This window comes from Lygodium microphyllum, chromosome 3 (assembly GCF_053477565.2).
Source record: "Lygodium microphyllum isolate KBCC chromosome 3, Lygodium_microphyllum_v1.1.10, whole genome shotgun sequence".
In the NCBI taxonomy this organism is placed as follows: domain Eukaryota; kingdom Viridiplantae; phylum Streptophyta; class Polypodiopsida; order Schizaeales; family Lygodiaceae; genus Lygodium; species Lygodium microphyllum.
Genome location: NC_141137.1, coordinates 179850396 through 179922484, shown reverse-complemented (window position 1 = coordinate 179922484; position 72089 = coordinate 179850396). Strand labels below are relative to the sequence as shown.

The following is a 72089-nucleotide window of genomic DNA, read 5'->3' as shown; positions in this document are numbered from 1 at the left end:
TTACACAATACTGATATTTCAAAAATATACGATTCATCATTCTACTAAACGTAGCAGGTGCATTACACTACAAGATATAGACCTTATACCGACATTTAAAGCGACGAAAATACAAACAACAAAATTTGCCCCCGTCGTCGCAAAAAGCGTCGTTATTGACGATGCCATAGAAATGTCGTAATATGCGTAGCGACGCAAATAGCGACGCATACAGCGACGCAACTAGTAAGTTTGCGACACACATAGCGAGGCCAATAGCAACGCGAGCAGTAAATTTGCGACGCAGATAGCGATGGTAACAAGGAAAAAAAAATTTGTGGCAGGGCAGCAAACTGCCCTGCCACATATAGCACTGTGTGCTGTATGAGAGCCATACAAAATAGTTTTTGCACTACTGCATACAAAGTGCTTGCAAACAAAAAGAATGTATACTGAAATCATAAAATTGATACATGAAATAAATACATGATCGCATAAAATGCGATTCGTACAATCATGAAAGGATATCACTAATACATAGAAAATGTCTACATAGATCAGTCGACTAAAAACTAAAGGTGTGTGAGCTCCAAGGATCCAAGGGCGAGCTACAAATCCTTATCCCCCGAAAGCTCGTCCCGCCGCAAAGGAGCATCGAATGGATTCTGCAGAAAAAGAAACAACATATCAATCCACCATACAATAATGCATTCAAATATCTCATGGTAACTACGGACAAGAAAGATGAGTGACTTACAGGGCCGCCGCGTTTATACAATCGATCGATCAATGCATTGAGACCATGCCTCTCTGCATATCGAGTCTCAAGGCCTTGCGGATCGCGATTTGTAATGGAGTGCTGCAAAGAAAACAAAATGCCAATTGTTAGAAACATGATTGTTAGTACAAAGAATATTTCAAAAAAACAAATAAGCAAAACAAAAGAGAAACTTACAAACTCCTCCAAATATGTCCTATGGTTGCCACTCCCAAGATGATGCACCACTTCGGCCTCGAGTCGTGCCCTCGCCGCCTCCCGCTGCTGACTCCAACGTCCTGGCGAATCTGTAGCCTCCTTCCTCAGTCGGCGCCAGTCATCTGCATCTAACCACTTGGGCTTTGCAGCCCCACTCTTGATTGCCTTGCATGCATCGGATTGTCTATGTGACATGTATGCACGCATGCAATCTATCATCCAGCCCGTAGAGAATCTCTCTACTGTGGCTGGCACCGGAAACTCGTGCAAGGATGCTACTATGTAGTCCTTGCTCCCCTCCGGTATGTTTTTCCAGTGATCTAGGACGTTGTGCCAAAAAACTTGTTGGCACAACTCCCTCATGCGAGCCATCACCCTCCTCCCCTCATCATTCATGATAACCACTGATCTACTATCAATTAGGTATCCATAACCCCTAGGAGTATGCCTAAGATGGGTCCTCTCCCATCTCTATCCACGCTCCTAGGCATATCCAGGAGACCCCTGTACATCCGGTGTACTGATGGGGGTACCCTCTCTCGGAGTGCCACTCAAAGGGATGCCACCAAAGGGGGTGCCACCAAAAGGGGTCCCACCTGCTGACGGCTGCGCAAAAGTCGGAGTAACTGGAGTAGACGTCCCCACAAGTGTGACAAATCCTAGAGGTGACACAGCTCCAGCTGAATGACGAGACGAAGACACCATATCCGTGTCTCCACAGCACCACCCCTTGATCCCGATGCAGTCCCTCCCTCTGGCCCAAGTCGTGAGCATCGAGATCGTTTACTCGAAGGTGAAGCATTTGATCGCGCTGAAGCAGATCTAGTAGAGTGCCCTAACGAAGAACGAGACAGCTCCTAGTCTACCATCTCTCTGAATCTCGCGAGCTGATCTGGAGACATGCGTGTCATTATGTCCTGAAACTCCTCATCGCTCATCCCTCGACTCACCCTGAAAATGTCACCTGCACAGATAAAAATGGTGCTAGAATAATCAATTTAAACTATACGAAGCATAGTAATATAAATCATTTTTGAAAAATCCCTCTTAAAATGCATATCTTATATACCTTTATGGAATATCTAAACAACGAATTGAGTAATACAATTCTCCAAGAATGAAATATTCTATGGTTCCATGTTAATCTCCTGACACAACTCTGCATATACTGGAAGGTCGATAGACATGTCACCACAAAAGAACGAGTCGGCCTCGTTCTCAAAAAATTCTTGGACTTCTGTATTTCCATCATTGTTAGCTGATACGAGCTCCAAACTTGTGGTAGCCTCCACCCCTTGTAATATCAACCCCTCTATTTGCATATTTTCTTCATCTATGCCTGGAACATCGCTTTGATCATATACTCTCTCACTTCGAGGAGTTGAAGGTATAACATAGCACCATCGAGGTTGTCGGGGGTTTGGATAGAAGATTACCTATTCACAAACACGTACAAAGCGAGTTCAAACCATTGTGACATAAACCATGTCGTATTACAATTAGCAAGCAAATGACTCTTTGCACCTGTTCACAATGGGCCGGCAACACAAAGGTGTCGCGCAAATCCGTCCATTTTTTTTCAGAATCTATTTCGAGAAATCCAGATGGACCTCGTCGAACTGTTGCTTCAGCTCCTCCAAGTACCACTTTGAACCATTGCACATCGAATAGTATCATGGAGAAGCTACGGTAATCCACCGTAATAATACTTTGCAAGTTCCCAAAATACTCTCCACGCGAAAATGCCATCCGCACGACCACGCTGCACTATATATTTTTTACTGCACATTTGAAACACTCAAATTAGATGTAGCAAGAAAATTTAGATAGGACACATTCTAAACCCCTCATCACCTTTGGACTACATCCCCTTGAGAACTCCCACTCCTCCATTGAGACCTCTATCCCTTCGCTAGATGTTGCAGTCAAGGCTCCATGCAACCATCGTGTTGACATAAACCGTGGCATCTTCTCCATGCCTTCGGGAGATCGGATCGGTCAGTGATGCGTACTGCGTCGAAATTCAACTCGCGCTTCCTCTCGATCTTGCCTTGCAATCTGGTACTTGGCGAGCCACGTCTCCATGGAGGCATGGTGCAACATACAAAAGCGATTCACCTTCTCTTCCATTGAGGCATCCATTCTTTTTTCTACCCCATTTCCAACCACCACATCTCCAGTCAGTCTATCATCGTCCTTCAGCGTCCATAGCATTTTGCGCCATGCTATCTTTTGGACGAGCTCGTTGTCACACAAAGCCTTTCAGGGTTTTCATGAAGCGCTCCAGGAAGAACATCCATCGTGTATGGACAGGTCCAGCAATCTCCACTTCATCCACAAGATGCACAAGAAGGTGAACTTGTATCGTGAGCATGCTAGTGGGCAGGTATTTCTCAAAGAGACACACCGTCTCAAGTGCTCCCCGCCATGCGGATTCAATAGAGGATGTCTTAATCTCTTTCTGTGAGATCCATTGCACCAAAGTCGACAACTTGTAAATGGCCCCGCGAATTTCTGGAGTAAGGCATCCTGCAATCGCGATCCGTAGGACAAACTGCCACAAATGAGAAAGCATTATGAATAATGGCCACTTTTCAAATTGCAAAATGTCCACGCTAATTACAATCCATTCTGTTCACAAACCTGACATATCTTATGCCAATCATGGGATTTTAGCCCAGACAATTGGTCATCTTTAGAAAATGCGGACTTGAAAGAACGCATCATACCTGTCGGAGTGCGGATAGACTTGATTACTTGCTTCACAATGTGCTCTTATTTGGTAGACAAAACCCAGGGAGCGCGAGGAAGCTGCACTCCCCCTTCAACACTTGACTGCGGCCAAAGCGCCTCCATCTTACCTACCTCCTTCAAATCCATTCGTGACCCTATAGTGTCTCTCTTTCTTGTGATGTGGTCCCATAGCAAGCTGCCCACATTCTTGAAAATATGCATGGGATCCAACAAGTGGTTGACCTGTAAGTGGGTCCAATATGGCAACTCGTAGAAAATTGAGAACTGTCGCATTCCATTTGGATGTGATTCCGGGTTTACCATTTTCAACTCATACCAGCTTGCAGTGTTCATACGTGCTGGAGGTCGTCCAAGAAAACCTTCCCCGAGTTCATGATCCTCCGGCAAGAAAGCGGCGTGTCCTTGATATACCATCTTCTTCATGGTTTGTGACCTTCAGGAGTCTAACTGTGGCCCACACAATGGACATGCATGATAACCTGAGGTAACCAGACTTGTAAGTCAAGCCACGACCTAGTGAATACTTAATTGAATGAAATAAAATATAGATATTACCAGCGAGAACGGAGGTCTGCTCACCTAAGCACTCTCCCAATCTCGGAAAGTCATGCATCGTCGACATGAGAATGGCTCGAATGTTGGCTGACCGCCGACCATCGCGCCTGCTCATATCTTGCATAGTGACCACCTTCTCCCACAAAATCTTAAGTTCATCGACTAATGAACGAAGATACATGTCCATATTTTTTACTTTGTAGCGGCCCGGGACGATCAAGCTAAGGATGAGATGTACTTTCTTTATAGAAAGCCATGGAGGGATGTTGTAGTTGACAAGCACTATAGGCTACACACTGTAAAAAGTCCAGCGCAGACCGAATGGGTTCACACCATCCATGGCGAGACCAAGCCGAAGATTCCTTGGCTCTCGCACAAAGCCTAGGAAGGTAGAGTCAATGTGGCTCCATGTACGCGAATCCGCTAATATTTGTTGAACTCCATCCGTGGACCTATTCTGCACATGCCACGTTGTCAACCTTGCCATGCCAGACGTGGAAATATGTGGTTTATGCGGGGGATGAGCGGAAAGTGTCTAAGAACTTTTTGAGGGATGGTTTGCCCTTGCAAGTCCTGTCGATACCTGTGAGTACCACACTTTGGACATGTCTCCATAGTCTCGTATTCATCTCGAAACAGTATGCAGTCGTTGACACATGCATGGATGTTATTGTAGTCCATGCCAAGCTTCTGTAAAACATGTCGTGCATTATCACAAGACTCAGGCATGGTATTTGTAGGTGGTAATATATGATATTTCAATAGCCTTTAAAAAATCATAAAACACCTTGAAAAAGCACAAATGTTTGCAATAATACTGTTTAAAAAAAATCAATGAAGCCTATATGCAAGGTACCTAAATAACTCAGTCACACTCGTATCGCTCCAACCGTATTTTTCTTGCACACTTAAGAGTGCAAGAAATGTCTTCAACCGAGATACTCCGCACCCATCATATAATGGTATGAATGCTTCCTCTCTAAGCGGGTCAGATGTCTCAACATCCATGGGAATCAATGCATCGATCATTGCCTCCATCTCAGGCTCCAAGATTGTAGGTAGGTCGGGAAGGTTGTCTGTCTCCTCTGGCATTGGCAGTATAGATGGGCCTTGCGACTGGTGGATTGGCTCCTGCAATCCATCCATCGCACGTCCACGAACTCTTCTAATTGGCTGCAAAGGGTGCACTCCCCCTTGGGTCGAGACATCACCCCCCTGGATAGAAAATTTGCCAACAAGACCCAATCTTATTGTGTATGGTTTTCAATTAGCTTGTGAGTACAATGCATGATTAATATTAAATTCAAATTACCGTTTGCTGAAAATCCGCAATCGCCTGATCAATGATCTCAAATTGAAACTCGCCAAATCGTCGTATGTGTTCTATAGACAATCGGCGTTTTCGTCTAATTGCCAACTTGCATTGAGAGCAAGGATATGGGACACGCTGATTAAGATACGTCTTGTGGTCTTGAACAATAAGACCTTCTTCGTTTTCCATCTTATCTACATTACAGCAAACGAGGCTTAAATGGATAGCTTTATGGAGATGTACGTCAAGTTGCAAGTTGACCATAAATCTTGCATTGTACGTCAAGTTACATAGTAGTTGAGAGATTTATGGAGATGTACATAAACTTGACCATAGCTTTATGGAGATGTACGTCAAGTTATATAGTAGTTGAGATATTTTTCGATGTTATATCTCGGCCTTGTATCATGATGAAGGATTTGTTTGTCCCGGTAGACAATTATTCGTTATTGTAAAAAACTGCACTAGAGGGCTTTGAGTATAAGTAATCCATTTTGAGCATCATTGAGGATCTCTTAGTCTAATAATAAATCAGTCTCAACAAAAAAATCTTAGAAATGTGGTTTTTTTGTCCTAGGATCGCGTACTAAAATTAATGCCATCTATGAAATTTATCAACTATAGTAATAAAATTTATTTCAATCAATTCTACTTATAGTCATAAGACCTGAGAGAAAATATCCTATACTCAATTTAAGGGATTCTTATTCTATAACAATACTTTTGGGTTCATTTTGATGAAGTACCGTAATGACCATTAGCTAGGGTATCATTTTCTTTTAGTCCTTCCGTTGACTAGTTGACATGATTTCTAATTTGTTATGCCTATAAAGTTAATACAAAAACAATGAATTATGCATATCACAATTAGATCCCCTACTTGGACATTATGAAGGACATGACCATTTTTAAGCCATCTTAAAGAGTCACCAATGTACGTGGCCCATGGCAAAGCACATTGCATACCATTATCGATAAGTCTATTATCTTAAATTTCCTTCCCCTCCCTCTCCCTCTCTTTCTCTCCCTCTCTCTCCCTCTCCCTCTCTTTCTCTCTTTCTCTCTTTCTCTCTCATTTCCTCTCCTAAACAAGCAAAAAAGAAGGTGATTCAAACATTAAACAAGCAAGAGGGAGAGTGAGAGAGAGAATGCACTCTCCCTCCCTCTCCCTCTCCCTCTCTTTCTCTTTCTCTTCCTCTCTCATTTCCTTCCCCTCCCTCTCCCTCTCCCTCTCTTTCTCTCCCTCTCTATCTCTCTTTCTCTCCCTCTCTATCTCTCTTTCTCTCTCATTTCCTAAACAAGCATAAAAATAAAGTGATTTAAACATTAAACAAGCAAAAGGGAGAGGGAGAGAGAGACAATGCACTCTCCCTCTCTTTCTCTTTCTCTCCCTCTCTCATTTCCTTCCCCTCCCTCTCCCTCTCTTTCTCTCTCTCCCTTTCTCTCTCATTTCCTCTCCTAAACAAGCAAAAAATAAAGTGATTTAAACATTAAACAAGCAAAAGGGAGAGGGAGAGTGCATGGGAGAGAGAGAATGCACTCTCCCTCTCCCTCCCTCTCCCTCTCTTTCATTTCCTCTCCTAAACAAGCAAAAGAGAGTGATTTAAACCTTGAACAAGCAAAAGAAAGAGAGAGGGAGACTCACCGATGAGATATGGCGAGCATGGGGCAGCTCCTCTTTGCGATGAAGGCTCCTCCTCTCCTTCGCGAACAACGACGGCGGCGGTGGCAAGTCTTCTTTCTCTCCTTCTCTCACGACAGGTCGCTCTCTCCCTCTCTCTCGCTCTCAAAACTCACAATGGAGCAAACACGAAATGAAAACCGCACTCGGTTTCGGTCGCGTTTTTTTTCTGCGGCCCATCGCTATTTGCATCTTTATTTGTATCGCTATTTGCGACGCAAATAGCGACGCCAATAGCGATGCCGCTATCCGCCGTCGCTAATCGGCATCACTACTAGCTCAAATCCTTGTAGTGTTAGTCAATCCAAATGGCATCACTAAAAATTCGTAATGACCAAACTGTGTCCTAAATGCAGTCTTGAATATGTCAGACTTATCTAGTCTCACCTGATGATAACCAGACTTAAGATCTATTTTACTAAATATAGCAGATCCTTGCAGTTTTTCCATAAGGTCATCAACTCTAGGAATGGGATACCTATTCTTTACAGTGATCTTATTTAAAGCTCAATAGTCAATGCACATACGATAGGTATTATTCTTTTTCTTGACTAACAGAATAGGTGCACCAAATAGAGAACTACTAGGTCTAATCAATCCTCTATTTAGTAATTCCTCAACTTGACTTTGAATTTCCTTTTGCTCTATTTGGTTATGCCTATATGGTGCTTTACAAGGTGGTTGTGTGCCAGGAATCAAATCTATCTTATGGTCTTCTGGACATGAAGGAGGTAAACTAGGTGGTAGGTCTTCGGCAAAATAGTCTTTAAAATGTGCAAGAAATTCTTTATGCCTAGGGTGCATATGATTATCTTTTACTTGCAGTTCATTCACCCAAATGAGATAGGATTTACTACTCTTGCGTAATGCACGTTTAGCTTGAGTATGCAAAAGCAGTGGAAAAACATTAGATGCATGCATACCATATAATGTAATAGGTTTTCCTTGAAAGTTAATATTCATTGAATGTGTGGAATAATCTATATTTGGGTTATGCTGGTGACGCCAAGGCATACCTAAAATAATGTCACTTGACTGTAATGGAACAACTAGGAAATTTCTTCTTTCAGTGTATTGACCAATTTGAATCTCTAAGTCATGCACTTCCTGTGTACCATTATACCTAGTGCCTAAGAATGCAGCTTTGATGCTATAATGCGTAGGTACAGTCTGTAACTTCAATTCTTTTACTAATTTTGCTGAAATAAAATCATGAGTGCTATCGTCATCATGCAAAATAATCTTTTCCTTTCCATGCACTAAACATTTCAAAGTCAATAAAGAATGTGGAGTTGGCATACCTGGTAAAGTATCCGAAGTAGTAGTAGTGTCGTCCTCATCTTCTGTGAAATCAGGCATATCTTCATGTTCATCTTCGTCCATTGCTCCAACGTAGTTGATATGGGCAGGTGGCTTCTTCGAATGGAAATTTGCTGCTAGATGTCCAGGCTGGTGGCATTTATAGCATACTATTGGCTTGGCTTTGGTTACATTGTTTGCAATGGCGGGAAGTCTAGGGACATTAGGGTTTGGTTGTGGAATAGGCTTAGGGTTTTGATTGACATTGGATGGTAATGCAGGTGGTTTTGCCCAATTTTTACGGAAAGATGATGAAGAGAAATGACCTGGATTAAATCTTCTAAAGTTGGAATTGAATTGCTTAGATCCATAGTTACCATTGGCTTGGAATTGCTATGGACGTCTGTCTCTACCTCGCAGCTTGTCTTCAGTGTCGTGAGCTAGTGAAATGGCGTCTTCAAGAGTAGCAAGCTTGAACATGTTAACTTCAGCGTAGTAATGTCCAAGGAGTCCAGACATATACTTGCGCTTGTGTGTCGCTTCAGGTACGTCTTCAAGCATGCGTAACTGGAGTAGTGCATTCCAAAAACGCTCTATATACTATGGAATAGGCTCACAATCCCGTTGCTGAAGAAGATCCCATTGCTTAATAGCTTTCTCATAAAATTGTGGAGAAAGGAAATTCTGCATGAACTTCTTCTTGAAATTCTCCCAAGTAGCAAGACAATCTATACTCTTGCGTACTACAGTCCACCAAAGAGATGCTCTGTCCACTAAATGATTAGTGACACACTTGATTTTATCTTTTTCTGCTTAGGTTTCCTCATGGAAATAGTCGTCAAACTGACTAATGAATGCTAAAACAGTTTGTCCTTCTCGTATGCCATTGAAAGTACGGAATTTAAAACTTCTTTTGCTTATCTTTGATTCCATGCGGATGGTTTGAGCTTCGAGAGTTGCGTCGATGGTACGTCGGATAAGATCTTCAACTTGAGGTTCTTCTTTGTCGGTAGACGCTCTTTGTAAATTTGCCAGTTGAACTTGCAATGCTTGCCTAGCTCTTCATTCTTCTTCCAATTGCATCATGATTAAGTCCAGCTTTTGCTCCATCGTAGGCTCAGCTAGGTCGCCCTCAACCATAAGATCATCCATATGTGATTCCGTCATCCTGCAAAACTCAAAAGACCTTTCTAACTCAAAATCAAGTTAGCGGGATGAGCGTAGCTCAAATTCGAGAATACAAGGCTTATGTGTTTTTGGGTATAGCTTTCACAATCTTTGAAAAATCTGCGTTTTATCCTTCTTCATATGCTAAAAATGCTTCAACAAACCTGCGTATGGGTAGAGTACCTTCCAATGAATAACTTTGCAGTTCGGAGTTTCTGCGCAAGAACAGCCCTTCTAGGAGTTTTAAGCACAAGTCAGTTCTGACTCCAGTTGACTTGTCTGACTTGTAGAGTTGCAGACTTATGTGACTTGCAGAGTTGCAGTCTTGCAGAACTTAGTCGATTTATGGAACTTGCAGTACTCCAACTTGATAGACTTGCCAAATCTGAGTAACTGTATATGACCTGGAGTTTGTGAGGACCTGACTGGTTAAGGAGCTTAAGTAATTAAGCTTAAGGGGGGGCTTAAAAATCAACAAACGGCGCAATTCGTGGGGGGGGGCATTTTTACTGCCGGCGAAAAATTCAGAGATCTCCTCTTGTCCCGACGTGACGAATTTGAAGCTTTTAAGCTTCTTAAAGCTTATAAGCTTTAATACTAGGCTTATTAAAAGGCAAAGCTTTTAAGCTTATGAGCTATGGAGTTTTATCTCACTGTTTTTTTAAATGACTTATATGTGAGGATGTAGGAGTGGTCCTCCGCCTCTGCAGACTGATCCTTCGCGATCTGATGATGGAAACAGGGGTTCTTGATCTCGCCAGAAGCCTGCCTGTATCGACGGTTCGCGACGAGATTGACCGTAGAGCCCGATCCTTCCAAGAGCTCCGCCTTCGCACGAGATGGGTAGCGATTGGAAGCTCTTGATCTCAGCTTCGCTCTGATACCACTGGTGCGCAGATCGGATGCTCTACGCTCGCGTAGTGAATGCCGAAAGGTCCCTAAGAACAATAGAACTCTACTTTTTGCACAAATTACAAGGTAAAAAGCATGAACGACAAGAGCAAGAGACCACTTGGATGCAATCTCCCCCCATGCCTTGTGTGAGCGCTCCACAAAGCATGTATTTTATGTATTATTCATCTTCATGCTCAAATAATAGCCCAAATTACAAAATAGCAAGCTTTTAGCTTTTGAGTTTGATTTAGCACAAAAATAGGAATAAAGCTAATGGACGGTGCCCAAAGAGTCTGGCATGCCCAATACAATGTCTAAATAGAAATAACATAATCGTACGCCCATGCGCATACAAAATAATAATAAATAACCGACGCCTTAATAAATAGGAGTGACAAAATATAGGCGTGGCGCCTATCAAAATATAATCCATAAATCGAATACTCGCTATCCTCCAATGCTTTCCTCCACCACTGCTGCTACCTCTACACATCAACTGAAGCATTCACACTCGTTAGTAAAATAATACAATTAAATCGACAAAAGTGAATACCTACCAGTCTTCAGCTACATAAATAAATCAACTGGTTAGAAATAAATCCTAACCTTAATTTATTACGAGTGCGCACTCTAAACTCGTAAACGTTTATTAATTTAATATGCATTTTTCAGAATCACCCGCTATGGAATCACCCATGTACACACTAAATTAATGAAACGCCCGAAAAGGACAGGCGTCCCCATCAACTTCTCGCACAAAGAATCCACTTTGTGTATGAGCCCCGGTCATCAAAGTTTACGGAATCCACCGTAAAATATACCTCTTGGCATCAGCTTTTGCTCAACCACCAAGACCCACGGACCGCTTATTGTTTCAAGCGTTCCAAGCCGAGCACTAATGGCTACCTCTCACATAGCCGATGCACCATCCATATCTATGGGTGTAGTGAGCTTACCTCCGTGCCGATCGAGTTACCTTCTCTCCTGCGCACTTCGATAGCTCCATGATCCAAGTGCAAGCTTCGAGCAAGCTCCATCCTCAAGCTCCACGCTCCAAGCTCCATTGCCGCGAGAAAGACAAGAGAAGAGAAAAGAAGAGAAGAAGAGAGGAGAAGATGGAGAGCTTCTCCTCCTCGGTCCCTCACCCTCACACACTCACTCGCTCACACTCTCACACTCCCTCTCTCAAGCACAAGCTCAAGCAAACAAGAATAAGAAGAAGAAGAAGAAGAAGAAGAAGAGGAGACCCACTTTTGGCCACACACAAGTATGAGCTTCTCATTCACTTTTCAACTTTATATACAAAACCCTAAATCCCTTTCGGGCGGTCATCCCCTTATCCCCTTTTTTACATGGCCGACCGTGGCCTAGGCCCTTTTTCCCATTGCCCTTCTATCTTCCTAGCTTCCTTCCTACCGCCCATCTACCTTTATGAATTGCACGGGTGAGAGCCTGTCGCTCTTTAAATTAAACCATGATGCACTTGCGCTCTTTTTCAAAAGTATTGATTCGTGCTTTTTCTTGTGCACCCTTTTCCTTTATTTAGGACTTTTCTGCATTTCTTGTGCTTCCATATTTTTCTTGGTGCACCTTCTTCGTCCGTTTCACTTTTACCTTGGCCTTTGTCTTCTACTTTAGCTTTTTCAAAATTTTCACCTTGTTCGTCTAACGGTTAACATTACCCCCCTCCTAGAGGAGTGCCAATCCCATGGCACACATCGTCATAGGTAGCAGGCTTTAGGATGCACCGAAGACATGGGTGGTAGGGACATTGGTGGCTGCCGTGGAGGAGTGTTGGTGGTGGTGCAGAGGAAGGTCGTTGGGGGCACGTTGGTGGCCTAGGTGGCTGGTGGTAGGGTTGTTGGAGTTGGTGGTAGGGCTATTCTTTGTTGGGGATTCTGCGCATGATGATTCTTGGCGGGCCTATAGGACGATAAAGGATAAGAATTCAGAGTTGGGTGTCGATGAAGAGCGAATGACACTGTTGTTGGAGTCTTCAATACCTGCAATTGAAAACCTATCATAGGTGGTCTCTCCCTAGGGGTAGTGCAAGTATTCTCTATTCTGCACAAGACAGTATAATTAGTTTGGGAGATAGGTCGAACTCTAAGCAAACTGTATTGTCCTACACTTGAGGACCCAAATTGTGTATATACTTCGGTGCAGATATTATGTGAGTGCTTGTGCATACTTGGATATTACGTAGTTAGAAGACCGTGAGCTAGTTTCTCGTAACAATGTGTGGATGAAGAAAAGTTGTCCATGTTGAGAAGAAGTACACGTGAAGGTATATGAGACATCCTTTACATTGTGACTGCATGACGTAGCATAATTGAATATAGGGACACCGCACTTTTGGTAGCTGGAAGCTATTGGACTTGCTTGATGAGGACGGTGTACTTTTCATGGCCAATCATGTGGTGCTTACCACAATTGATTGCAATGGTATTAAGGCAGAGTGCAAGAGGGAATTGTGCAAGTGGGTCAGGGTAACAGGTCTAACCATGGGCGAGACGAGCTCCATAGGTATGTCCTGCCCTTGATGTGCCCTGAACAATTGTGGGTGATGCTAAAGGGCTAGGAGACTAGGGATGGAGCCAGTCAACCAAGGTCACTAGACATACCTAGTTTGAGGACCCCTAGGTGTCATGCTGTGATCGTGGGTGCTTCTTATCTTTTCGTTTGTTTCTTTTCTTTCTTTCTTTCTTTTTCTTTTTTGTTTCTTTTTCTTGTGCTTTTTTCTTTCTTTCTTTCTTTCTCTTCTCTTTTCTCCTCTTTTTTTTTTTTTTTGGACTTGCCTGACTACAACCATTGCAATATGTTGAGGCTATTAGCCTTTCAATGGGTTGGAAAATGTCAAGCTTCGAAGGCTTAGGAAATGGATATTACAGTGATGATTGTGCCCTAGCCTCGTTGTTAGAGAAGCGGTTGTTAAGATGGGAAGATACACTTGAGATATTGCAAACCTCTTTGCGACACACGACGTTGGTATAATTGAGGTAACAACTGCCGTGAGCCAACTTTAGAGCTTGATCTAGAAAGAGAGCGTAGCCCATGAATATGCTTTGGGCCATGTGATGTGGGCGGTCGGCAAGGGTGATTTTTGCTTTCGACAGCGTGGCTTTGTCGCGGCTCTTTGTGGGGTTGATGGTCTTGTGGTGATCAGGCATTGAACACTTTTGCACAAAGACCTGTATCATCCTGCATCCACTTGTCACTTTATGAGAGTACATGCATGGTATATGCCGCAACTATAATAAACCAGTGCAACGCAAGGAGACATCACTTATCTGAATTCCATGGTGTTGACTTAGGTACTTATCACCTACGCTTGATTAGCTTTTTCTTTTGCTAAAGATGTGAAATATATTAAACGTAGATATGAAAAGTTTGTTTAATTGGGGAACGTGTCAATACTTAACCATTTAAAGGCAAAAAGTCATAGCTAGGTAGCATTTGATAAGCCTTTTATACAACATGGGGCTACTCTATTTGTACGAGGCGAGGCAAGTTTCGGTGGTTGGACGACTGAGGCTGTGCTGGTGAGGGGCTCTTGTGAGGTTGGGAGGGGAAAATGTCGGCTGGGACCCGGATGTAGTCCTTGGCCACAATTGTTTCCATAATGCGTTTAAAAAATACGTCAAATTTTTTCTTGTCTCGAGCTACCCTCTCCTCTTTCGAGCACCTGGTGCTCGAGCATCTGGTAGGAGCCTGCACGGCTGGTGTTGCCAAGCCTTGTGTGTTTCCTTGAGCTTCTATTCCCTTGGCCTGGGGATCTTTTGGCCTACATCCCAGCCAGTGTCACTTCATTTCTTTGCATTCCTTTTAAGGGTAGGTACGTAGCATTTCTGCTGAGGCGCTTTTGCTACATGCTCCCTTCGATGGCGGATAGCGTCCTTGCAAGCCAAATGCACTGGGTGCTCCATGTCGGCTATTGTAGGGGGACCAACAAAATGCAAACCAAGGATTAGGCCTCGAGGCACGATAAAAATATTTTCATGGAAGGGATTATACAGTGGGTTATCAAGCACATATGATGAGGAGGGGAGAGGTGAGGCATGCAGTGTTTGTTGTAGAGGGATGGCCCCCATGATGATGTTCGTTTTGCCTCCAACCATTAGCAAATATTGGCTTATGCTAAGTTGTGTGGACTGGTTTTCATGGAGTGGGGCAGGGCTCATCCTTGGAAGGATAGATCGAAAGGGGGGGAAAGGTGTATAGAAAGGGACAGTACCTCGTCTACACCATCAGAGTTGTTGGTCAAGGATTCCTATGGCGGTAATGAGGGTTGCATGCCCTTCACTTGGAGGTGGGGATGGTCACACAACTTTTAAATGTGTGATGAGAGGAGGACTTGAGGAGCTTAGCCTGTCAAACCCAACTCTTCTCCTTGCGCTTGACTATGTTTGCTTGTGTGTGTTGATATTGTCTATACATGGTCACACAAAAATCATTGTCTATTTATATATATATATATACGAATCCATGTCACTTCACAAGGATAAAAGCCAATTGTAGAACTCCAGATTGTACTAAAGTGTGGCACACGCATCTAGTACTCGTGGCAGCTTACTCAATACCGATAGATATTTTGCAACATCGAGTAGCATGGAACCTTGTCCGAGTCTACTGGCAACATGTAAATCCTCCTCAGTGAGAACCTTATCAGACAGAGAGTTCTCTTGGCTAGTTTCAGCTAAGTCCACACCCTGAATGGAAGTTAGCACTCGAAAGGAAGTTGACACCACATAGGTTGGGTCTCTTTGAGACCGCCATTTGGCCAATCACTCTTCTGAGACTGTCATGATTTGGGCTCCTAGTTTGGCCATTGCAACATGGTTTTCAAACCAACGTTGTTCAAATCGACTTCGACCCTTTGATTTTTGTTTTAGTTGCTCTATCTCTAAGAGATTTGGTTGGCAGATCACATCATTGAATGTTACAGTTAAGCGTAGTTCGTCGGCTTCCTTGTCAGAGGTGAGTCGCATGCGTTCATGCAAGAGCTTGTCATAGTGCTCATCAAGATGTTCTTGCTCTTCCCAAGATAGGGGAAATGGCAAGTATTCTACAAGCTACTCCTTAGGGAATGATCCCATGTCTGTTAGGACATAGACTTGTGTGAACACTTTGAGCTTAGCCGTCAACTCAGTTAAGCATTCTGCGACACTTCTATGTTCAACGAGGGCTTGCTTGGTTGCTATCTCATGCAAGGTTCTAGGAGTCTGCCTAGGCTTTAGCATAGCTGGGGGACTCAAGCCTAGATGAGCAAGATTGGTCAACACTAGGATCTCTTACACTCTCGGGGTTTGTGCATTTTTCCTAAGGTTTTGCTACTATTTTATCATGGTTCTCCTCGGATGTGACCGGTGTAAATTTATCACCCTGTTGTGACAGCATTGTATCCACTCTTGATTTGTCAATGCGAGTTCTATTGTCGGTGTATTGAGTGTTGAAAGCAACCATTGATGGTAACGGTTGCTTTGATTTTTCAGAGCACACGGATGTGTCTGAGGTTTCACTACTATTAGGAGAGACATCAATGGGTTCATTGGTGGATGGTCTCGATGCTTTATTCCTTAGCTCTTCGGCACTCTTGGTTTCAATCTTCTTGGGGTCTATAGCCATTGCAACATCCATTTTTGTTTTCTTTCTTTTCTGTTCTTTTTCTTAGGCAATTGAGGTGTATCCCTTGAAGATTCGGGACCTTGAACTAGGTGAGTCATTGATGTGCTTGGTTGGGCCTCAGCTTTCCCCTTCTCTGGTGTGTCCTTATGGGACGTAGCTATAGCTTGCTAAATAGCCTTCCTAGGTTGATTGGTCAGACACACCATCTCCTTGGCCACATCTTTGAGAGATTTCTCCTCAAGCCTAGGCTTTAGGTGCTTTGAAAGTGTTGGAGTTGGCAAGGACACTGGTTGCGGCACCTCCTCCCCAGGTGAACTGCTAAGGACACGTTCTGCAAGGAGCATTGTCACGGCCAAGGGCTGTGACTGTTGTGATCCCTAATTGGAAGTAGTAGTGGCTAGTCCAGTGGGCTGGCTACTCTTGGTGGATTGCAGTGTCAAGTCCCTAGGGTGATCAGAAGTGGTTGTGTCTTTTTTTACCCTTTGAGTATTCACCTATGTAGATTGAGCATGAGTTGATCTAGTCACATGAGGTCACACATGCATCTCCTTAGGTTGAGAGCTAAGGGTGGTATCATGTCCTGCCTCTTGGACATTTGGAAGCTCAGATGTAGGTAGAGATTGGGATTGAGTACCCGCACTTGACGACTATTGTGCTTCTTGTATCCAAGAGGGTGTAAGAGACTTGGGACTCCTAAGTGGCTTTGACACTGGCTGGGAGATTTTCTCGTGGCTATTAGATAATTTTGCTATTTGCTTTGTTGAGAATTTAACCTTGCCATGAGCAATATTGTGCCTATGATGCCTGTTATCCTCTCATGAAATCAAAGGATTTTTGGGCACTGGTGGCTTTTGCGTATCCTCAACGATTACATCTGATATGTGCTTGTCAAGAAAGCTAGGCTAAGGATCTACCCTCCGATTGGTCCCGTTTGGTTTCTTGATTTCAACCATGAGGGGCTCGGTCACTCCACTGTTGTTGACTCGAGACTTGGTTTTTCGTTTAGATCTCCTCCTACACTTCTTTCCTCTTGATACAATCTGGCCTTCAGTCGACAAGGGAGGTTTACCAAGGAGTTTTGGCACCCAAATCCATCGGTTACCTGCATAATACCCTTGAGCACGTAGCAATTCTTTGGATATCCATCGTGGCGTTGTGTTGACCCTCCATCGATGCCTTCGTCTATAAGGCTTGGGCTTCATTTGGGTCCTTCTACGATATTTGTAAGTCCAAATCCCATCCTTCGCATTGTCTCCTGACCTTCTTGTTTTAGGCATGGCCTCACTCACTAGTTCTTGTTGTTCGACCTATGCTTGTAGCAACTATTCCAACAAGTCCTTGCTCTCATTAATAGGCTTGATTGTTATGTCAACACCTTACTTGCCTTTCCCTCGAGGTTTGATGAGGTCCCTCTTGCTAAAGGTCATGACTATCCTCACACCTGATAGTGTCAGTATATACTCTGTGCTACATAGTCAGCCTCACACTTGGTCGCCCTTTTGAAGGGTCTTCCAAGGAGGGTTTCCTTTTCGCAAGTAGCATTATTTGGAGGAACATGAAACAAGATAGGAAATCTCTCTGTTTCATTTGTCATGAGGATTTTGCACTTTCCTGTAAGTGCTTGTGGCTGTCCCTCATAAGGGCTAAGAGTTGCATTAGTCGGTGTCAGCTCTGGTTGGCCTAGAAGGGTCCATGCCTCATAGGTCAAGATATTGAAATCTGATCCTTCATCAATGAGAGCATCGATGGTATGCTCTCTTTTCGTGGTGAGTTTGACCCTGAGATAAGTAGGTGGTATTATGTCTTCATCTTCCGGGTCTTGGCTTGTAAATTTAAGCCTTATGACAAATGCCCTTGAGTCCCCAACTGCACGACCAAATGTGGTTTCTCCACTCGTGTCTTGGATCGTCTCAATGCAGTGCTATTCAAGGAGCATCTATCGTCAGGACTATCATATCTAGTCATCCTCGCTGTTGTAGCTTGATGTTGTTGATTTTTGCTTTGACTAGATTCAGTCCAAATGTAACACGTATGTGTTTTTGCAGTAGTGTGGCCTTTTTGCCCTTGTTGGCTAGATTGGCCCATTGAGGTTCTAGGTTCTCTATTTGTCTCTATTCGGGTATGGGATTTCGGTCGCTCTTTTGCAAGTGAGAATCCATGCTCATGTAGAGCCATTACTACACCAAGGTCCAATTTGGAGGACCTATCACGGCACGCATTTTCTCTCCAACCTAGTTGGGGGAGGTGAGGAGGAGGTAGAGCCCCCTCTGCGAGTGTCCGGGGGGGGGGGCAATCCCCCTTGGCCCGTAGGGCTGTTATGGTAAATGCCATATGTGATTTGAAGGACCATCTACAGACAATTTTGAACTACTTGCTTTTAGATTTCAGCCTAGTGATTGATCTATGAGGTGGTTTTGGCTCTATATGGTCTCTCGATCAGTTTCAAGGTCTACATGTTAAAATTAAAAAAAATCTAAATTCGGCCTAACAGGTCTGAATTGCAGGGGCCGAATGCCTGATTTGACCCATCCGAGGGGGCTGAGTAGGAAGGGCTGAATGTAACTGGTCCGAATGTCAAACTCGGCCAATCCGAGTCTAGTTGTCTGAGAGCCGAGTGGGCGAGGGTCGAGTCGAGTGAGCCGAGTGGTAGTAGGCCGAGGGACGACTGGCCAAGCGGTCAAAGGGCCGAATTACCATGCATTCGAGTCAAGTGGTCCGAGCGATAGTGGGCGGAGGGCCGAGTGGGCCGAGGGTCAAGTCAGGTGGGTCGAGTCAAGTGGGTTGAGGCTGAATTTCAAAGTTGATCCGAATGCTCAATTCGGACGGGCCGAGCGGTGGGTGTCCAAGTCAAGTGGACCAAGTCGGCAGGGCCAAGGGCCCAATATTTGAGTGGTCCGAGGGCCAATTTTGGGACTCGGCCCAGGATCTCCGATAAATCACCGGAATCATACGATTCAGGTCACGGCCTGTCATACACACCTCCAGATCAAAGCTATGGATGGAGGGGAAGAGCTATATATACTTGGAATAGCCAATAAAATCCAAAATGCAAATCGCCTAATGAATCAAATCCTCATGCCCTGTTATGACAACAGAAACCCTGATGCTTGTTTTTCTTCTTTTTCTTTGTTTTTTTCCTACTCTAATGCACCCAAATCCCAAAGCAAATAACTACCCTACTTCAACATGCTTTTCCAAATCCAAAAAACCAAAAACCTACTTGCTAAGGATATCAAATACCTCTTCAAACTCCCTTGCTTCCTACCTATCTATCTCAAGCATCGGTTCGGGGAAAAACCCTTACTTCGATGCTCGATCCAAAGCGCGCTAGTGCTCAAGGCTTGAATCCATTGGTCCTGGCAAAACGGAACCAAAATGTGGGAGCTTTCGCTCAACCGCCAAGACCCACAGACCGCTTATTGTTTCAAGCGTTCCAAGCCAAGCACTAATGGCTATCTCTCATATAGCCGACGTGCTATCCATATCCACGGGTGAAGTGAGCTTACCTCCGTGCCGATCGAGTTATCTCCTCTCCCGCACACTCCGGTAGCTCCACAATCCAAGCGCAAGCTTCAAGAAAGCTCCATCCTCAAGCTCCACGCTCCAAGCTCCATCACCACGAGCAAGACAAGAGAAGAGAAAATAAGAGAAGAATAGAGGAGAAGATGGAGAGCTTCTGCTCCTTAGTCCCTCACCCTCACACACTCACTCCCTCACACTCTCACACTCCCTCTCTCAAGCACAAGCTCAAGCAAGCAAGAAGAAAAAGAAGAAGAAGAAGAGGAGACCCACTTTTGGCAACACACAAGAATGAGATTGTCATTCACTTTTCAACTTTATATACAAAACCCTAAATCCCTTTTGGGCGGTCATCCCCTTATCCCCTTTTTTACATGGCCGAATGTGGCGTGGGCCCTTTTTCCCATTGCCCTTCTATATTCCTAGCTTCCTTCCTACCGCCCATCTACCTTTACAAATTGCACAGGTGAGAGCCTGATGCTCTTTAAATTAAACCATGATACGCTTGCACTCTTTTACAAAAGTATTAATTCACACTTTTTCTTGCACGCCCTTTTTCTTTATTTAGGACTTTTTTGCATTTCTTGTGCTTCCATATTTTTCTTGGCGCACCTTCGTCTTCCGTTTCACTTTTGCCTTGGCCTTTGTCTTCTTCTTTAGCTTTTTCAAAATTTTCACCTTGTTCGTCTAACAGTCAACAATTAGTGCATTGAAGGTGGTCATTGGCAATGATCGTTATGCTTAAGTAAGCTCGTTCTACTGTTTCTTCATCCTCATCTTCAATCTTTGTAATTGTGGCCACTTGTATGTTGACAGGGGAATCTAACATTAGTAGTACTTCTTGATATGACTGCCATTGAAGAAGCCTATGCCCTCTCCCTCTAGGGTTTCGAGTTCCACATTACCGGTCCTACTGATGGTGCAGACTCTAAAAGCCCCTACCCCCCTAAACTTGATCTTTTGTTTATGACCCTTGACTGAGTACAAGAGTACTAAGTCTCCCTGTTCAAAATCTCACTACTTGACATGCTTGTCAAACTAGCTTTTGTGTCTTGCCTTGTCACATATCAGTGTGTGGGTGGCTAGAAGTTGAGTTTCCAATAGGCATTCAAGCTCAATTAGGCACTCTATCCATGCCTCCTTTCCATCCCTTCTCTCTTAAAGAGCAATTCTTAGGCTAGGAACAAAGAACTCTATGGGTAAAATTGCTTTAGGAACAAAGAACTCTATGGGTAGAATTACTTTAGCCCCATAGGTCAACTGAAAGGGAGTCTGTCCTACAGTTGTTTTATAGGTTGTGTGGTAGGCCCACAAAGATGCCATCAATTTGTTATCCTAGGTAGTCATTGCATGAAGCAAAGAGCACTTTGGTCAAAACATTCAAAAAGATTTTATTAGTAGACTCAGCTTGGCTCTAACAGTGATGCATGAATATCAACAAGCTTAGGGTTTGGCATATTAATTAAGGTTGTTGAGACATTATCATATTCAGGAGGTAAAATTTTAAGTAGAAAACCATTGCAAACATCTTCTTCCATTTTAATGTTGATTCTTATCAGCTTGGTTAGAAGTCCTTCCATGTAATTTAGATGTGTAGCAAGTGATGTGCTAGACTTCATGTCAAGCCTGGAAATTTCAATTAAGAGACCATACTTTGATGACTTGGACTATGCACCAAATAAAATGTGAAGTCTCTTCCATGTATCCTTTGAAATATCACAGTTATCCACATGGTGGATATAGCTGTCATCTAGCTCCAATTTGATAATGGCTTGAGCCTTATCATCATTCTTTTGCCAAGTGACTACCAAGTTTGCATCACGAGGCTTATTTTCTTTGCCACTTGTGATGGCCCAGAGTCCCTTCTTCATTAGCATAAGCTTGATGCGAGTTTGCCAAGTGCAAAACCCGACCCCCTTAAAGCAAATTGTCGGAGAGTCTTTACCCATGTTGGATTTCCAAGAATAGCAACAAATCAGCTCCAAAATTCTCAAATTTCAGCAACAAAAGAACTAATCTTGAATGTGCCTAAAAGCACAAGTGCCTAAAAAGTACTAAGTGACTAGTATCAAGAGATACTTGTGGAGCCAGATGCTTGAGACATCTTCAAACCTTCAATAAGTCTTCAAGTTGTATTCCCCTCCTTGATTTGATGATGGATTAACTGAAAAAATCTCAAATCTAATGCAAGCCAAAGCTGACATGAGTGACAAGAGTCACTAGATAAGTATCAAGAGACACTATGCTTGACTCTTCTTAAAATTCTTGCAAATCTGCCAAGAACTCCCCTCCTCAATGATTTGACGTGAGAGTAAGTGTTAGAACTTCAATATTCAGCCACATCACAGTGGCAATGGACTGATTTAATGTGAGGAGAGAGAAAATGAGGTAAAAGGATGAGCTTGAGTACTCTTGGCTATGGAGTCTGCATTTAGGGTTTTTGGGCAGCCTTGGTTTTTCACACTTTGTGAGTTGTAGGCTGAATCATTTCCAAAAAAAAATTTGATGGAAAGAAAGATTGTGACATGGTCTTCAAAAGCACTATGAATTTGGGGAAGATCGCTACGCATAAGGGAACCAGGGACAATATGAAGTGTTGCAGATGAAATGCTAAGCCAATGGAGGTTTAATGTCAAGGTCTTATGTAATATGAAGCTTTTTCTTGAGCAAAAGTACAACTCTCTAGAAGGAAGTGTATTGATTTATGGCATGTATGAAGAGATTTGAGAGCTCCATCAGAGGTAGGTACTGTGTGGCTAAGGCTACCATCGCAGATTAGTGCTGGTAGAGTTGAGAACTGAGGTCATTGGTTAGCCTTAAGTTGGAGTTGGGCAATGATGGAGGAGAGCTGAGAGAGCTGAGAGAGGACCTGAAACATGCTAAGCCATGCTTATTTGTGCTTTGATACCATGTAGAAACATGGGATCCAGAGTATGGAAGCTATGGTGGCTCATAGACCTTGACCAATCACATGAAGACACTGACACGATAGAGACCAAGAACCTTGACTCAAGAGCAAATGACAATCAAGTATGCTATACTGAGTAGAAACATGACAATGACATTACATTCATCTCATATGAAAATGACAAGCAAGTACAATGCTTTATAGGAAAGTCTAAGTAACACATCCTCCTACTGTGCTTATGGGATTCTTGTCCTGATCCCTCACTGCTCCTTCCAAAGAGACTAAAGTAGGTGCGATTGCAAACATCTCAAAAATTTCATGCTCGCACACACATCTATGTAGTAACTATAAAGTTGGCATGCTATCAACTTATACGATTGGATTTTAAAAATGAATCACCTAATTCGGGGCCTTCTCGATAGGTCCATCAAGGAGTCCATGCTCAAGAACTTGGACTATGTTGTCTACCCAATATGGCATCAAATTAGGTCTAAATAAACCTCTTGTACTAGACAAGTGAAACAAATGGACATTTGGCAATTTCTCTAGGATGGCCTATCTACTGGCTTCTCTTATGGGTATGTGAGACATATGGTCAGCCATGTAGTGTTGCTTCCCCTTGTGTGCTACCACGAAGAGGTCAAATTCTAAAATCATAAGTAACCATTGAGCAATGTAGCCTATAGCACAAGGTTTATTAACAAGATAAAGAAATGCTTGATGGGTCAACAAAGAAGGTAAAAGGCGTGGCCAAAAGATAATGCCAAAATGCCTTTACAACAAATACTATGGCTAAGCCCTCTCTTTCTATTGTTGAGAAATTCATTTCTGTATCCATGAGTTGTCTGCTAGCAAAGCTCATTGGATAGTCTAGGTTGTGCTCACCAGGTTGGTGCAACATAGCTCCCATTGCAAATTTCAAAGCATCAATGTGAACATGGAAGGCGATTTTCTAGTATGGGGCTTGTAGAATTGGTGTGGTAGTTAGAGCCTTTTTCAATTCCTCATATGCATGTTGGCATTCCTCAGTCCACTTGAATATAATCAACAATTTGTATAGAGGTCTAGCAATCAATGTATAGTTCAACACAAAGTGCCGATAGTATCCTGTGTAGCCCAAGAAGCATTGAACTCCCTTGTAATCGGATGGTGGTGAAAGATTGACAATAACCCCATATTTCAAGAAGTCTATGGCAATGCCATTCCTCGATACTAGGTGCCCTAGAATGCATTTGTGCTTTACCCAGAATTGGCACTTTAAGGGGTTGAGTGAGAGGCAATATAACCAGCATCATTCAAAGACTGCTTGGATCTTACCTATGTGTTCCTTCCATGTAGAGTGAACACACAAATCATCTAGAAAGACCTCTAACTTCTTCCTAAGCATGTCTTTGAAGATGGCACATATGAGTCTCTAGAAGATAGCTGGTGCATTAATCAACCCAAAGGGCATGATTATGTAGGCAAAGACACCCCATTCAATGGAGAATGCAGTCTTATGCCTATTATTAGGATGCACTAGCACTTGATTGTATCTTGAGAAGTCATCCAGGAAACAGTAGGCTTGTTTACTAGCCATTCTTTTAAGCATGTGCTCATTGTATTGCAATGGATAATTGTCTCTCTTCGTAGCAGCATTTACCTTTTTGTAGTTGATGCAAACTATGATCTTTTCATTCTTTTACACCACTATCACTATGGGTGAGACCCATTCTGTGTGCTTAATCTAGTAAATGAATATTTCTCTCAACAGCTTATTAATCTCTTCTTTTACTACATGATCGTGCTTGGGATTCATTGGATATGGTCATTGTTTGACCGGCATTGCATCAAGTGTCATGGGTATGTTGTGAGTCATTACACTCGGATCTACCCCTTTTAGCTCATCAAGGGACCAAGAAAACACGTCTATATACTCTCGCAAGAGAGCAATGAGATTTTCTTCCTCTTTCTTAGTCATTGGCTATAAATATAGGTCAAGATATCTCCCCCTCATTGGCTAAATTAACCTCCTTAACCTTGGTGGGTCCCTCTTTCTCATCATCAGCCTGTGGTTCCTAGGGTTGCTTCCTCCTTTTCTCCTTCAACTTTCAGTGCCTTAGTTGAGCGGGTAGGCCCCCTTTGGTGCATCTAGTCTTACAAGGTTGAGGCATTTTGGGATCACTATCTGAGCTCACTTCTACCTCAAAATCAAAATCTACGTATTTGCTAGAAGAGGGAGTCTCTCCTAGAGGTCACATCTCAAAGGATGAATCCATCTTGAATAATGATGCGGCACTCTGTTGGACTAGGCTTGCTTGCTCGTAATCTATTGCTCTTACATACTCTAACCATGTGTGGTTGCAATCCATGTGCATGACTCCTTTCTCAATATTAAAACCATTTTTCTTGCTTGGTTTAGAGTCTACGCACATCTATTTTATCACTTGTCTCTTAGTGTCGTATTCTATGGTATTCATCTCTCCTTTTCTTTGGTCACTAAGGGAACAACAGTCCTCGTATTCATTGTTAGAGCTATCTTCTTCTGATTTGCTAATTGTCTCCTAAGTCTTGATATGGCTCCTCCTTTTCGTCGATGAGACCAAGGTCCAATTTTACATCAAGTTTAAGTCGTGCACTTTGGTCCATTGCCACTTAGGGTCATCCAAGAGATCTTAGAGAGGTTTAAGGTTAGCAACTAGGTTGCCTGCTAGCTTGTTTTTTAGATGCTCTAGGATCTCAAGGAGTTCTTGCTTGTTGCTTGGGATATGGAATTTGACAGGGTTTGGTTGTTCGTTTTAGCTCTTAGACATCATGCAAACTAGCACTGAAGGTTCATCTCTGCGCTTACTAACTGCCTTAGCAGCCTACTCATACTCCTCACCATCCAAGAATGGCAGATTGATAGTCGCTAGCACATGCATCCAATCATGCTCATCTTCTGGACAAGGAATATAGTTAGTCAATGGCCTGTAAGAGTTTCTAATCAGGGTGTCACCTTTCAATATGGCTGAGATGGCATCTAGGTCGACTGGTGTTATCTTCCAAGTATCCATCTCTACCATCACTATTGCCTAAGAAGATTAGACCATTATCCTAGTCTTTTATGATCTATGCATTGCACATCCAGGGCTCGCCTCTAGCAAGATATGAAAGTCCATCCCCTTATAAAGTCAATAGAGAATTGGACTCTTGCAATCTTCAAGGGCCTCTTGGCCTAAGGAAATATTGCAGTTCACCCCTAACAAAATGACCCTCATGGCCTTTAAAAAAAATCATTTAAACTTGACATATTCCGACCCTCTTGGCCTAATGGAATTAGAAAAAAGAGCTCATATATATCCTCCCTTGTAAAATATTATTGATATACAACAAGATGCTCCATCCCAAGGAGGAAATAGGACTCCTACCCTAAACTAAATGCATAAAAGTGTGACCCATACCTCTTGCATAAATAGCAAGAGGTGTACACATAATGTGTCATTTGACCAACCTATGGGTCCAAGATAGCAAAGGCAAACGGGTCTTAGCCACCCTTTGCATCACCCATACTAACCATCGCCTACCATATAGGGCATGTTCTGATAAAAGCCCCTATAATCGACCAGGTATCATCTCATCATTAATAGAGATATCCAAAATGGGATCACAATTGAAGAAAATGTCTTCTTCATAAGCAAAGTTTGCTAGCAAGTCCACAAACGGATTCCAATAACGTGGAACTAGCTGAAGAGACACTCTATCAAACCCATCGAGTAGGATCATAGTAGTGCGATAATACATAGAAAGAATGGGATTTCATACTGTGTAAGTCCCATTTAGTTGGTTCAATACCAATTGGGAATCCCTCTTTCTGATGGATACTGCCCTTCTGGGAAATATTCAGGCCCATGATTAAAGCTTTGTATTCTGCCATGTTATTGGTAAATCCAACCCTAAGATAAACAATTAATTTTATCACAACTCTAGGTCGAGGATCTCTTATAACTACACCTATACTCCCTTTCTTCTTGGGATCCCTGGATGCTCCATCAAAGTACAATGTGTACGTCCACAAAGGGTTCACACAACCAACCATCATCACTATTACTTGTAATTATGATAGTCAAAATTTAGCATATTTAGAGGATGTATGGAAGGCTCCATCCCTCCTTCTTCGTTGAATATAATTAGGGATGCTTGTTAGCATTCGTAAGCAGTGATGATAGAAGACTTTGATTTCCCAAGTGAATGATCTGTCCTCTCGCTAAATCACTTTATATCATTTACTTCACCAAATAAGCTTCCCTTGATGATATCGATGCTCCAAGTATAGGTTTTCCAAGTAAGGAATAAGCCACCCCATCAACCAATATTTTGTCTTGCAGGTTTTTTAATTAGCCTCGCATTGATCTGCAAGGTATTTATTTCATTAGTGTATTTAGAAATAATAAGGTTTAATCTTATTAAGATTAATCTTATTTTTAAACTCTACTCCCTCAAGATCAGCCCACTAATATTGTGGACTTATTCGTTCCTATTCTTACGATCTTGTAGGGACTGTCCCATTTAGGCTCAAGTTTTCTTGAAAATAGTTCTCTACATACATCATAATATAGAACTAATTGTCCCTTTTTAAAGGTATATTTTTTCACTTTTAAATCATGCAACTACTTCATTTGACACTTAGCCACTTCTTGGTGCAATAGACGTTGCAATTTGAGCTCATTCAAGTGGGCCAAAGTCATAAAGCACTTGAAGAAGGTATCCTTGTCACCCAAAGAATGATTGATTGCGAATCTTATAGTAGTTAACTCCATCTCTAAGAGCAAAACACACTCCTCCCTATAGACTATCTTGAATGGGGTGTGGCTAGTGGCTCGTTTAAATGTCGTGTTATACATCCACATTACTACATATAGTTTCTATTTCAATCTCACTTCTCTTCTGACACTATTTTCAATAGAATACCCACAAGCTGCTTGTTAGTACTTTCAACTTGCCCACTCACCTGTGGGTTATAAAGAGTCGTCTTATGGTTCTTAATTTGCCACCTTTTAGTCAGGCTTTTAATCACCTTATTTAGGAAATGGGTTCCACGGTTCGATACTAATTCTTTTGGCAGATCAAATAGGCATATAATTTGCTCTAATAGAAAACTAGTAGTCTCTTTTGCATCAACTTTCCTTGTCCCTCGTGCCTCTGACCACTTTGTAGAATAGTCAGTCACCACTTTGATATATCTCTTTTGTGTAGAAGACAATAGGGTAATAGGACCCACAAAATCTATGCCCCACTTTTCAAATGGAAGTATAGCCATAATCGGAGTAAGTGATTGCTTCCTATTCTCCCTATTGTCATGCTGTTGAAAAGTATCGCATCTCTTAGCATGCTCAAATGCATCTTAGAAAATGGACGGCCACCAATATCTAGCTCTTAATGCTTTTTAGGCAGTCAACCATCCCACAAAATGCCCTCCACACAAGTGGAGTCATGGCACTCTTCCAAAATGAATGGAACCTCATCAGGCATCACACATCGCTGATAGATATCATTAACTCTCTAATAATATAATGTTCGTGTGATCAAAGAAAATTTCAAAGCCTTTTGTCTAATTTTTCTCTTTTCTGATTTTGATAAACCAGCTTCAATATCTTCTATTGGTAGGTAATGCATTATAGTAGCATACCAAGATGGAATGGAGGCCGTATTAATTTTAAACATTTCCTCGATATTACTTCCTTCAACTAAAGTCTCTTTCAGCTCCCTGAAATCCACAAGGCATTCCACAATACCCTGTAGCTTGAGTGGCTCACTTCTAATCTCATAATTGAATTTCTACAAAGTGATTAACCACTTTGCCAAACGATCAAATGTTTGTAGCTTGTTCATCAGCAATCTAAGCCCCTCCGCATTCATATAGAAAACTACCTTCTCATAGAGAATGTATTGCTTGAATTTTTTAATCGCAAATACTATTACAAGGCATAAATTTTCCATGTAGGTGTATTCAATTTCTAATATGCCCAACTTCTGACTAACAAAAGTGATCAAATCGTATAATTTTTCCTCACATATTTGGGATAAACAACAGTTGATACTATGCATGGTGGGTGTTGAAAATATGTAAAATACTTCGCTCATTTTAGGTGCTTTTAAAATTGGTGCTTTTACTAGCTCCTGTTTCACATCATCAAAATATACCTTACAAGGATCACTCCATTCAAATAGACAACTAAAGGATAATAGATTCGTTAGTGGAAACATTCTTTATACCATGGCATTTATGAGCCTTCAATAGTACCCTACCGATAATAGAAAGTTGTATAATTCCTTTGAGTGCATGGCAGACTCATGGGGAGTATGACCTTAATCTTTTCAAGGTCAATTTGTCAAGAATCGCGTGGTGGAGGGACTTGCTTGAGCTACTATGCCAAACACACACTGTATACACAAGAGGAGGCTCACTCAAGAACACAAGAAGAGAGATGGAGGCCAAAACGTTTTCTTGCTGGTTTCTTCTTCTTCTTCCACACACTATACAATTTACACAAAGTATAGATAAGATACAACATAAAGGAAAGTGGCCTACTAAGTCAAACAGTGCATAACCGACTACACTAATCGACTAGCACTATGTCTTTGCCAGCTGTAGGTAGGTGTAACAAACTAAATATAATAAGTGATACGTTAGGGGCCATGTGAGTATCATAATGACCACCAAAATGCTAAGTGTAGACGTGCAGACTCATCTAGCTAGGCCGTCCATCATCAATGTCTGCACGTGTTGAGCTTGCCATCTCAACACTCTCCCTCAAGCTCAACTCTATCTCTGCAACTCCAAGTAAGCTTTGGAACTTTCAAGCTTCTCTACACCCAATGCCTTTGTGAAAATGTCAGCTATTTGATCTTGTGTGCTGACATATACCAAGTCAATCTCTCCTGCAAGTATCTTCTCTCTCACAAAGTGGTAGTGCACCTCAATGTGTTTTTTCCTACCATGGAACACTAGATTCCTAGCTAGCTGTATACTACTCATGTCGTCACAATGAATGACAATTGGACCATCTCCCTGTATGTCCAAATCACCTAATAACTTTTGGAGCCATACCACCTCACATGCTACCATAGTAGCATCTCTATACTCAGCCTCTTTACTGAATAAAGCAACTGTAGGTTGCTTTTTGCTACTCCATGTAACTGCTGCACTACCAAGGGAAAACATGAATCCACTTGTAGATCTTCTGTCTGACATGCTACCGGCCCAATCTGCATCTGTGTATCCAAAGACCTGTACACTCAGGGGGGTCACTCATGAATATATGTATATATAACATGAGTTCATAATAAGGGGTTTTTAAAACACCATTTTTATGAGGTTGCTGAACACACTCGTCTATGAGCTTATAAAACTCGTGGTCACAAGCTATGTAGAGCTTGGATATGGAGGCTACAAGCTCAAGCTATATACCATCTTGGCAAGGCAAGAAGTAGAAGCAGATGTGAACGGAGAAGGAAGGAGGAAGAAGAAGAAGGATTTTTGTTAAAGCAAATTTAGGCGATCTCAATACTTTCCTGGTCAAGTTTCACGTTCGTCTTCCCGATTTGCATCTGTAAACGTTACATAAGTTGCCGGTAAGAGCTGACACAATAAACAAAGTTCCAACATCCGAGGATGGGGCATGCCATCGATGCTGAGCTGCAGCACAAGCATGACAAGACACGAGTGAGGGTTGGTCGCGTATGGAGAAATGGCTCACACCACGCATTTGTTGAATGGAGTGTGTCCATCCTCTTGACATCCAATTGTCTGCCTACTTACACTGGTAGTGATAACTCATCGATTGTGGTAACTGATTTCATTAAAAAACACGGTTTATGCAAAGGCGAAGGCTTGCAAAAGTGAGATTTCCATTGAAGATTTTGGTACACTGCTTGGACAACATTTTGTGACAACTTACCCCAAGGTAATATCTGCTGAAGTTAATATAATTGAAAAGCCATGGGAGCCAATAATGATAGATGGAAAAGTTCATGGTCATGGTCACAAGTTGGGAAAGGGAAATCATACTTGTCAAACAACTATGGACAATATTGGATCCTTGATTGTAGTATCAGGGATAGAAGGTTTGGCTATACTAAAGACTACTCAGTCTGGATTTGAGGGTTTCATTAGAGACAAATTCACTTTGCTACCAGAAGTTTGTGAATGGATTTAAGCAACAGGGGGTTCCATTTTTGCTTACCAATATACCATCTATGACAAATATTTCATCATCTTGAGCTTTTCTCTTCTTCATGAAAGCCCTATTCCTTGACAGTTTATTACAGCAGCAAGTAAATCTCAGATTTCTTCTTCAAAATCATGGGGTTTTCATCTATTCCACTCCTTGAGGTCTCTACTTATACCCTATTTCCGACATTGAAGGACCTTTGAGCTTGAAGCTTTGTTTGAGCATGGCTATGGAGTCAAAACAGGGTAGCAAGCTATAGGCTTCAAATTTTTGGTCTATTCTCTTCTATTTCATGGGGCTTTGGACTTAAATGACTTTAGGGACCTTCCTACTACTCCAAACACTCAAGATTTTGAAGGCTCCAAGCAATGGATTCAAGATTGGAGGCCAATCTTCTCTTGGACTTCAAGCATGACAGGGATTGAAGAATTTCTTGGAAATCTCAGTCAAAGAGGCTCCAATTACAAAGGATCTTCCATTCATTTGGCTTCTTGGAGCTGAATACTCACTCAAGGCATCATCCTTGGATCATACTTGGAGCTATTGTATGGAATTATGGAGTATTACTCTCTCTTGATCAATTGGAGGACTTATGAAGATAGGCTATCACTCCTTATGGCTGAGGTTTGAGACAAGCAACATCTTCGTCTCCAAGCATTGAAAGAGGTACTTCTAATACTCTTTTTAATCTCTCCAATCATTAATCCACTTGTTGACTGCATCTCCTATTGTTGAAGGAGAGATTAAGAGAGTAATCTAAGCAATCACTTGCTTCATAGACTTTACCTTTAGCATTGATTGATAATGAATAATCAAATTTCATACAATGAGCCTTCAATTTGGATTGTCAAGCATTGATTGAGTATCTAATCAGTCATTCAGCCATTCATTGATTGAGTTTTGATCATCCCATTGATCTATTGCATTTGATTGATTGAAAACTTCAAAATTCATCATATAATCCTTCATATTTTGATTGAGATTTACCTAACCCTAACCCATCAGTTTGTGTTGACCCAATATTTGAGAATTTCCCAAAATAAATTTGTAAAGGTGAGCATAGTATGTAGTGAGTCATTTATACTATTGGTAAGCCTATCTTAGCCCATTTTCATTCATGATACCTTTCCAATTCATGCATATCATGAAAGGATCAATGTCTTGATTCGGTCTTGCATATCATACCTTGTTTGTTAGAATACTGCTCTGCCATGTTCAATACCGACTGAGGAAAAAGGTTGAAGTCAAACGAGATAGCAAGACAATAGTGAGGTGACTCTCCCTTGCTATTGATGACTCTGTAAGGGTGCACAACCTGGCCCAAAAGGAACTTTGCACACCTTTTGGAGTTTCAAAGCCCATTTAGGTGCTTGTCCACCATTTTACCCCTCACCACAGGTGGTGGACCACGGAAGACCACTCAGGATGAGAGTGGAAAAGATTTGAAGACACTTGGTACAAACAGCGAAAAACAGGGCAGTTTGGTCAGTTTTGAACAGTTTGATAGGTCTACAGGTGCTACAGATTTGATTCTAGGTGGTGATTATAGCCTACAGGTTTCCCTTCAGTGCCCACATGATTTTTACCATGGTCTATATACATATGGGATGAAACAGTGCTCAAACAGTGCTTTTACAGGGTTTTATAGGGTGCAATCCCATTCTGGACAGTCATAAAGAGCCTATCACAAGAAAGGCATTTTTAATTCTGCAATAAGGGTTCTTGTGCTCAATAGATAGAGCTTGAAGTCCTCTTTTACAAATTTTAAGCTCCGTTTGGAGCTATAAAACTTAGATCGGGGAAGCATAGCTTAAGATATAGACCAATCTTTGACTAACAGTGCTGAAATTACAACATGGCTAGGAACAAGAAGAAAGAGAAAATGTTACACCACATTGAGGAAGGCTTGGAGGAGTATCATGCTGAGACAAATGACAATAATAGAGCCACAAATCAGAGGCAAGAATTCATGGGAGTTAGTACCATCAATGATGAAGTGCAATGGGCCAAAGAACCCTCATGTCATAGATCATGGAAATGAAGTAAACATCTCACGTGATTCTAACAACTTCCGACAAATGCCTAAGAAACTTGGCAACATGAATGATGGTTTGCTTCAGCTTACCCACTCCATGGATGATAAATTTAACAAGATGATTTCTCATATGGAGCAACAAAGTAGTAGATTGGATACCAAGTTTGATCAGCTGATCACTATATTCAGCAATTTGGGAGATAGATTCCAAAGTAAACCACCACCCCATATTGAAGAAGTGCCACTTACTCATGGAAATGTGAGATCTACTACATCTCATCAACATAAACCATCGACTTATGAACATGGAGTCAATGAAACCGCTCAACCATGTGCTAATTCATGGAGTAGAGGCAGGCCTGAATTTCCTATCTCAAGAGAACATGGACAACAAGGTCATTCACTGCATGAAGATGAAGATGAAGTTGAAGACAAAGATAAAGATGAAGATGAAGATGAAGAGCAAGAGGATACACATGAAAAAGTTGATCAAGAGTACATTAGTGTACAACAAGAAGAGCAAATTCAAGGTTTACATATATTTCATGATGATGTTGAAGAGGATTATGTTGATCATATATGTCATGAAGATATTGAGGCATCACATGAAGATATTGAGGAAACACATGATGGGTTCTATCAGCCCATTGACAACTTTGGTATGCTACAGCCAATAGAAGAAGATGTTGATTGGAATGCATATGGAGATGTACATGAGAAAAATGTTTGGGATGCATATACTTTTGATGAGAGTATCAACGAAGACATGCCTTATGATGATGATGATCTTTATTTTCCCTATTTCCGGGAGCCTATGAGGGTGCTTATGTGGATCATGGGCAGGATTGGTCATACCCATTTGACCCGGGTAATGATACCTATTCTCATGATGATTATCTCATTTATGACAGTATCTATGATGGATTTCCTATCGATCCGGGTAGTCATGATGGAGATGATTCTCTCTTTCCTTTTGACCCGCGTGGTTTGACATTTATGGTTCATGACAATCCTATTCTCTTGATGGTTATTATCTCGGTATTCCATATGACCCAGGTGGTCTTATAATAAGAGAAAGTCATTTGCAACAAGGCATCCTGCATACAAATCTTAATGATACTTTGTTCTCATGGTTTCTTCATGGTTTATATGGGAGAAAGGCTGAAGAATATGGATTTTCCTACAGAATATAGCTTGCTGTATTAAATTCCTGTCATGGAATTAAGTGATTTATCTTTGTCAAAATCATGGATTTTTGCTTGGAGAGGGTAGCCTACATCATATACTTTGATATGACATATCATTTGTCCAATTTGGATGTGTCTATCAAAATTTATGCCTATTTTACTATGGCAGCCCGGTTATGCCAGCATGCAAGAAATTCACTATAGATTTCTTGTAGAGCTTCATCAATCATGGGATCTTTTCAGCCACATATGCTTTGATCTACTATTTCATCCATTGTATTATTTCCCATTTTCTCAAGCTTTGAGGACAAAGCTTCTTTAGGCCAGGATGGCTTGTAATAAAGTAAATTTAACCTAGGCTTAGGAGCTAGACACATTAATTACGTTTAGCTATAAATAGTGGAGTATGGCTAAATGTGGGAACCTTTTGATCATTTTGAAATACAAATCCTTGTGGACCTCTTGAGGTCACATCCTCCCACCATTCATGGAGGTGCATATCCATGTCCACCCTACTTGGAGGTGAGTATCCTTGTCCACCATTGTAGAAGGTGAGTATTCTACAGTAGCTTATCATCACTTGATTCTTAGCATAACATCTATTTCCCCATTTGTACATCTCATATGGAACATTGATCTTGGCTATGGCAGTAGCATTTCTTGTTATTGTCGGCATTAGATGTTAGATCTTGTGTATTTTCTTGTATGAGATGTCAGCTTTATTACAATAGAATTCATGATAATTTGCTAGAGCTCTCTTCTCTTACCAGACCACTCTCTCTTTTGGTCATTGAACTGGAGATAGTGCTTCCTTTTTAGCTTTTTCCTCTCTTTTTGGTAATTCTTTACCCTTCTTGGTGTCAAATTTACTCTCTATGGGTTTTAAAGGTCCCCCTTCCATGTCGTGATTAAGGACTTGAGTCCCTTTGTCGTCCTGTTTAAGATTTCCATTGACAGGTTTCACATTATCTTTGTTACCTTCTCTACCCTTTTGACCTCTTGTAATGGCCCGCAAATTAGAGGCTTTGAGGCTAACCTCATTGCCACTAGGCCGCTCCTCTATAGTAGCATTACCTCTTTGAAGTATTTGTTTCAGCCCATCCCATTCTTGAAGATTATTGCCTTGCAATAATGGTTAACACGACTTGGTTTTCTACTACTGCCTTATTGGTGAGAACTAATCTTACTCCTACAGGTGGTAGCCAAATGGCCGGACTTCTCACAAATGTCACATTTAACATTTGGGCAATTTCTCTAGTAGTGTTGGCCACCACACCATTTACAACTAAATCCTGAGGGTGCACCCTCTTTAGGACGTCTACTCCCTATCATATTCTGTTGGTTTTTTAAGGAAATTGACATCAATAGCTATTCGCCGCTGATATTATTCAAAAATCATGTGAGTGTAGTGCTTCTTTGCTAATGACATTCAATGCACTTGACTCATAGCCATGATCATCTATTGGTCATTCCATTGGCCTAACAATTTGATTGGACATTGGTTGCTGACTCACAGGCACAACATAGGGTTTGATGCTTGGCCTCCAACATTTGGCGGGGCCACACCTGACTAGCCATAGGCATAGTCACACTTGGAGGAGCTAGTAATAAAGGCACATTTTGGACCATGCTTCCTCTCACATTCGGGTCAGTCATAACTATCCTTTGAATTCCATTGCCATTGGTCAATACCAAATTATTTTCCAAAACTAGACCCATATTAAGATTGGTTCGAGAGACATACGCTGCTTGTATTCTAGATTCTACTTCTTGTGCTTGTCTAATAGCATTGTCTATATCCGGTAAGGTGACACTGTTAGCTATATATAGTCTGTCTATATATAGCGCCCCATGTCCCCTCTATATATTCCTATCATGTGTGCTCCATTGAGACACTTCTGGGGTTCCACTTTCGGTGTCTTGTGTCTCTCTTCCTCTATTCCTCGTCTCCCTCGTGCACTGTTCAACATGGTATCAGAGCGAAAGTAGTAAAGACTCCACACTCCAAAGTCTCTGTACCAGAACTCGGCACCTGTACATGTAATATTCCCAACCGTGAATATTGACTTCCTGCACACTGCGTAAACCTTGTACAAAGGTTATCCCACATATTGGATTTACCGGCAGTATAATGTGTAACCTGCACGTGAGAAATCGAGACCATTCGCATTGGCAAAGCAAGCCGAGGTTCAAAACCGAAATTCCCGCGTAAACACCCTCTTGGGAGGGGAAAAATAGTTATTATTAAAGCAAATTTTTTTATTTTTATCCCTTTTCCCCAGCCAATGCACGGCTGGAGAAAAGGGAGTGTGGGGGAATGGGTCAAGGAAGAGTCGTGGGCTGCATGGGAGGGGGGGAACCCATGCAAGGGCCACGTGGTGGAGCCCTTCTCTCCCTCCCCATGCCTATATAAACACCCGCTACGTGCTAAGGAGGAGGACGCTGGGATACACATCGTCGTGCTGAGGGGAGGATCAGACGAAGGAAGAGGGAAGGCTGCATGCTAGAGGATCAGACGAACGGGTGAGGAGGCTGCCGCTCTGATAAACAAAGGCACGGGAAGGCACGATTAGAGTGGAGAGGCCGAACGCTGCTGTGAGGAAAGGGAAAGGATCAGACGATTCTGCCGCTGCCATCGCCATTCCGCCACTTGCTGTGCCACGGTCCGTCTACGGCGTTGGGCTGCCATCCATACTCCCTGCCATCATCGCTATAATGATTAATTTTTCCCCCTTTTCTGTCGTCGACCTCTACTCTAATCATTACCCCTTTTTTTCCTCCCACGTCACGTCTGTGACATGCTGAAGAAGCTCCCTTAGAACCTTCTAAGGTACAAGGCTTAAGGCCTTGTGCACATGGGTTCCACCGCGGGGAGGGGGAAAGGGTTAAAAGGCCTCCCTTAGAGCCTTTTCCCACAGCTTCTCAGGGATAGGCTTTGGCCTTGTTCCTGCGGCCTTCTCAGGAATTCCTGCGTACAAGGGAGAAGGCACATCTCAAGGCTGTTCGGAGAAAGCGTAGAAGCGAGGGTAATCCGCGAAGTTGTGACCACGCCTACAATGGCTCCCAAGAAGACGCAAGGCGCGCCTGCGGGAGGTTCTTCCCCGGACTTACACGTGGATATCACCGCGGATCCACAAATCCAGGTTCCGTGAATATATCTCCACATGAAGAGATGTTTTAAATACGCTTAACTCCATAGGGAAATTCATACTACGTTATCATTAATTCATGGGTAGTGTTAATACTACATTCGATAAAATATAGATAAAGGGTCCGTGCATATCATGCATCTACAAAGTTATGAATGAAAAGCACTTATCCTCCTTGTAACCTTAGTTGCAAACTGTCTCGTCATGCATTTCAAAGTGTCGAGCCTAGAACACCTACCGCCTATCATTATAAGGCTGAAGTTATTAAGTGTATTTTTGACTAGACATGGAAAGAATAAGCTTATGTCGCAATTTAGGAAAAATCTTTATTGTAATGGTTCATGGGGAAAAGTTGTTAACACCGTAGGAGGTTATCCGAAAAGTAATGGTGGTGTATCAAAAATGAATCTATGGATTGGCATGTGGCATGTGCTTGCAAGAAAGAATATACCAACACTAACTCTACAATAACCTCATTTAACTACGTTGTAGTTATGAAAGGGTTGCATGTTGCACTTTCATCATGCATAAAATTCATTCATCAAGTGTTGCATTTGGGAAAGGTTGCAAGATTTAAACAAAGCATGAGATTCTAAAGTGTAGATAACAAGGTAGTAGACATGATTATTTGAAGTAAGTCCTAGTAGGTCCTAAGAAAGTTGGTATCCAGCTTATCATGTATTTTTACTTTACCAATAAAAGATAGAGTGAGTCGCATGTTTACATGTATTGTGGTAGTCGAAACTATTTTTCTTCTTTAGATCTAGTTTATTATCTCTAGGGAAAGATTCATCCTTGTCGCGAGACAAGCATAGTGAATTACCCAAATCACCTAGCCCGCAAGGGATTCGTATGGGCATGGTTCAGTCAATACGATAGATACCCCAAACACTAACTAGGGATTATCACGTTAAGGATTCGGCCAAGTTTTCCAATTGTCGCTAAGTCAAAACCTTCATGCCCAATGGTCCTAACCACATTCCCGAAATGTTGAGTCAATTGGATGCTCATGCAAACAATAATCTAGGGTTCCTACCCTAAGGGTCAATCGTTCAAAATGATGAAACTCGAATTGAGTTGGAACCCTAGGACTAAACGTTGTCGATCTAGCGAAATTAGGGATGGGTTGGGAAAAAAAGACACCCTAAACCCTGCTTCTCGTCTGAAGATAATTCCGTGACCAGAAAACGCCATTCAATAGGTGAAATGATCTCTTGGAATGGAGGCGACACTTGTGCAACAAGTTGCAACGTCGCATAGCCTTGTGGTTTGATCGCAAGAAAGTTTTGCCATTCCTTGGAATGAGGTTGGCATGTTCTTGCGCAAGTTTAACTTGCAAGGGGATGAGTAGTCATCCTGTTACATCGTCCTCATTAGGGAAAAATTTGCCTAGTTAAGGGAAGTTAGGTACTTGCTCGGACGCAAATGATTAATCAATAAATTAAAGCGACATGGCCGCCAGGATTTACTATTAATAAAACCTAAGGTATTGGTTAGGTTGGGATAACAGGGTATGACCTTAACCCAAGGACGATAGGAATCTTGCCAAGTTGCAATTGAATTCGGATCGAATGCAGAATGCATTCGGAGAGAAGGAGTCACTCCTTAACAGTTTGCCAACTAAACGACCACTGAAATTGATTGTGCTTGTAACAGTTTAGAAAGCACTGTTTGCATTGTTTGTTCAAGGAACTAAAGGATGAAAGATATATAAATGCTTCAGGTTGAAGGCCTGAAGGAAGTGGCAGCTCAGTTACCCCCGATTGCCTGCCTGACCCTAACCAAGGGGGTTGTTGACCGCGCCGGGAACGTGGACCGAACCCGCCGCGTGAGGTCTTTCCGTTGAGCTCTACTTGGAGCAGGAGGACGCTTGGGTGCCAGGGGGGCTCTGGCCGTAAATCCCTTGCCTTCCGGGTCCTGCACAAGAGGCTAACGTGACTCGGGATTGGATCTCGAGGCCCGCATACGAGTCTACGGGCAGAAGCTTGGAATAGTGATCCCTAGCGGATCACTGATAGCCTTCGGGCGGATTATGAACAAGCCTACGGGCGGAACCCTCTGTATTTCAAAGATAAAATGATGATATGATAATAAAGAAGTTGTTTGATATTGTTTTTCTATGTCACGTGATAAGATTACGTGAAGGAACCAGTGCTTAACAGGGCTAATCAAAGAAGCTGTTTGTTATATGTCAAATTAATGTGTTAGGTAATTACATAACTAAAACAAACCGAGGAAAGTGCGGAGGATGGACCATGGGTCCGTCCTATGGATGGGTGGTCCCGGTTAGCTGGGAACTTTTCTCAAATTCACTCGACGAATAGCGGGATGATCATCATCATCAAAGCTAATAATGAGAACGATGACCTAGAGTTACATCCTACCCGATTTACGCTGTTTTAGGGGAACGGAATGGGACTATGCTTTATGGCAGAGAGGTTGAGCCTTGTGTTGAGATATCGAGCTCCACTCGTGATACGCCAGGGTGACCGTTGTATATTTATGTCACCGACTTGTCAGTTGCAGACGCGGTTGGTACACCGCCCATGAATAATAGCTACATGATAGCTATCCTTATCTACTCTAGTTCGTGGCTCAGTTAGTATGCCACCTTAGTTAGTTGAGTTTGGTTTGAGACCCATATATAGGGTTCTTCTATTTCTTTGTACTTGAGTTTTTTTTTGGCTTACACAACTAAGAAGAGGAAAACTGTTTTCAGCCTCCACCCTTGTGTGTCTTCCCCCATTGTGCAAGCAAGAAAGCTTCAAGCGAGACTCCTTCCTTCTCTCCCACAATCTTGACATGGTATCAGAGCCTTGTTCGTGGTAAGGAGCTCAAGAAAGCAAGCCAAGCTCGCGGTGGTCTGGTAAGAGGAGCAGTGTTGATTTCATTTCCTGTTTTGGGAGCAGATCTCTACAGGTAGCACAGCCGGAAATTGCAGGAGTGCATTGTCTCAGGTTGAGACGCCCTTCGCGGTGAAGCAAGAGGGCAGTATATGCTGCGGGAAAGGCCTTTAGCCCTCGGCGACCTTGTTTTTTTGATTTGAGGCCATTTCGGGGCCTGTTTTGCAGACGGAAGTTTTCTGCACGCACTCAAGAAAAGGCTCAGTTTTATGCTGTGCGACCACTGTTCTACAGGTCGGTGAAAAGTTACTGTAGAAATTGCATCGTATGCTTGTGCGCAGAGACATTGGGAGTTTCAGAATCATCCTTGGTTCCTGTTTATGCAAAATCGTCACTAGGAAGTGACTGTGTGGTCAAATACCACTTTCGCCAGTTTTGCAGATTTGCCCTTGTGAGGGTGAAGCTGTGTTTTTTGCAGTGACAGAATTTCTTGCAGTATTCTGTAATGCCGTCTGATTCTCTTTCACAGATTGTCACTGAAAAGCTTGACAAGAACAACTTCCAGGCATGGAAGTTTAGAATGATGAATTTCCTTATGGGAAAAGGATATTGGGAATTTGTTGCAGGAAATGAAGAAGAACCAGTTCTTCCTGATGTTCCCAATCAACAACAAATGCAGGCATTTAAAACATGGCATGAGAGAGCCAGGAAAGTTATGTATTGGCTGTCTATCAGTATTTCAGACTCTATGATTGTGCATATTCAGGATGCAAGTACGCCAAAGGAGGCATGGGATACTTTGTCAAAAATCTATAGCACAAATACGCAAGCCAGGAAAATGCAGCTCAAGCAAGAGTTGCATAATGTGCAAAGAGAAAGTATGAGCATCAACGACTACCACATGAAGGTGAAGAAGATTGCAGATGCACTTGCTTCCATTGGGTCGCCAGTGGAAGATGATGATTTAGTTTCCGTGACCTTGAATGGTCTAGGAAAGGATTATGCACAGTTTCGGACATCCATTTCAGTTCGTGAAAGATTTCCTGATTTTGAGGAGTTGATTGCTCTTCTAATTTCTGAGGAACAGAGAAATGGTGGTGCATCTTCTTCAGGAGGAACTTCAAAAGAAGCTGTCTTCTACTCAAATGCTGGAAGAGGTAGAGGCAGAGGTAGAGGAGGCCGATTTGGAGGCCGTGGCAGAAATCAGAATATGCAGCAAACTCAAGAAAACCAGTCCTATGGAGGAGGACGTGGTAACTCTAGAGGCAGGGGGAGCCAAAGAGGTCGTGGTGGATGGCAAAGAGGCCAAAATGCAAACAGTAATGTTGAATGCTACTACTGTGGTAAAATGGGTCATATGGCTAAAGACTGCTATAAAAAGCAGAATGACATCATGAATGGAAAACTGCAACAAGGGAATTATGCATCTTCTAGTAGACAGGGTGATGACAGAAATGAGCATTTGTTCATGGTGCAGCACATGAACAATTCTATGACAAGTGCAGAAGAAAGCAATGATGTATGGTATGTTGACTCAGGTGCATCAAACCACATGACAGGTCATGCAGAATGGATGGAGGATGCAAGGAAAATGGAAAAACCAGGATTTGTGGAGACTGGTGATGATACTGCACATCCTATTGTGCAGATTGGAAAATTTCCCTTGTCTATGCAGGGTGGGAAAAAGAAATACCTGTCCGATGTATTTCATGTCCCGAATATCACCAAGAATCTGGTTTCAGTTGGTCAAATGGTTGAACAGGGCTTGCAGGTCAGATTTAATCCTCATGGATGCTTTGTTGAGGATATGAAAAATAAAGGTCGCTTGATAGCAAAAGAAAAGAAGAAGGGCAGAATGTTTACATTGGATGCAGACATGTCTGAATTGAGTGCAGCAATGTTTGCACATGGGACCGGTGTAGTTGCAGATATTGATATCTGGCATAAACGCATTGGTCATGTTAATGTACAGCGACTTAAATCAATGCAGGCCCAAAATATTGTTGCAGGATTGCCCAAATTCAAGGTTGCAGAAATGCATAAGGTATGTGAAGCCTGTCAGTTTGGAAAACAGGCAAGGAAACCATTTCCTAGACATGTTCAAGAGAGTGAGAAGCCATTGGAATTAATTCACTCTGATGTGTGGACAACTAAAGCTGCATCTCTTGGAGGCTGTCATTATTTTGTCAGTTTTATTGATGACTATAGCAGAAAAGTTTGGGTGTATTTTATGAAAAAGAAAAGTGAAGTTTTTGGGCATTTCAAAACTCTTAAAGCTATGGTTGAAAAAGAAACAGGCTTGCAGATAAAATGCCTAAGGTCAGATGGAGGGGGAGAGTACCTCTCAAATGAGTTTACAAAGTTCTTGCAGGAGCATGGCATAAAGCAGCAATATTCATGCAGTTATACCCCACAACAAAATGGAATTGCAGAAAGGAAAAACAGGCATATTGGAGAGGTATCTCGTGCCATGCTCAATGAAAAAGACTTGCCAGATTTTTATTGGGCTGAAGCAGTTGCTACAGCAGTCTACATAATGAACAGGACTCCCACTGCAGCAATACATGGAATGACTCCAGAGGAGAGGTATACTGGTAGGAAACCAGATATTTCTCATTTGAAAATTTTTGGTTGCATTGCCTATGTACATGTGCCAGATGAGCTGAGATCCAAGTTGGATCCAAAAGCTGAGAAGTGCATCTTTATTGGTTACTCTCTACAGCAAAAAGGGTATAGATGCTATAACCCTTCTACTCGTAAGTTTACAGTGAGCAGAGATGTTGTTTTTGATGAGATGAGTAGCTGGTATAAACCAGTAAATGTGATTGATGATGAAGATGCACAAAATGGTAATGCTACACAGAATTCACAGCAGCAGTCACAAAATATTAGTGGACCTGGAGCGTCCTCTAGCAGTGGTTCACATTCTTCGCCATGGACAGGCAGATTGAGATCAGGAGAATCTTCTCAAAGTAATGCAAATAGTGGTATGCAAGTATCACGAAAAGGAAAAGAGAAGGTTGATCAGCCCATGTTTGATATGAATGCAGGTCACTCTTATGTGGATGGTGAATCCAGTGGCTCAGAACAGAGCATTGATGATGAGTTGGGTATTCCTTCTATTGTTACACCTGGAGTAAGGAAGACCAGGGATGTTTTGAGAGCACCTGGGAGTGAACCTACTTTGCGCAGGTCTACGAGAGCTAGGTATCCTGTGGATAGGCTGAAATATGATGGATTTACAGCCATTCACTATGCATATATGGTCAAAGTGATACAGGAACCAGAACCCACTTCTTTTGAGCAAGCCATGGGAAAAGAAAAATGGGAGAAAGCCATGGATGAAGAAATGGATGCCTTGGAAGCAAATGCTACATGGGAGTTAGTACCTTTTCCTAAAGGTAAGAATGCAATTGGCTGTAAGTGGGTTTATAAGGTGAAGCACAATGCTGATGGTTCTGTGAACAGATACAAGGCAAGATTAGTAGTCAAGGGGTATGCACAAACATATGGCATTGACTATGAAGAAACATTTAGTCCGGTTGCAAGGATGGCAACCGTAAGAGCAGTCATTGCTATGGCTGCATCAAAGGGATGGTCTTTACATCAGATGGATGTAAAGAATGCCTTCTTGCATGGTGATTTGCAAGAAGAGGTCTATATGGAGCAGCCACCAGGTTATGTGCATGCTGTTCATCCTGAGTTTGTTTGCAGGTTGAAGAAAGCCTTGTATGGCTTGAAGCAAGCACCTAGAGCATGGTCTGACAAGATAGGACAGTATCTTGTCACTATTGGCTTTCAGATTTCCAAGGCAGATTTCTCACTTTATGTGAGAAAAACAGAGAAAGGTATTATGCTGCTTGTCATTTATGTTGATGATTTGATTATGACAGGTGACAGTGATGAAGATATCCTTCATGTGAAAATGCTATTGAAGCAGAAGTTTGAGATGAAGGATTTGGGAGAGCTGCGTTATTTCTTGGGCATTGAGGTGATTAGATCACCAAGTGGGATACAGCTCTTGCAGAGGCAGTATGGATTGGACATGCTGTCCAAATATGGGATGACAGGCTGTAAGCCTATTTCAGTTCCTTTGGAGCAAAATGTGAAGCTGAGCACAGATGCAGGTGAGCTTCTAGAAGACCCTACTATGTATAGACGCATAGTAGGAAGTTTGATTTATATGACTATTAACAGGCCAGATTTGAGCTATGCTGTTGGATTGGTAAGTCAGTTTATGCAGGCTCCAAGGAAACCACATTTGGATGCGGCTAGACGCATACTTAGGTATGTGAAGTCCACATTGCAGTATGGACTATTTTATGAGACTGGGGTTCAGATACAGTTGCATGGATACACTGATGCTGATTGGGCTGGTAGTATTTCTGATAGACGATCTACCAGTGGATATGTATTCTCTTTTGGGAGTGCTGCAGTCACTTGGAGCAGCAAGAAACAGCCTACAGTTGCCTTGTCGAGCACAGAGGCTGAGTACAGGGGTGCAGCAATGGCTGCATGTGAGGTAGCTTGGTTGCATAAGCTACTTTATGATATGCATCAGTCTACAGATGGGCCAGTTGTCATTTATTGTGACAACATGAGTAGTATACACTTGGCAAATAACCCAGTCTATCATGCTAGAACAAAGCACATTGAGGTGCATTATCACTATGTGCGAGAGAGGGTTTTACTAGGTCTTATTGATCTAGTTTATGTCAGCACAGAGGATCAGGTAGCTGACATATTCACGAAGGCATTGGGCGCAGAGAAGCTGCGCAAGTTCAGAGACCTGCTTGGTGTGCAGGAATTGGGATTGAGCTCGAGGGGGAGTGTTGAGATATCGAGCTCCACTCGTGATATGCCAGGGTGACCGTTGTATATTTATGTCACCGACTTGTCAGTTGCAGATGCGGTTGGTACGCCGCCCATGAATAATAGCTACATGATAGCTATCCTTATCTACTCTAGTTCGTGGCTCAGTTAGTATGCCACCTTAGTTAGTTGAGTTTGGTTTGAGACCCATATATAGGGTTCTTCTATTTCTTTGTACTTGAGTTTTTTTTTGGCTTACACAACTAAGAAGAGGAAAACTGTTTTCAGCCTCCACCCTTGTGTGTCTTCCCCCATTGTGCAAGCAAGAAAGCTTCAAGCGAGACTCCTTCCTTCTCTCCCACAATCTTGACACCTTGCATCCCTCTCGTTTCCCATTCTCCTTGAACCAAGTGCAGCGTGAATCCGCTTCGGACCTGGCATTTCTACGTAAAGTAGTTCGCTCGGGTCTGACGCTAGTAGCTGTAGCTAATGACCAAACAGGAAAACCTTAATTCCGGTTGATCCTAAGTGGGAAACGGCCAGGACACTTCCGCTACGTGGCAGACGCGGGAAGACCTAGATTGCAAAGCCCGTAACATTCCGTGGGAGTGCCGGGCGGAGTTTTCTAGACAGCCTTTCCGATGGACTACCAAGACGTGTCCTAGAGGATTCTAGTAGACACGTTACAGTTGGTATTAGAGCCGACCAACGACAGAATTGTTTTTATAAGATCTCAATAAAATGAAGGAAAAAAAAAAATTTTGTTGCTCATCGTCAATACTGTCTTGCAGAACTATGAAGCGTGGAACAAGTTTTTGGTGTTCCGGATCATGTTTATGACTGCAATGCATTCTCCGCATTATAGGCAGAGAATTGAAATGATGAACATCCTGGAGCAGATTTATAATCCATCACCTTTATATATAGAACGAAGATGGACTGGGTCTTCAGGAATCTACTACATAGCTGCCCACCGGTTCGCTTATCTACAAACCAACCTAAAGAGGATCAAGTGGTTGGAAGATTTGAAAGTCGTGAAGCTGTTCATTTTTGTGGAAGCTCACGTAAATTCGACTTTGCATATTCAGGGTCGGAGGGTTGAATTGAACTCATATGTATATGAGGAAGTAACCCGTGTAATCCCAGCTGACAGGATTAAGGTGTTGGGCCGCCATGGGAAGTATGGATTCCAGCGGAAAGGATATCCTGAACTTTCGATGAATTATCGATTCCTAAAGATTCATGACCCAAAACCCTACTATTACACAGTTCCTGTAGACAAATCCAATACAATGTTGTTCTCCCCAAACTAAATGTAATGATTGGATTATCATCACACGAGATGTTGTATAAGGCTACGCCCATGTAAATATAGATAAGGACTTCTTTTTTTTTCAATATCCAATTGTGCATCAGGGTTGTTACGAAAAGCTAAGTAGCTTCATGATTTACGAGATAGCTGAACTAAAGATAAGCTAATGTCAATTATCATACAATAATGTTAAGAAAACTTTTACTCAGGCACAACCCCAGGTACAGGTTGGTTCCAAATTCGCCCCCTACATCAAGTACTGCTGTGATCCAGGAGAAGAAGTTCCTCCTCAAGCAGATAAAGCCACCCGAGTTTGACGGGAAAGGCAGATTTGTCCAGTCTGATGCTGAAATTTGGATTGAATATATGGAGGATTACTTCGAAGCAGCTGGTACTGCACCTACCAATCAGGCCATGCTCACCAAATTAAAACTCACCAGTGAAGCTAGATTATGGTGGAAACAATGGTGCAGGGATGAAGGGACTTCAGAGGGGTCCGTTACCTAGGAGAAGTTAAAGCAAGCCGTGCAGGGGAGATATTTGCCACCTGCATATCGTACACAGAAAATGAATGAGTTCTATGAGCTAAAACAGTTAGGACTCACCCTTGATGCTTACTACTCTAAATTTGTCTCACTCTTAAAGTATGCGCCACAAATGGACACGACGCAGCAGGTGTCCAAATTTTGCGCGGGCTTAAATCCACCTGTAAATACCCGTCTCGAATCTATGCGACCATCAGATCTTCAGGATGCACTCATTCGAGCGGCACCTATAATTCAGGAAGTGCAAGCTAGACCGAGGGGTAACAAAAATTGGTCTTATAGCGACCCGAACAGAGGGGCATTCAGACCCCAAGTTAAGAGAGTTCAAGGCCACAATCAGGGACAAAGGAAGAAAGCAAGGACAAATAACGTCAATAACTTTGTTCCTACTCACAATAATGGCCGAAACCTCCGATGTTTCCACTGCAATGAACTCGGTCACTTCAAAAGGCAATGTCCCAAGCTCAGCGAGGGACACCTTCAAGGTGCAGGCCGCGGTCAGGGAGCCGCCACCCGTGGAAGAGGAAGAACTGCCTGCATTACCAATAGGCAAAGATGTGAAGCAAAAGAAGAGGAAGATCCGACTATGGAAGCGGAATTCGAAAGAGCGACAGTCCATGCCGCTTTACACAAGAAGGGGCCGAATCGCCAGTTCTCGGTGATTCAAACACCGTCGGACTATCAAGGTAAAGGTTTCAAAACCTTGATTGATTGTGGCAGTACACATTCCTTTATCTCACCAGTGTGTGCAAAAAGATTAGGAATAGCCACAGTAGAAGCACCTACCCTACTTGTGGAATTGGCAAACGGTCGTGAGGTAACTTGTACCAGGCAAACTGCTAAGGAGGAGTTCTATCTGGGAGGAAAGAAAACCTCAGTCAAATTCGGAGTCATGAGTTTAGGTATCCATGAGTGTCTACTCGGGATGGATTGGCTTAAGCCTAATGACGCTCACATCCACTGTGGAAAGGGTCAAGTCTCCTTTCGAAACTCTGAAAGAGAGTTTGTTACAACTCAAGGTGAGGCAGGAGTGCCAAGAATCCAGTTAGCCAAAATATCGCAGATCATAAAAGGGGTTAGAAAAGGATTACCTGTTTACCTGATCAAACTCAACAAATTAGATCAAAGGCAAGAGTTTCATGAGGGACCCTCTTGGCTAAAGGAATACGCTGATGTATTCCCTGAGGAATTAACTGAACTTCCACCTCCAAGAGAAGTCGATCATGAAATAAGGCTAATGCCTGGAGCTGCGCCAATTGCAAAGAAACCTTATAGAATGTCCATACCGGAAGCTATAGAGTTGAAGGAACAACTCAAGCAACTGTTAGATCAGGGTTACATCCGGCCTAGCAACTCTCCATGGGGAGCTCCAGTACTATTCCAGAAAAAGAAAGATGGGACACTTCGACTATGTATTGATTACCGTGGGTTGAATCAATCAACAGTCAAGAACAAGTATCCTATTCCTAGAATAGATGAGCTTCTTGATCGCCTTCAAGGTGCAAAGATCTTCTCCAAAATTGATCTCAGGTCAGGTTACTATCAAATCAGGATCAAGGATGAAGATATTCCAAAAATGGCCTTCAATACAAGATATGGGCACTTCGAATTCTTGGTTATGTCATTCGGGCTTACAAATGCACCTGCCACCTTCAATAGATTAATGCAGGATATTTTTAGACCATATCTTGATGATTTCGTGCTTGTCTTCTTCGATGATACTTTAGTCTATTCTAAACAGGAAGAAGATCATGAACCTCAACTTCGGATTGTCCTTGAAACAATGAGGTCTCATAAGCTATATGCAAAAATGAAGAAGTGTGCATTCTTCAAACGTCAGATTGAATATCTAGGATTCATAGTATCATCAGAAGGGATATCAGTAGACCCAGCCAAAGTCAGAGATGTGCTTGAATGGCCAATACCAGTATCCGTCAAAGAAATACACAGTTTTCTTGGCTTGACAGGATGGTATAGGGTCTTTATCAAAAACTATGCTTTGATCGCAGCACCTCTTACCGACTTACTAAAGAAGCAGACTTCTATTACATGGTCAACTCCCGAACAAAATAGCTTCGACCAATTGAAGCAATGTTTGGTATCAGCACCTATTCTAAAACTTCCTGACCTCAATAAGGAGTTCGAGGTAGTAACTGATGCCAGCATTCTTGCCTTGGGGTGTGTACTCATGCAAGAAGGTCATCCAGTAGCATATTCTTCAAGGAAATTGAGGAGTCATGAAAAGAATTATGCCACGCATGATCTGGAATTATTAGCTGTCATCCATGCTCTAAAGCTTTGGAGACACTACCTGTTGGGTAACAAGTTTACTCTAGTAACCGATCATAAGAGTCTCAAATGGATTTTTACCCAGAACGAGCTCAACATGAGGCAACGTCGATGGATTGAAGTATTGGAGGAGTATGATTTTGAAATCAAGTATCGACCAGGGAAAGAGAATGTAGTTGCCGATGCACTCAGTCGCAAGGCATTCCTAAATTCCCTAATCTTGCAGAATCCATCAACGGCCAGATCTCTGGCTACAAAGGTATCTATGCCAAGCAACCCTATACTCGAACTAGCTAGAGAGGAAGCATGCCATGATTTGGCCTACCAAACCATGATAAAAGAAATATCTACCAACGAGCAGAATCTGAAGTCACAAGCTAAGTATCGGGAATTTTCCATTGATAGTGGACTTGTCTACTACAGAACAAGGCTATGTATACCAACAAGCCAGTCACTTAAGCAGAAGATATTATGGGAAGCTCATGATTCCCCCTTCGCAGGACATCCTGGCTATGCAAAAACTCTTAATGCAGTTAGGAAGAGCTACCATTGGGAGAGGCTCAAAGGTGACGTTCTCAAATATATCACTGAATGTTTGTCTTGCCAACATATCAAGGCTGAACATGTCAGGATGCCAGGAAAATTGCAACCACTTGACATTCCCCAAATGGAATGGGAATTCATCAGTATGGATTTTGTGGTGGGCTTACCCCAAGTCCAAGGAGGATACAACTCCATTATGGTTGTAGTTGACATGCTTACCAAGGTTGCACACCTGATTCCAGTAAAGACAAACTATAAAGCCTCCGACATTGCAAGAGTGTTTATCAAAGAGATATTCAAGCTACATGGGTTACCTAGAAGGATCATTAGCGATCGAGATTCTCTTTTCACTTCACACTTCTAGAGAGCTATCTTTGAAGCTATTGGAACTCAACTCTGTTTTAGCACTGCCTACCATCCCCAAACGGATGGACAAACAGAGCGAGTAAATCAAATCATTGAGGATATGCTTAGGGCTTACTGCTGTCGAGAGCCGAAGAGGTGGATTCAGTACTTGCCGTTAGTAGAATTTGCCTACAATGCTTCTTACCAGCAGAGCATCCAAATGACCCCTTTCCAGGCATTGTATGGTCATGATTGTCGAAGTCCCCTAAACTTTTCTGATCCAACCCTAAGAGTTGAGGCTTCAAGACAAATGTTGGAAGACATGGATGACCAAATAAGGTCAATAAGACAAGACATACAAGCAGCCAAAGATAGACAAAAGGCATATGCGGATTTGAAACGCCAAGAGAGGATCTTCGGAGAAGGAGACATGGTCTTCATTCGTGTACGCCCTAAAAGGAGTTCTTTATCTCTAGGAGAATGCAAGAAGCTAAGTCCAAGGTATTGTAGGCCGTATAAAATCCTCAAATGCCTGGGACCCAATGCTTATAAATTGCAACTTTCGGATAACCTAAAAGTTCACAATGTATTCCATATTAGTCTCTTAAAAAAATATGTACCCAACCCTAATCATGTACTTGATGACCAACAAATTGTAATGCCCAGTCAAGGAGTCCTTGAACTAAGACCGGAAAAGATTTTAGATGTTAGGGAGAGACAGTTGAGATCTAGAACCTTGAAGGAATGCCTCGTCCAGTGGAAAGATTATCCCGAAGAGGATGCTACCTGGATGGATGAAAGCTCTCTCAATCATCAATATCCCCAGTTTATCTCGAGATGAGGACATCTCGATTCTTCTAAGGGGGAGAGAATGTAATATTCCCAACCGTGAATATTGACTTCCCGCACACTGCGTAAACCTTGTACAAAGGTTATCCCACATATTGGATTTACCGGCAGTATAATGTGTAACCTGCACGTGAGAAATCGAGACCATTCGCATTGGCAAAGCAAGCCGAGGTTCAAAACCGAAATTCCCGCGTAAACACCCTCTTGGGAGGGGAAAAATAGTTATTATTAAAGCAAATTTTTTTATTTTTATCCCTTTTCCCCAGCCAATGCACGGCTGGAGAAGAGGGAGTGTGGGGGAATGGGTCAAGGAAGAGTCGTGGGCTGCATGGGAGGGGGGGGACCCATGCAAGGGCCACGTGGTGGAGCCCTTCTCTCCCCCCCCCATGCCTATATAAACACCCGCTATGTGCTAAGGAGGAGGAGGCTGGGATACACGTCGCCGTGCTGAGGGGAGGATCAGACGAAGGGAGAGGGAAGGCTGCATGCTAGAGGATCAGACGAACGGGTGAGGAGGCTGCCGCTCTGAGAAACAAAGGCACGGGAAGGCACGATTAGAGTGGAGAGGCCGAACACTGCTGTGAGGAAAGGGGACTATTCTGCCGCTGCCATCGCCATTCCGCAGCCTGCTGTGCCACGGTCCGTCTACGGCATTGGGCTGCCATCCATACTCCCTGCCATCATCGCTATAATGATTAATTTTTCCCCCTTTTTTGTCGTTGACCTCTACTCTAATCATTACCCCTTTTTTTCCTCCCACGTCACATCTGTGACATGCTGAAGAAGCTCCCTTACAACCTTCTAAGGTACAAGGCTTAAGGCCTTGTGCACATGGGTTCCACCGCGGGGAGGGGGAAAGGGTTAAAAGGCCTCCCTTAGAGCCTTTTCCCACAGCTTCTCAGGGATAGGCTTTGGCCTTGTTCCTGCGGCCTTCTCAGGAATTCTTGCGTACAAGGGAGAAGGCACATCTCAAGGCTGTTCGGAGAAAGCGTAGAAGCGAGGGTAATCCGCGAAGTTGTGACCACGCCTACAATGGCTCCCAAGAAGACGCAAGGCGCGCCTGCGGGAGGTTCTTCCCCGGACTTACACGTGGATATCACCGCGGATCCACAAATCCAGGTTCCGTGAATATATCTCCACATGAAGAGATGTTTTAAATACGCTTAACTCCATAGGGAAATTCATACTACGTTATCATTAATTCATGGGTAGTGTTAATAGTACATTCGATAAAATATAGATAAAGGGTCCGTGCATATCATGCGTCTACAAAGTTATGAATGAAAAGCACTTATCCTCCTTGTAAACTTAGTTGCAAACTGTCTCGTCATGCATTTCAAAGTGTCGAGCCTAGAACACCTACCGCCTATCATTATAAGGCTGAAGTTATTAAGTGTATTTTTGACTAGACATGGAAAGAATAAGCTTATGTCGCAATTTAGGAAAAATCTTTATTGTAATGGTTCATGGGGAAAAGTTGTTAACACCGTAGGAGGTTATCCGAAAAGTAATGGTGGTGTATCAAAAATGAATCTATGGATTGGCATGTGGCATGTGCTTGCAAGAAAGAATATACCAACACTAACTCTACAATAACCTCATTTAACTACGTTGTAGTTATGAAAGGGTTGCATGTTGCACTTTCATCATGCATAAAATTCATTCATCAAGTGTTGCATTTGGGAAAGGTTGCAGGATTTAAACAAAGCATGAGATTCTAAAGTGTAGATAACAAGGTAGTAGACATGATTATTTGAAGTAAGTCCTAGTAGGTCCTAAGAAAGTTGGTATCCAGCTTATCATGTATTTTTACTTTACCAATAAAAGATAGAGTGAGTCGCATGTTTACATGTATTGTGGTAGTCGAAACTATTTTTCTTCTTTAGATCTAGTTTATTATCTCTAGGGAAGGATTCATCCTTGTCGCGAGACAAGCATAGTGAATTACCCAAATCACCTAGCCCGCAAGGGATTCGTATGGGCATGGTTCAGTCAATACGATAGATACCCCAAACACTAACTAGGGATTATCACGTTAAGGATTCGGCCAAGTTTTCCAATTGTCGCTAAGTCAAAACCTTCATGCCCAATGGTCCTAACCACATTCCCGAAATGTTGAGTCAATTGGATGCTCATGCAAACAATAATCTAGGGTTCCTACCCTAAGGGTCAATCGTTCAAAATGATGAAACTCGAATTGAGTTGGAACCCTAGGACTAAACGTTGTCGATCTAGTGAAATTAGGGATGGGTTGGGAAAAAAAGACACCCTAAACCCTACTTCTCGTCTGAAGATAATTCCGTGACTAGAAAATGCCATTCAATAGGTGAAATGATCTCTTGGAATGGAGGCGACACTTGTGCAACAAGTTGCAACGTCGCATAGCCTTGTGGTTTGATCGCAAGAAAGTTTTGCCATTCCTTGGAATGAGGTTTGCATGTTCTTGCGCAAGTTTAACTTGCAAGGGGATGAGTAGTCATCCTGTTACATCGTCCTCATTAGGGAAAAATTTGCCTAGTTAAGGGAAGTTAGGTACTTGCTCGGACGCAAATGATTAATCAATAAATTAAAGCGACATGGCCGCCAGGATTTACTATTAATAAAACCTAAGGTATTGGTTAGGTTGGGTTAACAGGGTATGACCTTAACCCAAGGACGATAGGAATCTTGCCAAGTTGCAATTGAATCCGGATCGAATGCGGAATGCATTCGGAGAGAAGGAGTCACTCCTTAACAGTTTGCCAACTAAACGACCACTGAAATTGATTGTGCTTGTAACAGTTTAGAAAGCACTGTTTGCATTGTTTGTTCAAGGAACTAAAGGATGAAAGATATATAAATGCTTCAGGTTGAAGGCCTGAAGGAAGTGGCAGCTCAGTTACCCCCGATTGCCCGCCTGACCCTAACCAAGGGGGTTGTTGACCGCGCCGGGAACGTGGACCGAACCCGCCGCGTGAGGTCTTTCCGTTGAGCTCTACTTGGAGCAGGAGGACGCTTGGGTGCCAGGGGGGCTCTGGCCGTAAATCCCTCGCCTTCCGGGTCCTGCACAAGAGGCTAACGTGACTCGGGATTGGATCTCGAGGCCCGCATACTAGTCTACGGGCAGAAGCTTGGAATAGTGATCCCTAGCGGATCACTGATAGCCTTCGGGCGGATTATGAACAAGCCTACGGGTGGAACCCTCTTTATTTCAAAGATAAAATGATGATATGATAATAAAGAAGTTGTTTGATATTGTTTTTCTATGTCACGTGATAAGATTACGTGAAGGAACCAGTGCTTAACAGGGCTAATCAAAGAAGCTGTTTGTTATATGTCAAATTAATGTGTTAGGTAATTACATAACTAAAACAAACCGAGGAAAGTGCGGAGGATGGACCATGGGTCCGTCCTATGGATGGGTGGTCCCGGTTAGCCGGGAACTTTTCTCAAAATCACTCGACGAATAGTGGGATGATCATCATCATCAAAGCTAATAATGAGAACGATGACCTAGAGTTACATCCTACCCGATTTACGCTGTTTTAGGGGAACGGAATGGGACTATGCTTTATGGCAGAGAGGTTGAGCCTTGCATCCCTCTTGTTTCCCATTCTCCTTGAACCAAGTGCAGCGTGAATCCGCTTCGGACCTGGCATTTCTGCGTAAAGTAGTTCGCTCGGGTCTGACGCTAGTAGCTGTAGCTAATGACCAAACAGGAAAACCTTAATTCCGGTCGATCCTAAGTGGGAAACGGCCAGGACACTTCCGCTACGTGGCAGACGCGGAAAGACCTAGATTGCAAAGCCCGTAACATTCCGTGGGAGTGCCGGGCGGAGTTTTCTAGACAGCCTTTCCGATGGACTGCCAAGACGTGTCCTAGAGGATTCTAGTAGACACGTTACAGTACACCTGAAGATAAACCCTAGATTTTTTAGAAAATGTGGTGTCTGCACAGGCAGGAAGCTTAGAGGTAGACTGCTTGTCAGATGCTGCTACTGCTGCAATGGAGAGAGCCTGTGCTGAGTTCTTTCAAGGAACCCCTACTTGATCAGAGTCGAGACCTCTCTAGACTTGAGAGGCTCCCAAGGCATGCATGCACCAGTCTCTTGACTGGCAGGCTTGAGCTTGGAAGCCTCGAGAGAGGGCAGGCCGGTAGCATCAAGGGGAGGGACGTTGCGGTGCTAGCGGACGAGCTCCTGGCGATGGCGGCTTGAGATCTACTTGCTGTGTGCAGCAGCGCGGTGCAATGTGAGCGGCGATCGTGCTGCTGTGGCGACAGGGGCACCTCCTCCTCTTGCTGCTCCTCCTCCTCTATGGAGGCTAAATCCTGCTTCCTGTAGGCATGGCAAGGCCGGCGCGGGGGCTCGACAGCAGCAGAGCTCTGGGCGGGGGTGACGGCCCAGGAGAAGGCTGGCTTGGAATCAGCGTGGACTTGAACATCCCTTGTGGGACTTAGAGTTGTGAGCAGTCGCACTGGATCTCTTCCAAGCTTACTGACCATCACAATAGCAGACGGTCCGACATTCTGATGTCATGGCTGCCGAATTTGTCCAGCCTCACCAAGACAGGTGCTCCTGCCAGTAGCCATGTCTCGCCAGGCGCAGTCCGTCGCATCGAGAATAGCACCAGTCGTCGGCAGGTGACCTTTTCCAAACGCCGCACCGGTGTCTTCAAGAAAGCTTATGAGCTCTCTGTTTTCTATGAAGCACAGGTGGCAGTCATCATCTTCTCCTCCACCAACAGGATGTATGAGTATGCGAGCTCAAGGATCCAATTTGCAGATGATGGTGTTTGAAGTTGTTAAAAGGCTTGGAAAAGCAGGGGCTTACAACTAAGACTGTCTTACTTCTGTCGGATGCATTAGCATGCTGCTAGAGCTAGCAAACTCTAGTAGTGGAAACTCTTTGCTTCTCGAGCACATCCTAAAAATTGTGGAAATTCTTGGATCTTACATATTGTCTTCAATTCAATTACGAACACTAGCAAGGTGGGTATGGATGAGTAGAGAGTCATCTATTAAAGAAACTGGTAAGAAGCTTCTTGAATCTATGAAAAGGTTGATCCAGATGGAGACATCAAGATCTGAGAGTAGCTATCCTGTACCTTTTGTTGAAATGAACATGGCTAAATCTGGTTATGCCTGCATTCGAGTGTCTCTTGGTGATCGGGCATTGCCACTGGCATCAGGATATTCTTTTGCCTGTTGGTTAAGGTACAAAAATCTTACCATTAGACAGGCTGGAGATGATGACACTCTTGTAGCCCCAAAATGTGGCCGGCCAAAGTATCAAACAGGCATATCAGGAAAGGAACATGCCAAAATTCAAATATTTTCTGTAGGATCAGCTGAACAGAAGTCCAGTTTGTACATAGAGCTTTATATGGAAGATTCAGGAACATTGGCACTAGCAACAAGCAGTTCTAGTTCTTTCTCTTTTAAACATGTGCACCTTGAGGAGGGTGTATGGCATCACATTGTCATTGTGCACAACAAGCCAAATGCTTTGACTGGTTTGTTTCAATCCAGCACTACTTGTCTTTATCTTAATGGAAGGCTAAGGCAAACATGCAAGCTAGGCTATTCAACATCACCTGTTGGAAAAATCTTGAAGGCAACAATTGGGACGCCACCATCTTCAATTGAAGCTCTGCCATTGTGTTGGGATCTTGGTTCGTGCTATCTTTTTGAAGAAGGGGAACATTTGAGGCCCTGGAAGTTGAGTTAGCATTAGGTTCTAATAACTAGAAAGTTGAAGTTAGCTCTAAAATGATCCAAAACAAGAGTGATGGCAGTGGTGTTGTGTGGGATCTAGAACGTCTAGCCCTGTTTGCAGTTCAACATTCTATCAAGAAACTTATTTTTTGTTTCGATGGAACTTGTACTGACACTAACATCACTGGAGCCCTAGCTATGATCAATTTAATTGATCCTTTATCCATCCTCGTTCCTTATTCCATTGATGAGCGTCTATATTCTAGCTGATGATACATTGTTTCGTTTATATTCTTTCCAACTGATGAGGGTCTATATTCCAGCTGATGACACATTATTTTGTTTATATTCTTTACAGCTGATGGCATCTATATTCCAGCTAATGACAAATTGTTTTATTTATATTCTGTTCATGGGACCCCACATGTGTTATGTTGTCTATAGAGTTGCGTCACGAACCATCTCTATAGACCTTGTGTTATTCTAATGTGATTGTAACGTTTTTCTTTAAGTTTTGATGTGACAAATATAATACTTACATCCCATGTTCAGTTGAAGGAATTTCTTGGAGATTTTATCTTTTACAGTGATGTCGCTTATCCTTATTTTACATGTATATTTAGGAGTGATAAAGCTCTTTTGATGCCTCTGAATAGGCTGTTGTAATTCAGAAGTGATGTAGCTCCTTCTCCGTTGATGTTGTAATTCAGGAGTGATGTAGGCTCTTGTAAGTTCAACTTTGTAATGTTATATTTTGAATATTAATATAACGGTAGGTCTATATAGAGCTGTGGATTTTTCCCTTGAGCCCCCAAGGGTTTTTTCATCCATACTAAGGGTCCTTTATTTGAGCGGGGGGTGTTAGCTATATATAGTCTGTCTATATATAGCGCCCATCTATATATAGCGCCCCAGGTCCCCTCTATATATTCCTATCATGTGTGCTCAGTTGACACACTTTTGGGGTTCCACTTTCTGTGTCTCGTGTCTCTCTTCCTCCGTTCCTCGTCTCCCTCGTGCACTGTTCAATAGACACTACTCAACTGCACTTGAATATTGAAATAGATACCATGCAAAAAATATTGCAATTGGGCAGTGTTGGGATAGGGATAGAGGATTGCAATTTCCAAAATACTTCTTCTAATTTCTTGGCATATGCTCGGATATCCTCATGTGGCTCTTAATGTGTCACATTTAGTACATGTAGCCAATATTGACCATCCCTTTCAGGGGAAAAATCCCTTCTAAAGGCTTCAAAAAAAAAAATCAATAGTGGTTATGGTTCCGACCTCTAGGCTATGATACCATATGGTAGCTCTTCCTTTGAAAATCATGTTAAAGAACATTGAATGCCCTTCATCTTGGATACGATAGTTGAACATCAATTTTTGAAACTCCCTAATGTGGAGCGCCACATCTTCCTCCACTAACCCATTAAAGATGGGTAGGGAGAAACCTAAAGCTGGCAAATCGGCCATTCACTATAGGGGTGTGCCATCATGGTAACAAACCAATAGGTTGGGCCATCATGGTAACAACCCAATTCACTACAAGGGTTCAAACAATCGGTACTATAGCTCCACTCGAAGTGGAGGGACTGATTAGAGGGGGAAAGAACTAAAGCTTCCTCCCCTTAATGGATTGTGTGCGGAGCTAGGGTTATTAAGACCCCAACCTTGAAAAGATATTGGGCCCCTCCTTTGCCGAGAGTATCTTATGTTTATCTTAGCCTTCCATCTAGCTCATTCAACTATTTCTTGCTTGTGGAGCTCCACTTAACGATCTTGTGAGTCTAGCTCACTAATTTCTAGCATACACTAGAGAATAGGTCCCAATCCACCAAGGCACAAAAATTGCCACTTATAGTTAGCTCTCGACAAACACACCACCTATCGGGATTTGAAATGGGCCATGCGACATTGGCTATAGGCACTAGCCGGGCCTCTATAACACTCACAAGATAACCCCATAGGGCATCGCGGTTAGGAGCGTCCAAGGGAACGCTGCCATAATCACTACTAGAGATGTTGTATTTGTAGTAGAATGTAGTCCAATGATTTCCCTTCCTCACTCCTCAGAGGGAGATTCCATACATCTTGGTATAATATACCACGTAACACAAACATAAAGGAGGCACCTCTCCGGTTGAATGCCATGGCCCCACTGTAGCTCTCCTACACTGAGAGGATTGGCTCCTTGATGCACTGCTCTGATATAAAGAACATACGAGCAATCTCCACTCCTATATATTATGAAAAATCCAGGAGTTTTGATCTTTCCTTACCAAGCTTTCCCCAAGAAACCAATTATCTACCCTACAGCTCGGGTTTCCTTACACACTCTACGTAGGCCAATGTTTGGAAAGCAATTGCAATGCATCCAAGTTTGATACCATGTTATGCTCAATGAAAATGCGGATGAACATTTTTTGCAAGCATTTTATAATTAGAAACCAACTAGACGAAGTGCAAAAACAATCCTTTAATGATTTTCCAGCTAATCGTACGTGCGGCGTTGATAGAGACTAGCACTGAATTTCTTCATGCTACTAGTTTTCTTAATTCAAATGATAATCCATCCCATATGTTGTGCATAGACAAAAAGATCAAAATTTGAATCATTTTCAACAACTAACCTTTTTCACAAACCCTCCTCCCTCCTATAGTTTGGGTTTTGCTTTCGTTGGATAGGTGTAGGGTTCATTTTTATGTAAATTTTCATTTAAAAATCAATAAAAACATAATGTTACATAGAAATACGACTTGATTGAGGCTTGATCTTCATGCTCTAGCCTTATTATACACTCGCAAAAATTAAATGTATTTTTTTTCTAATGTTTTAAGAAAAAAAACTAAAATTTTCCCTATTCTTTCTAATTTTCACAATTTATTTCTTCATAAAAATAATATATTTCAGAATTATGAGTTGTCACTGATCAAGGATACTCAACATCATTTCCATATCCATTTTTATCCCATATGACCCCAAAACACTCGACAAAACCCCCAATATCTATTATTTTCTTAAAAATCGCAACTTATGGGTTTTGCGTGTTTTGTAAGAAATTATTATATCATTGAATTTTCTTATTTTATTTCATATTTAAAAGAGAATGAAATATGGAAAATCAAGAGCAATCAAATTCGAGCACTTTCTTTAACCATTTTTCATAAAAACAAAAGAACTGCTCACTTACATCTAAAAACGGTGATTCCAAGGCTCCTATCTCGTAGATGGGAGGCTATTGACACTTCTTCTTTGCTGTTGATGCACTCTCTCAGCTCAATCTATGTCCTCCATTGCTCTAGCATTATCATTTGCTCCGAATTCTTCATCACAATCCTCCCCCGTCTCTCTTGAATTGATGCATACAAACAATTGCTAAGAGGAGAGACGAGAGAGAAATATTGAATTTTTAGAATTCCAAACACCATGAAAATTAGGAAAATTACACAGATCTCCTTCATCTCTCTCTTTTGATCATGAATCTCTCTCTTCCTCTCGAGAATGATGTGAATCGGAGAGGCATCGGGTGATTTGAAAGGGGCGCAAAAAAATTGTGTCCCCCCCTCCTGTTCGTCAAATTTTTTAGTTGATTTCAAGGCTTTTATTAAGCCTAAGGTTACAAACTTCAAAATAACTAGTTCAGCTTTTTTATGTTCACACTCTCACCAAGTGGATATTTTGGTTTTGAGTAGGCAAACATACTCAAATTCGAGATCCCTCTTGACAGATGGCTTCGTGACGTCGAAATCTATAAACCTGGGACCCGCCACACACTTTTTTGGCTCTCAGATCTAGTAGCTTCTTTATAACGCCAAACCTTTTACCGGGATTAAATGGGGGGTCAAATGATCTCTGATTGAACCGAGAGTTGCATTGGATTCCTGACGTCAAAATGCATCTAGAAAAGCTCTAGCTCTCGTTATCTACCATTGTTTGATTTTTCATGAAAATTTGGTATTTTGCACTTCCCATGTACTTCTTGCTCGAAAATGGCCTTAAATGCTTCAAGCTGAGTGTGTTCCTTATTAATTACAAAAAATCCTTAATTTATAGTTACTTTGTGTTTGTGTGTGTGTACTCCCTTCCATGCACTGTGCACAATCAGGCTTTCGACTTTTCTTAGGTGTACTTCAAGTGTTGGAAAACAGTACGAGTGCAAAGGTAAAGTGACTATGCAGTTCTCGCACTCTCGTTTACAGATTTGGCTTAATAGGCTGTAAGTTGCGGTCTCTGGCCCTTCTCACTAGTCCTAGGGTGTGTGATGTGTCATTCAACTCAATCAAGATCTGTTTGGGGATCTATCTTAGTCTGGTGCTACTAGCGGCTTGGAGCTAGAGTTACTTTTAAGTTTGTGTTTCACTGATTTTCCCATTTCTCATACCAGAAAGGTGTTTTAAGCGCGTGTATGGCCTTCAAGGGTTCTCAATGCACTGGTCTAGGTTAGTCAAGGTCTTCAATTAAAAATTTTGAAAATTTCCAAATTTGGCCCAATAGGTTCGAATTTTAGGGGCCAAATGTTTGATTTGGCCAGTCCGAATGAACGAGGGCCGAATGCAACTAATTCGAATGTCAAATTCAGACTATTTGAATGTAGTTGTCTGAGGGCCGAATGGCCGAACGACTGAAGGCCAAGTCAAGTGGGCCGAATGGTTGATTCGACCAGGCCGAATGTCAGCTTGGACAACCGGAGTGGTGAACTTTTGAATAGTAGTGGGCTAAATGGCCGAACACACGAGGGTCGAGGGCCCATTTTGGGGTTCAGCCGCACTGCTGCCGTCACTCAAACAAGCCAAACGCGGCACAATTTCGGAAGATACAATGACAAATCAATCCAACCACACGATTTCAGTCAATAGATATAGCACACACCTCAAGATCAAAGGTATGGATAGAAAGGAAGAGTTATATATACTTGCAATGCACAAAAAATTCCTGGTGAAATGATCGATCCGATATGGGCAATGGGTCTCTCTCGCTCTCAATGCTATAGTTGCAAATGAGTTCTCCCTTGGCCTCTTGGGTTATAAACCCTTCCCTCGCTAAGACTTAAGGCTTGACCTCTCCAATCACTCTCTTAGCAACATGAATCCATTCACGCACTCTTTTTCCCCCCTTTTTCCTTGATTTGTGCCCTTTTTGGGCTTGTTTTATAGTAGCAACCCTAAATCTTTTCGCTTCAATTTCTCGATCCTACCTACTCTAAATGCAACAAAATTCAAAAGTAAAGTACTGACATGATTTCTCCTACTTGTCTAATCATAAAAAACACAAATTAATTACTTGCTTCGAAGATTAAACTCCCAAATCTCCTACCTACAAAGAGCACCGGTTCGAGGATGAACCCTACTTCGATGCTTGATTTGAAGAGTGCTTGTTAACCCTAAGTCAAGATGGCAAAAAAAGAAAGGAAAAAGTAGAAAAAAACATGAAAAAGAGCAAAGACACACAAGCGACCTCCAAAACTAAGCCGGGGCAAAAAGCACAATTTTAAATGAAAGGCACCTCAAAAAACTTAGAAAACTCTTGTAAAAGAGCACTAGGCTCCCTTCTGTGCCAATTGTAAAATATTAGACAGGTGTAGGCTAGAGGCATGAAGCAAGAAGAGGGAATTAGAAAAAGGGACCTTGCCACAATGGCCGGTCATGTAAAAAGGGATGGGCGCCCATGGAGTTTTTAGGGTTTGTATATATAAAGTTCAAAAAGTGAATGGAAGCTCATTCTTTGGTGTGTGGCTAACAAGAGCTCTCTTCTTCTTCTCTTCTCCTCATCTTCTTGCTTGTGTGTGCTCTTGAGAGAGGGAGTGTGAGAGTGTGAGGGAGTGAGTGTGTGAGAGTGAGGGATCAAGAGTGTTTTTGATCTTCAAAACAAGTAAGTATTTTGTGATATTTTGTTTGTTTGATGATTGGGAAACATGGAGAAATTATTTCAGTTTTTTGCTTTCGATTCTTGTTGCATTTAGCGTAGGTTAGGGTTAGGAAATTGCGCTGGAGAAGGGTAGGGTTTACTGTTGCAAAACAGGGCAAAAATCGTGGAAAAAATGGTAAAAAGCTCGCTTGTGATGCTTAAGATTGGCAAGTGAGTGATCGGCCCAGCCCTCGGCCCAGACCTACTCAATCGAGGTCAGCACAACTACGATGCACACGCCCGATATGAGCACCGTGGCAGGACGGAAGACACTATCATCGCAGACCTAGAGGAAGAGAGAAAACTAGCCCACAAGGCTTTGCAAAGCATAGTCGAATACAATAGGGACCAGCAAGCTAGGAGCCAAAGGCAAAGCATGGAGTTGTGTGAGGTACAACGAGTGCTGAACTTAGTAGGTAGAAACCAAACATATCACGAGAGGGCCCTAGAAGGAGACTTGATGTTGAGCGAGCTTCTCATGAAGCGACTAGTAGATAATACGGCAGCAGAGTAAAGTGCCGTGGCACTAGCGACATCGCTGCTTGTAGGATTAGAAGTGAATCAAGGCTTAAAGAGCCAGTATGAAATCCCTATTGTTGCCAAGAAAGTTGACAAATACCAACCCCACGACGATCCATACAGATTTGTAGAGCAGTTTGAGCAATTCTGCGAAGCCAATGGCCTCAAGGACCTGACTCAACGCTCCCAAGTATTCAGGCTCTGCTTAGGTGACAAGGGAAGGACTTGGTATACAAGCCTAGATGCCGCAGAACGAGCCAACTTCAGTGGCCTCAAGGATCTCTTCATTAAGATATTTTCCGAGCCTCGATACTCTGATAATCTGCTACTAGTACGCTTGATGAACGTCAAGCAAAAAGAGAAGGAGGGCATTTGCGACTACGTAACCCATGTGAGGAGTCTCTTCAAGAGAATTCCTACGGGCGATCGACCAACTGAAAGAGCATTTTTGACTGTATTCATCAGTGGAATTCGAGATGAGGAGTTATAAGCTAGAGTGTTTGAGGAAGCCATTAGAGTCGATGATCAGCTGAAAGAGCGGAGCTCAAACCTAGAAGAGACCAACTCGCGAAGCTCAGAGAGAGCATCAGCCTCTAGTGAGCGATCAGTCCCATCATCCCAAGATAAGTGGAAGGCCACCGAGATGAACCAAGACTTGGCTGATATAAAGATGGAGTTAGCCAAGTTGCAAGACATGTTGAGACGACCAACGCACCCACACGTCCAATGCGTATATTGTGGCAGAAACCACTTGTCAGCCGAGTGTCAGGACCCTAGGTCAAGACCTTTTGCTAGCTGCAGTAGGTTCCGGTCATGATGTTGCGCATTGTAGATTACCAAGAAGACTTTCGTACTCACAACCCTAGAGCCAGCCTTACCTAGCGAATGAGCCGCAGCCATTCTTCGAAAGGGGAGCCCCATTGGCCCTTCATGTGCCTAACTACATTAAGCTAGCTGCTCCTAGGATGGACATAAAACCTACTGGCATACCCAGACCACCTGGTTCTTATGTGACCCATCCATCGAGCAATGCTCCAGTCCACTACGTGGAAGAACCAAATGAGGAAGAAACTTATATATGCCCTTACGTCTCGCATGACAATGAGGGCAACGCTGTCCTCATGGATTATCGCCCCGTGTTAGTGATGGCATTAGGAAGAGGATGAGGTAGAGGCCTAGGAGGTCAGATGCAGGATCCAATCACCTATTGGACTTGTGGTCACCCAGGTCATGTCTCATCATGTTGCCCTGAAAGGGAGCAGCAAAACAAAGACAAGGCTGACCAAAGGTGTGCTGAGTGTGGAATCACTCATCTCTTCATCGATTGCCTAAGGCGAAAGCTGTCTTCTAGCTCAGCCAACATACCATTTGTCCCATTGGGGTTGTTTGGTGTCGAGGACCTTGATGGGGAGGCTACACCTATCCCATTGCAGGTCGTGACCCATGCCCAGACAAAGCAGGCTGGCATATGATTGCGAGGACCTAGCAACCTTGACACAACTTCGATAGGGAAGAAAAGTCGCAGGCAGAAGAAGAAGAGGTCGGAAGCTAAAATCGCACTAAAAATGGAGAGTGCTACAACTCTGCTTGCTGGAAAGAAGGTCTCTGATGCAGAGGGAGAGACTTCAGCCCCTAAGACGGCCAAAAAGGGAAGTGCTAAGGTAGGAGAATACCCTCATCCGAGGCGACAATTAGAGGCTATAGAAAAAGTGAAGGAATGGGTGAAGGAGACTCAAGAGCATCTAAAAGACGTTGAGCCCATCATAAAGGATGAGATCGATGATCTCTCTAGCATAAGCACGCCAATCTCACCTCCTCAACCAAAGTTGGGAGAAGCAATTGCACCACAAGTAGTGCCGCTACGGCCAAGCCTTGATGCTACTACAGGGCCGCAGATCAGTCACACGGCCATTGGCCAGGACAATCCAGGTTAGGAGAAAGATGCACCCAACGATCTCTTGACCACGTTGGTAACTACCCTTGTAACACTTAGCCTGGGAGATCTGCTTAGGCACCATCCCACCCTATGGCAAGATCTTAAGCAGTGGGTTGAAGGATCATGAGAGCAGGTCACGACAGACCCTCATGACCAGGATGGAGAGACACAAATACCGAGTTTGATGCTGCACTCTATGCCTAAATCCTTACACATCAATGCCTTATGGGAAGGTTCTAAGATGCATGCGGTCTTATCGGTTCTAGCCCTAGGCAATACAATGAGAAAGGGAATCATGGACACGGGAGCTAGGGTTAGTGTGCTTAGCCACACAGTGCTTCAGGCTTGGGGAAACCCGCCTATTGAAACTGCTAGGTTTAATGTCACATTAGCAAACAATATGAGAGTCAAGACATTCGGGGTGCTTAATAATTGGCCAGTGAAGATCGCAGATGTCCAATTCTTTGTGGACTTTATAGTCATGAAGGGAGTGAACTACGATATCCTATTAGGCCGACCCTGGATGTGCAATGCTAGAGTCATCGAATATTGGGGTAACGGCTTGATCTTCCTCGGCAATAGAACGGATGCTGTGAGAATAGAGATGGACACTTGAAAGACCTCACCAGTCGACTTAGATGCCATCTCTGCTATGCTCAAGGGTAACACCCAGTTCAAGAAGTCCTATGGGCCCTTGACCAAGTATATCCCTTGCCTAGAGGACGAGCAAGAATGGATGCACGTCCTTGCTAAAATCAACCTACCGTTCTCAGATCAGGAGGTGTATGAGCAAGTCATCAAAACAATCGGCAAGTCTAACGACACACCCTCTGTACCAGTCTACATGATGGCAAGAACCCTTCGTGGGAAACCTAAGCCTATCAACTTCCAAGTCCCAGCCAACAAACTCCAAGAGATACTGGAATACTTAACGGACAAGCTAGTTGGCAATCCAGCTGCAAACTTCAAACCACTCCAGTATCTCTTAGATGAATCCAAGTGGCAATGGACTAGAGTGCATGACTTAAACCTCATGTATAACTGGGCCTTGGTTCCTGACCAATGACAAGAAATATACCAAGCTCTAGGAGACAAGAAGTAGTCTTACGAAGAGGATTCTAACGACAAATGTGAAGACTGCCAATCCTTCAGTGAGAGAAAGTGAGGGTGAGATAGATACCATGGAATACGACACTGAAGGACAAGAAATAGAGCAAATATGAGCAGACTCCAAGCCGCAGAAAAAGACTATCTTCAGGATAGAGCGAGGAGTCATGTGCATGGAATGTGATCGTGCCTGGTTGGAACATGTAGGAGCCATAGACCTTGAGCAAGTAGGCCTAGCCCAGCCAGGAACGACATCAATGCTTAGGACAGAGTCGCCATCCAAACTGTGCCCACCAAGGGAGACCACCTCTTCTAGCGAGTGTCAAGAATCGCGTGGTGGGGGGGGTTGCTCAAGATGATGCGCCGAACACACACAGAATGCACAAGGAGAAGCTCACTCAAGAGACAAGAATAGAGATGGAGGCCAAAACGTTTTCTTGCTGATTTCTTCTTCTTCTTCCACACTCTTTACAATGTACACAAAGTATAGATAAGATACAACATAAAGGAAAGTGGTCTACTAAGTCAAACAATGCATAACCGACTAAACTAGTCGACTGGGCTATAGTTATGCCAACTGTAAATAGGTGTAACAACCTGAATATAATAAGTAATGAGTCAGTGGCCATGTGAGAGTCATAACGACCACCGACATGCTAGTGTAGATGTGTGGACCCATCTAACCAGGCGGTCCACCATCAATGTCCGCATGTGTTGAGCTTGTCATCTCAACACTCCCCCTCAAGCTCAACTGCATCTCTGCAACTCCAAGTAAGCTTCAAAACTTTTGAAGCTTCTCTGTACCCAATGCCTTTGTGAAGATGTTAGCTATCTGATCCTGTGTGCTTACATACACCAAGTCAATCTCACCTGCTAGTACCTTCTCTCTCATAAAGTGGTAGTGTACCTCAATATGTTTTGTCGTGGCATGGAACACAGGGTTCGTAGCCAACTGTATACTGCTCATGTTGTCACAATAAATGACAACTGGACCTTCCACCTGCACATCCAAATCAGCCAATAACTTTTGCAACCATACTACCTCACATGCTGCAATAGTAGCACCTCTATACTCAGCCTCTGTACTCGACAAAGCAACTGTAGATTACTTTTTGCTGCTCCAAGCAACTATTGCATACCAAGAGAGAACATGTATCCGCTGGTAGATCTTCTATCAAACATACTACCAGCCCAATTTGGATCTGTGTATCCAAACACCTGTACATCTGTACCTGCCTCATAGAAAAGTCCATAATGTAATGTGGACTTCACATATCTCAATATGCATCTCACTGCATCCAAGTGTGGCTTTCTAGGTACTTGCATAAACTGACTCACAAGACCAACAGCGTAGCTCAAGTCTGGCCTTGTGATGGTCATGTAGATCAAACTCCCCACTATCCTCCTGAACATAGTAGGGTCTCCTATCTCATCCCCAACATCAGCACTCAACTTTACATTCTGCTCCAATGGAACTGAAAGTGGTTTGCATGCTGTCATACCATACTTGGACAACATATCCAAGCCATACTGTCTTTGGGATAGCCATATACCATCATCACATCTGATCACCTCAATGCCAAGGAAGTACCTTAGCTCACCTAAATCCTTCATCTCAAACTTCATCTTCAAACAGCCCTTGACTTTAGCAATCCCACTATCACTATCACCTGTAATAATCAAGTCATCCACATAGATGACTATGATGACCAAACCTGCATCTCCCTTTCTCACATAAAGTGAGTGATCAGCATCAGAAACATAAAAGCCAATATTGACAAGATACTCTTTGATCTTGTCAGACCATGCTCTAGGTGCTTGCTTGAGCCCATAGAGCGCCTTCTTCAACCTGCACACATACATGGGATGCTCTAAATCTTCATAACCTGCTGGCTGATCCATATACACTTCTTCCTGAAAATCACCATGCAAGAAGGCATTCTTCACATCCATTTGCTGCAACCTCCAACCTTTGGTTGTTGCTGCCAAAGCAATCACACATCTGATAGTTGTCATCCTAGCAAATGGACTGAAGGTCTCATCATAATCTATGCCATATGTCAGAGCATAGCCTTTTGCAACCAGCCTAGCTTTGTACCTGCTAATAGAACCATCTGCATTGTGCTTAATCTTTTAAACCCACTTACATCCAATAGCTTTCTTTCCCTTGGGCAATGATACTAGATCCCAAGTCTTATTGGCCTCTAATGCAGCCACCTCCTCATCCATTGCTGCATCCCAATGAGCATGGCCAACAACCTCCTCAAAACGTGTAGGCTCAACATCCTCAACTAGTTTCACCATATAAGCATAATGGTGAGCTACATAACCTTCAAAACCAAACCTTTTAACAGGGTATCTCACCCTACTAGACTTGCGTACCACTGGATCACTCAATGGAGTCTTTGCATTAACGCGTGCTCTCTGCATACCTGGAGTCCTCACTGAATGAATGCCAAGCTCATTATCCAAGCTCTCTGAGCTACTGGAGTCTCCATCAAGAACTACATCAATGCCATCTGACACTTTATTCTTTCCTTTGTCTTTACCTGTAGTGCTACTAGATGCACCTGAAGATGTAGAGGTATTCCTTAGTCTCCCAGACCAAGGACTACCAGATGATGTGTTTGGTCCACTAAGAGTCCGTGATTCTTGCTTTTCAGCCTGCACATGAGTGTCATGATCATCATCATCATCCAATGCATCACCACTAGATGCATACCAACTGCTCATTTCATCAAAGATGACATCCCTGCTCACTCTAAACTTACATGTGACAGGGTTATAATAGCGATACCCTTTCTACTTTAAAGAGTATCCAATAAAGACACACTTTTCAGCCTTTGGATCCAATTTCTTCCCCAACTCATCTGGCACATGAACATACACAATGCAGCCAAACACTTTCAAGTGTGAGACATCAAGCTTCTTACCTGTAAAACATTCTTCGGGGGTCATACCATGAACTGCCGCTGTGGGGGTTCTATTCATAATATAAACAACAGTATGAACAGCCTCAGACAAAAAATGCTTAGGCATATTCTTTTCAGCCATCAAGGCACGTGCAACTTCTGCAATATGCTTGTTTTTCCTTTCTGCAACCCCATTTTGCTGTGGGGTATAGCTGCATGTGAACTGTCTCTTTATCCCATGAGACCTCAGAAAATCATTGAACTCATTCGAGAGGTACTCTCCCCCTCCATTTGACCTCAAGCACTTTACTTTCAAGCCTGTTTCTCTTTCAACTAGAGCCTTGAAAGTTCTAAAGTGCTCAAACACTTCACTCTTTTCCTTAATAAAATATACCCACAGCTTTCTAGAACAATCATCAATGAATGTGATAAAGTATGAACTGCCTCCAAGAGATACATTTTGTGTAGGCCCCCAAATGTCAGTATGCACAACATCAAGGATATTTCTGCTTACATCTCTGTCATGTGAAAAGGGTTGTCTTCCCTGCTTACCAAACTGACATGCTTCACATACCTTATGAAATTCTGCAACTCTAGATGTAGACACACCTGTAACCAACCCTTTGGACTGTATTAATTTTAGACTTTGTACATTTGCATGTCCAATGCGTTTGTGCCAAATTTCAATGTCTGCAACAACACCTTTTCCTTTGGCATACATAGCAGCATTCATAGTAGGAATTCCAGCATCCAGAGTAAACATACGTCCAACTCTACTTTCCTTTGCAACTAACCTGCACTTATCATTGAAGTCTTCCATAAAGCAACCTTGTGCATTAAATCTCACTTGCAAACCTTGCTCTACCATTTGACCCACTGATACCAAGTTCTTTGTAATAGATGGCACATGTAATACATCTGAAAGACTCTTTGTCTTACCATCATGCAAGGACAAGGGAACTTTTCCAATGTGTAAAATTGGGTGCCATGAATCATCACCCGTCTGCACATAACCTGCATTTTGCAAATTTTGGATCTCTCCAAACCATTATGTATGGCTGGTCATATGATTGGATGCACCTGAATCAACATACCAAACATCATCATGTGTTCCCTTTCCTATAACAGCATTCGGCATATGCTGTATAACAAACAGACGTTCATTTTTGTCTTCATTCTGTCGTGAAGACGATGTATAGTTTCCTTGCTGCAACTTACCGCTGCGGATATCATCTTTCTTAGCATAACATTGGGCTACGATATGACCTGTTTTTCCATAGTAGTGGCACACAATACCAAAGTTGTTAGAATCTCTGTTCTGCCATCCACCTCTTCCTCTAAAGCTCCCCCTGTCTCTAAAGTTACCACGACCTCCTGAAACCTGCATATCGCCAAATTGCTGATTCAATCTTTTTTGCTGGTTGTCACTACCACGTCCTGTACCACAGCCTCTTGAAGAGAACCTGCCATGTCCCCTTCCTGAACTGGAGTAGAAAGCCTGGACCTATTCACCACTTCTTTCAGATGTCTCACTCTGCATGTTGATTTCTTCAGTGATCATTAGAGAGACCAACTCATCGAAATCTGGGAATGGCTTTCTAACATATACGGAAGTTACAAAAGACTTCCAAGCCTTTTCATTGTTAAGTCCACCCAAGGTTGACGGCACCAAATCATCATCATCGGGCATTGCATCAATTGCTGCTAATGCATCTGCAATGCTCCTTACCTTCAATGCATACTCATTGATAGACATCTTCCCTTTCTTCAATGTATTCAACTCTTGCTTGAGTTGAATCTTTCATGTCTTTGTATTTATAGAAAACATACTTTCAAGTATGGTCCAAGCTGCATATGAATTCTCTGCATTTCTAATATGTCCCAGCATATTATTGTCAATTACTACAGATAACCAATACATGACCTTCTTGTCTTTTGCATTCCATTCCTTCTGTGCCTTTGTCTCTTGTGCAGTTGGAGGATCACTCACCTCCAGCTCCTTTTCTTCACCTAAAACGAACTCGTAGAGGCCTTTTCCAATAAGAAAGTTCGTGACACAGAACTTCCATGAAGGGTAGTTGTTCTTGTCGAGCTTCTCAATGATGGGGCTTTCACTATTCTCTGCCATTATCACAAGAATAATACCAAACAGCAAGTAAATCTTCTGCAACCTTCAATCTGTAGTGCACAACAATACACCAGACAACCTTTTTCACTGTCTGCTCAACAATACATGCAATCTACAACCTCTTTGCAGATAAATCTTGTATTTACTCACTGGTAAACACCTTTTGAACTTACAGATCTGAAATCTATAACCTGCGCACCCACTTTCGGTGAATATAGTCGAAGTCGCATTGCACCCTAAAACTGCTGTCCGCAGCTCATCTGTAGAAAACACAGCGCTCTTCACGCACACCAAATCTCACTGTAATTTGAGATTTTTGCTTTGCCCTGCTTCCTATGCCTCCACAGGCACTATTCAAGAGAAAGAGTGGAAGGATGGGAGAGCTTCTTACCCGTGGCTTGCTTGCTCGAACCTTGCTTCTTATCCTTTGCTTCAACCTTCGAAATCTGCCTCTCTCAGTGGTGCGGCTCTGATACCATGTCAAGAATCGCATGGTGGGGGGAGTTGCTCAAGATGATGCGCCGAACACACACAGAATGCACAAGGAGAAGCTCACTCAATAGACAAGAAGAGAGATGGAGGCCAAAACGTTTTCTTGCTGATTTCTTCTTCTTCTTCCACACTCTTTACAATGTACACAAAGTATAGATAAGATACAACATAAAGGAAAGTGGTCTACTAAGTCAAACAATGCATAACCGACTAAACTAGTCGACTCTGGCGCTATAACTATGCCAACTGTAAATAGGTGTAACAACCTGAATATAATAAGTAATGAGTGAGTGGCCATGTGAGAGTCATAACGACCACCGACATGCTAGTGTAGATGTGTGGACCCATCTAACCAGGCGGTCCACCATCAATGTACGCATGTGTTGAGCTTGTCATCTCAACAGTGAGGACGGGGAGTTCAACTCTGAGTCCGAGGTTAGTTCAGATAGTGATCGAGAAATCACTATCCTGTCCAGGGCCAAACGCACCAAGGGGGACCTACCCGTCCACCTGAGGTGCAGACGATTAAGGTAGAAAAAGGAAAAACAACCCAGGGATAGACGAATAGAAGAATAGGGAAAACCGTAGGACCTCCCTAAACGATTTACAAATTTCAAAAA

General features: G+C 42.7%; 1 pseudogene; it reads left to right on the top strand.

Annotated features, from left to right (window-relative positions):
* The first annotated feature begins 30302 nt into the window (after nt 1-30302).
* LOC148039262 (uricase pseudogene) lies at nt 30303-30847 on the top strand (annotated as a pseudogene).
* Nucleotides 30848-72089: the final 41242 nt, after the last annotated feature.